This window comes from Lissotriton vulgaris, chromosome 6, assembly GCF_964263255.1.
Source record: "Lissotriton vulgaris chromosome 6, aLisVul1.2, whole genome shotgun sequence".
Classification (NCBI taxonomy): Eukaryota; Metazoa; Chordata; class Amphibia; order Caudata; family Salamandridae; genus Lissotriton; species Lissotriton vulgaris.
Window position 1 is genome coordinate 1571651065 of NC_141694.1, and position 72089 is coordinate 1571723153.

Genomic DNA, 72089 nt, shown 5'->3' on the forward strand with positions numbered 1-72089 from the left:
TAGTGTTAAATAAAAAGGAAACTTTTGGTAAGATAGTCATCTTAATAAGATTGACTCTACCCAACAAAGATAATGGAAGTTGCGCCCATGATCGCATAAGTTTCCGACAATCTTTTGCAACAGCCGCAAAATTAGTTATAGCAATTTGATTTATATCTTTAACAATGTTGAGTCCTAAATATCGCAGACTTAAACTGGACTGCATGTTTATGTCGCAGACGTCATCATTTCAAACCATCATCTCTGTTAACCTGATAACCGGATATTTCCCCGAATTCCAGAGCCAACTTAATTGCTGCTGGAAATGCGGTACATATTTCAGAAGAGAAAATCAGAATATCGTTCGCGTACAGGGCCATCCCCTATAGATAAAGGATTTAATGTTTGTATCCTCCCTTAGACGCTGAGCGAAGGGATCTATGTATAGATCGAATAGGAGAGGGGAAAGGGGGCAGCCCTGCCGCGTCCCCCTTGTGATGGTAAAAGGGTCCGATAATTCTCCATTAACCAAAACATCAGCTGTAGGGCTCTGGTACAGAAGGCTGACTGCTCGACGGAAGCAGCCACCGATGTTAAACTTAGCCAAGGCCACCAACAGGTATAACCAATTTGCCCTGTCGAAGGCCTTGGTGGCATCAAGCGTAAGAACAGCCAGAGGCAAGGAATCAGTTGTTGCCATGTCGATAGCCCCGATCAAATCGTATGTCAATTCATATAGTTGACGGCCCTTGACAAACCCCTTCTGATCATGATGTAAAATATCGGGTGCCACTAGAGCCAACCTCCTCGCAAGAACAGCAGCAGAGATTTTATAGTCTAAGTTCAATATTGAGATTGGTCTATATGACCCACAACACGAGGCTGGCTTCCCAGGTTTCAAAATCAGGGTGATTGATGTGCTATGCCAAGATACAGGGGGTGATAAACCTTCCTGTAAGATTTGATTAAATAAGATAGTAAGAAAGGGTGCTATTTCTTGAACCAGGGCCCTATAAATTTCAGCCGGGAGGCCATCGGGTCCTGCAGCCTTTCCCTTCTTACTACTTTGGATAGCAGCCCTAACCTCTTCTTCCGTGATGATGCTATCAAGGAATGTTCATTGTTCCAACAAGAGTGCAGGGAGAGAAATTCTTCTCAGCCAACCCTCAATATGCTCCGGATCAATATTTTTGTCTTCATGGTAGATGGTCTGGAAAAATTCTCTAAATATTCTTCTGATATCATCATCTGAAGTGAATGTCAAGTTGTTAGATGTAATAGAATCAATATTGTTACGGACCTGGTCAGTTTTTGACTTGCAGGCCAATAGTTTCCCAGCCCTTTCCCCATACTGGAAATGGGATATTTTACTTGCCTCCCATTTCTGCAAAATTCTCTGATTTAAAACCGAACCGAGCTGACAAGAAAAGTAACCTATTATATAACGGTAATAGGATACTATCGGAGGAGGCAGCATTCAAATATATGTTGGCTTGGATTTTAGCGATGTCAGCTTCAATGGAAGCGACTTCCTCTCTATACTGTCTCCTCCGATATGAGACCTTGTTGGTAATAAGACCTCTCAAGCAGGCCTTAAAGGCATCCCATACAATTCCAGGTACAGCCGATCCAATATTATTGTACATGAATTTCTGGGCTTCAGTTTTAAGAAAAGAAATTTCATCTGGCGACGAAAGTAACGAACGGTCAAATGACCAAATTCTAGGAGAAGTTTTAGGAAACCCAGTGAGTTCCATAAATACTGCTGAGTGGTCAGATAGATGAGAAGGAAGGTAGCAAACAATCTTAACCGAATCTGCCAGTTTATGACTAATTAAAATAAAGTTTATTCTCGACTGGTGGTGTTACTTATAGTTGCGAAAAGAGGTGCCCTGTAGCTGTTCTGACCTAGCCCTCCAGATATCTACATATCCATATTGCCTCATGCAATTGAGCAAGAAGGCCCTGGTCTTAGAGAGAGCTAGAGGTCGACTATTAGGAGTTTTATCCAAAGAAGGATCCAATACTACGTTAAAGTCCCCTGCCAAGATGGTTGGTTCCGGAAAAGACAATAAATGCGAAAATATGGATTCCAAGACCGAGGGATCGTCCTGGTTAGGCCCATAATAGCCCAAGATTTTGATTTCAGCCCTCGCAATGATTACCGTGGTAATGACCCACCTGCTGCCTGGGTACACCAATTGAGAGACTAACCTTGCTTTTATCGATCTCTTAAAGATAATGGTAACACCCCTAATATTTATAGCTTGTGATGTAGATACCGTGAAATCAATCCACCTATTTTTCTTAACTAAAGAGAGCATTTCGGTCTCGATCAGATGTGTCTCCTGGAGTATAATCACCTGCGCATCCGAGTCCCGTAAATACGACATGATTGTATCTGCTCTGGGTCTGGTGCGCAGGCCATTAACATTCCAGGAGAGAATTTTTAAACTGTTCATAAAAAACCAACCCAACCACCAGCATTCCGCTCATTTAGAAAAAGAAGAATCACACTAGCCTGCCATAACTGTGAAATTAATTCATTAGACATTACTTCCTTAATTCTAAAATTAAACGAAACCAGTTTTTCCCTACCCCCCACTCTGGTACCGTAGTTGCGTGAAAAGTTCACAGTTGCAATACATTTAGCCAACAGTACCTTCAGTTGCGACAAAGTTGCAGAAGCTGGTGCAGTGGAAAACAAGCGATGCATTGCTCCTGAGACCTTGGGGAGGCGATGCGACAACCCCGCTGCGGCAGCGGGCGTGCTGTGATGAATCCGGTCTGTATGGGAGGAAGGCCACTTGTGTGGATTCCTGTGCGTAGGTTCCGTAGGAAGTGTGTTCTCAAAAGGCACGATGCGACAATCTCGTAGGGGCTACGACGATCTCCGGGGGGACGATGCGCGATCCAGCAGCGATCTCTCTCTCGCAGCTCTTCGATGCGATGGCTCTGCGACGATATTCGCAGCGACGTGATGTGATCCACAAGCAAGCGGTGCGACGATCTCACCAAGCAACGACAGGCTCTGCGACAACACTCCCATCGATGATAGTCTTTCCGCATCGGACTGGTGCATCCCGCAAACGGAGGATGTGAAGGCTCAGGCAGCGGCAACAGGCGCTGCGACGATCTCGGCCTTCGTATCGGCGGGAATTTCTTCACACTGTCGATGATGCGCTCCGCAGAGAGAGATGCGATAACTTTTCTGTAGCAAAGTCTTTCAAGCATGATTTCCAGCTTCCCAACACAGGTACAACTTCCAGAGGCAGCACGCATGGGCCACACACTCCAGGAAGGACAGAACTCTCTCAGTAGAGCTCAAGGGAAGCTGGGGGTGAAGTCCTTTTGTTCTTGGGCTTTCAAAAACAGGGAGCCAGCTCTTCTCGGGCCCTTGGAGATTCCTTCAAGCAAGGGGACACAGCACAAAGCAAAGTCCTTCCCCTCTCCTTGGCAGTAAAGCAACAGCAGGGCAATCCAGCATAGCAACAGCTGGATAATCCTCCTTCTTCAGTTTTTGCTTTCTCCTTGGCAGAGGTTCCTTCTTGATTCCAGGATGATCTAATTTACTGTAGTCAGGGGTCCTATACTTATACCCCTAAAAGTCATTCCCTTTGTGCAGGAGGGCTCTGAGCCGGATCTGAACCAGTTCTGGGTGTTCCTTGAGCGCCTTGTTTTCCTGGCATCTCCTTTCCTTTCAGAGTGAGGGGCAGGGTCATCAGCCGCCCAGCAGGAGGTGGAGCCAGCATTGTGGAAGGCAGGCACAGCCCTATTCAGGCTCAGGTGCTATCTCCTCCCACCACTCAAGTTGCAAATGCAGCCATTCAGCCTAGAGCTGACTCAGCCAGCCTCCTGAGGAATCCCCAGCCCATGTCACTCTCAAACCAGACAGTCAATACACAAACAGGCCAAGGCACAGAGAAAGGGCAGACAAGAGAACAGCAACTTTCTATAAGTGCTGTTCTCAAACACATGATTTAAAAACAACCTTTCCTAAAAGGTGTGCTATTAAATTCTGAGTTCAGGGATACTAGACTTGTATGTCCTATCTTGTTCCTATGGGAAGATATGCTGGTAGTCACTGTAGCCAGCATCCCCTATGATAGCCTATGGAGCAAGATAGCCTTGCAGCAGTGAAAAACGAAAATGGCCGTAATTCACTACCAGAGCATGTCACCTGCACAAGTACATGCTCTATCTTTCACATACACTGCGCCCTGCCCAAGGGGGTACCTTGGGCCTTCCATAGGGGTGACCAATGTGCACAAAAAGGGAAGGGTTAGGCCTGGACAGTGGAGACACTGACCAGGAGGACATGCCAGTTCACAGACTGCACACAGGCACTGCGGTGGGAGCTCTGAGACACCATTTTGGGGCTACTCCTGTGGGTGGCACAATCAGTGCTGCAGGCCCACTAGTAGCATTTGTCATCACCAGCCCTGGCACACCCAGTGCACTTTACTAGTGACTTCTTGGTGATACAAATATGCCAATCATGTATATCCAATCATAATAACAATTTACACAACGAGCACTTACACTCTGACACTGATCAGCAGGGGCAGATTGTCCAAAGCATCTAAACCAGTAAAAACGATATCCAGCACAGCTTCAAAAATACAGGAGGTATATGCCAAAAAGACAGGGGAAACCACGCCAAAGATGCCAGGTCTAAGACGAATCAACGTTGACTGAGACAAGATACACATAACTTATGCTAATAAATAGGACATACTGGACCCCTGAAAGGATTTTTTATCTTAAACTCAGCCAGAATCCTACGTGCTGGAACACACATGTCAGTGACCTTTCCCATATGCTTTGCTATTGCCCAATGCAACAAACTTATTGGGACAAAATATATGAATGTATAAACAAAACATTTAACATCACACCTCCAAGGGAATTTTCCTAGATGCTTTTGGGCTTTCTGGACCCAATGCTTCCAGATGTAAATTATTGCTACATACTAGACCTCATGCTTACACTGGCCTGTAAAGTTGTGCCTAACAAATGGAAAAACTCCGAATAAGTCTCCTTCCATATATGGCAGGAATGGTTGTCCTTCCTCAGAGGGGCGAATAACCTCTCTCTGCATTCCTCTCCATGGCGCACCCCACAAGGAAACTGTTGAGGTCCCTTGATGCCTTCTTCTTTACATTTGATCCGCGGTTAGCCTTTTGCAGCGCACTCCATTATAACCAATTGCATTAACTTGACACACTATGCTTTCGCACTTTAAGGGAAGTTTACCCACATATCCCCTCATTCTTAAAGACCGTATTTTATGGAATGTTCTTCGACTTTAATGTAATTAAGGGTTTTGCTGTGAATTTACTATGCCTGTATGGTATCACAGATTATACGTAGAGATATGATATTTATATGATATTCATAGCCCTTCAGGGGTTGCCGGCAATGAATCAAAACTAATTTGTAACCTATGATGCTCATAGTCTTCTGATGCCTCTCCTACATGACTTCATTTCCTATTACATCACAACTGGATTATTAGCTGTCTTTTTCTCCTTTGTAATTTTGCTTTGACCTCATCATATGATAAGGATATTGTTTTAGTTAGGTTACTTTCACTGTTTACTTATTATGTATTGTATACTTATTTTGTGCTATATTTATTTTGTATTTATTTTATATTATTCTATTTTGAATTATTCTTTTGGTAAACTCAATAAAAACAATTTTGCTTTTATGTGTTAAATTCCACTTCCGGATATAGTCGCAGTTTAGCTCCTAATTGTCTGGTGGTTTCCTTTGGTCATGATGAGCTCCCCCCTGGTCCAGAAATCTTGGCATCCAATTTCGGTATACATTTCAGCAACATGCATTAATCTGGCAGAGAGGTGTGCTTTGGGTTTCCTCAGAGATCTTGGGGAGCGTTTTGGAAAATTGACTGATTGGATTTGGCCCATAAGCAAACCCAGTACAGGGCAGGTTGTAGCGCTATGTGATCTTCAATTTTATGCATACATAATGGATCTATGAGTACAGTAGATAGTGTTCCCAGGACAAGGTGTAAAATGCATTGCAGGAAATTATTCTATGTTGCTTACAGATCTCGTGTCCTTTAGTGCCCCCAGAAACACCACATGATTTAGAAGCCATGGCTTTCATTTTATATGAAGACAGAGGGGAACAATTATTCTGTTGGTTTGAGAAGCGTGATACTGGCTGGCACATTGCCTTAAGATTGAATTAATTTTCAATACATGCTCAGTCCATGCTAATTCGCCATCCATCCATTCACAGTTCCAGGTAATTATAATGGTGGACTCTATCATAGTTCCATAGATTTTAAATGTTGATTTCAAAACTGTCCTGTGTTTGAGTATTACAGGCTTTGAATTGCTATTGTTGAAGGTATGAAGAACAACCGAAATAGCTATCTTACCTGTGTTCTTTATAGTATCAAGGAAAATGAAATGCTTTCTTAAAATAAGTTACCCTCACCCACCAAAATGTCCCTTGGTGGCATGCTTCATCATCGGTTTCATCCCGCCCCACTGCGGGATGGGGCGTGCAATGACCAACGGAGATGTGGGAGCCCTTTGTAGGGTGTGGACAATAAAGTGATTAGTGATAAGAGTGGGCGGTTCTAACTTGTGGGTTAAAAAGTACCTGGCTACCTGGAATTTGTTTTAAATTAAATCCTGTAGCTGGTAACATTAAAAAGGGGGAAGAGGAGAAACACACTGTGATGGGTGTGTATCTCCGGGTCTACATGCATGTTTCAAGCCTATCCCCTAAGGCTTTTCAACCTCACCAAACTAAATGATCCCATGTGCCACTCCTAGAACAGTACCCTATCGATCTTCTTGATACCTATTAAGGTGAGATCTTCTCATGCACATACAATACCTAGTAGGTATATTTATGGTGTATGATTTGGAAAGATAGGACATTATGTTATTGTTAACTTGTCAATAAAAATGTAATTAAAACACATCATTAACCATGTAACAAGAGTGATATATTTTTCATTAGTGCATAACTTATCCTTGCATTGACCTTGGTAGTGTTGTGCTGCCCTTAGAAAAACAAACAAGACAATACAATACATATAACATAAATCACACACTCTATGAGGTAGTTTTCTGCATGCTAAAGGAGATGCTTGGATAGCCACTGCATACATGTATGCATCAATAGGTTGGATGGATGACTGGTAGTGAGTAAATGATCAGATTTAATAATTATTGGTGTGCTTTGTGAAAAAATTAATTAAGTACTGATAAAACATACATCTTTTTAGCCTACTTCAGGTCTCGGAAGCTCAACACGGGAGGGAAGGGGCACTTGCAGTCACACACTAAAAGAGAAACGTTTTCAAAATGATCTGGAAGCTGATCAAAAAATTCAAAAGAAATGCACATTGGAATTCCAAGAATAAATGCTTGTTGTCAAGTGGGTTGGCTATGCCGTACTCACATCCATGGCCCTCGGGTAGGGGGAAATATGGGCCCAATGCAGTCCCTAGTGTCTAGTGGGCTTTCTGCCCCCTTTGGTGGCAAATTTGGGGTAATTGCCCCATATGCCTGCTGGGGAAGCAGAGAGACTGTTGCAACATTTTTTGGGGGGAGGGGGAATGGCCGTGCCCATATCCGATAGCCCTCACCACTATATTTCTTTCATAATCTGCCCTGCTCTCTACAGAGCATTCTGGGGGCAGATAGGAGGAATTACCTCATCCATCCCCCGGGAGGTAAAAAGGCTGAAATTGTTTGAGGATGGGGGAGCACAAGCCCTTGCCCAAGAGACTGCTCCCAAAAAATCCCTTGTGTTAAGTGGGTTGAGCCCTGCTTGATGATCATTCCCAATCAGGGCTCATATTATACCTCTCCCAAGATAATCAGTGCTCCTGGGGCTGAGATATACCACCCAAACATTGATGCAATGAAAGTAAACGACCCTATAATCTCGTTTTTACTCTCACTTAACTGCAATGACGTCTTTGTGCCCTTCACACTTATCATCATTACAGGAAGGAAAAAGAAAAGACTCAGGCTGCCAAAGGAATCCCTCTGGTGCAGATCCCCTGAGAGGCCTTAATATGCCTTTCCAGTGTCGGCCAATGGTAGGCATATTTACAACAAGGGGTGGTGAGGGACAGAGTCTCTGAATTAAACAGAATACTCTCACCCAGTCAAGAGATCAGGGCTAGATCCAACACCGTTTTTTAGCTCACTGCACCATCCCAGTTTCAGAACCTGGCTGTATGCAAATTAGTCTGTTCCTGTCCCAGTGCATGATGGGAACAGGGCAAACCAAACTACAAAAGCCAATTCTTACACTGGGAAGGAAACAAGCTACCGGGGACCGGTTTCTGGCATTTCAGCCGTCTTCGGCCCGGCTTGCTTGAATCCTGATGATGCAATGAGCAAGGGACTCACATCTGGGTATACCCTTCCACGCTTAGGGTGGACAAAAATATTTACAACAAGGGGTGGTGAGGGACAGAGTCTCTGAATTAAACAGAATACTCTCACCCAGTCAAGAGATCAGGGCTAGATCCAACACCGTTTTTTAGCTCACTGCACCATCCCAGTTTCAGAACCTGGCTGTATGCAAATTAGTCTGTTCCTGTCCCAGTGCATGATGGGAACAGGGCAAACCAAACTACAAAAGCCAATTCTTACACTGGGAAGGAAACAAGCTACCGGGGACCGGTTTCTGGCATTTCAGCCTCTTCGGGCCGGCTTGCTTGAATCCTGATGGTGCAATGAGCAAGGGACTCACATCTGAGTATACCCTTCCACGCTTAGGGTGGACAAAAATATTTACAACAAGGGGTGGTGAGGGACAGAGTCTCTGAATTAAACAGAATACTCTCACCCAGTCAAGATTTCTAGTGAAGAATTGGCTTGGTAGTTTAGTCTGCCCTGTTCCCATGATGCACTGGGCCAGGGACAGACTGATTTGCATATTGCCAGGTTCTGAGCTGGGATGGGACAGTGAGATAAATAACGGTGATGGATCAAGCCCTGATCTTTGGACTGGGTAAGAGTGGTCTGTTTAACTCAGACACTCTGTTCATCACCACCCCCTTTTTGTAAATCGTTTTTGGCCACTATAGGTGTGGCAGGGTATACTCAGAAATGAGTCCCTTTCTCACTGCTCCATCAGGATTCAAGCAAGCCGGGCCGAAGAAGGCTGAAATGCCAGAAACTGGTCCCCGGTAGCTTGTCTCCTTTCTGGTGAAGAATTGGCTTGGGAGTTTAGTCTGCCCTGTTCCCATGATGCACTGGGCCAGGGACAGACTGATTTGCATATTGCCAGGTTCTGAGCTGGGATGGGGCAGTGAGATAAATAACGGTGATGGATCAAGCCCTGATCTTTGGACTGGGTAAGAGTGGTCTGTTTAACTCAGACACTCTGTTCATCACCACCCCCTTTTTGTAAATCATTTTTTTGTAAATCGGCCAATGGTAGGCAGACACAATAGAGAGGTAGTGAGGGTGTCAGCCAATGGCCGACATCTGCACTTAAGAGGTGAAGACGACGTATAATGAAGGGGGATAAACATACATTTTAACACTGAACAAATATTAAGCTTTACTCTACAGAAATTACAGATATACACCAGAAATCTGGATAATATTAGAACTTTACTCAAAGAAGTGCATTTACTTGGCCTTTAATTCCATTCAGTAGTTTTTAAATATTTAGAATGATAAAATATGTAGATGGTTTTGAAAGGGATAGCTGATGCTTAGTATGTTTACCTTTCTTTCGTTACTTGTGCAGATTTAGAAGGTAGGGCCAATGTATTTTGCTAATAATTGAAATCATTTAATAAATCTGCATGAAATTCAGTAGACTATTACCATCTTTTTTTCGGTGGGTATCGAATAGTCATCCCTTTATATATAAAAAGAGAGAGGGCAGATTTTAAGGAGGTGGGAATTTTTTTTTCATGTCATAATACTTTATTGCTATTTAATACATTGGCAAGAATTGTGGCAGGCTGTTAGCATGTTACAGCGTGTAAAGAAACCTCGAGTTTCACGCAGATCCAAGGGGGTGGGTGGAGGGGCAGTGTTTAACGGAGGCCCAAAAATAATTTATTTTCTAATAATTCTTAAGCTCTAGACAACACTTGGCAGACAATTTCCATGCTTATCGTAATCTTAGGATTTTGTTTTTCATGCAAATCTGACATGTTTGGAAATTTAAAGGAAGGAATCTAAAAGCATTTCCTTTTTTAACTCATATAGTTGCTTGCCGATACAGAAACAAAATAAATGGAGAGCAGAATTACACCAATGTGGCATTAGAACAGAAGTTTAGTCAGGGACAAGACTGTGGTGTTCCTGCAGTCTCTTTTCTCTCCTATTTCCCTTTTCTCTAGAGTTTAATTTTGCTAACGGTGCTTACTCTACTACATACAAGCAGCGTTAGGCCTGGGGGAGTCGGGTAAATAGCCATCAGACTACTCCGCCCAAGTCATGCAAATCCTGTCAGATAAGCTGTCTGACATATTACTCGTTCAATGGGATATTATTCATTAAAAAAAAAAAAAAATGGTTGTGGAATTTCGATTGTGTTGTCATCTGAAAGTTAATTGTTTTGGGCCTGCTAAGTACTTTATACACCTTTCCTTAAGTTAAACCTGTCTCCTATATCTCATAGAAATCAGGAATTGAGCCTAGGCTTTTTATTGAACCTGTGTGTTGGACTTAACAGGAATCTGGGTGTATTATTTGGGACATCCTCCTCACCTAATAACCTATTTTCTTACGCCTTGTGCTGGGGTCATCGCCTCGCCAGTGAACAGGCACCATACTGCAGGGTAACAACACACATGGGAATTCCAAAACAAGTCGTCTCACTCCTGTGAGTTGTTGAATTTCAGACCCTTTCAATGAATATAAAATATGAGTGCAAGGTGTTCATTCTTTTCAGCTTTTTTAAGAAAAGATGAATGTTGCCCATTATAGTAAGTGCTCCAAGTGCAAGCAATGAGAATAGATGGACAGCCCTGAGACCTAGGGGCCCGATGTAGGTAAATCTCATTTACCAACTCTAGAATACCGAATGTTACCGATTCGGTAATCTAGATTCAGCAAATGAATTTTTACCGAATCGGTATGATTCGGTAATTTCAGAATCGGTATTTACCAATTCGGTAAAATTAACGAATTGTCAAGGGGGACAGGGTGTCACTTTGACACCCTGTTGCACCCCTGATTCTGGCTTGTGTGCCATGTGACACACATACATGCCCTTAGGGCAGGTATGTGTGCCACATGGCACAGGTATGTGCATGTACACAGGAATTCGTTATTTACCACAAAATAGTATTTGGTGGTAAATAACGAATTCTTAAGGGCCTGTGGCACTGTTTTCAGTGCCACCTACATCTAGATTTACCGATTCTGTAAATTTACCGATTTGGTATTTTACAGAATCAATAAATTTACTGAATCAGTAAATTTACCGATTCTGTAAATTTTAGGCCGCCTACATATCAAAAACCAAATACCGGTCGGTAACGGCTGACAGCTCTCAGCCTTGAATAGGTGTGAAATAGGTGTGGAATGTCTCCCAGGAGAAAACAATAGGCTGACCAGAATGGGCAGAGATGACACCAGTTATCTCCACCAAATATTCACAGCAGGGGCTATGGGCTTCCTTTCTGGCACTACAGTGTTGAATCCTGCTTGGCAGGTCTATTGAGCCATATTTCAGGCTTACTTGAAAGGGAGAGAATATGATGCTAAGATAATTCTTCTATAACCATGGTTTGGTTTCTGAAGGACCCTGTGCTGAAAATGACCATATTTTGCATGTTGTAAATCCAGATTTTTGCCTTGACTTATTTTGCTGGCTGTACAACTCTGTGGACTTAACTAAGACTGGGTGGTGTTAGCAGAGTTTTCGGAACCCTACGCTCCACTTGCAGAGTTCAGTAAAAACTCTGCCTCCTCCAGTTTCATGCTTTCATCATGATTTCGTGATCATCATCACAGTTAGAAGGACAATGAGTGACAACACTATTTATATACAGCCAGAGCATGGACAGCATTAGCCGGGTCTTCACTGCTGTAAAAAGCCACCATCTCCATCTTGCTGGAGAATCTTGAGCCATCAGGGGAGTTCACCTCACCTGGCCCACTTCATGCTGCAGCCAACAACAACAACCTGCAGCTGCAAATCTGGCTGAGCAGCAAGCTGCATGGGTTTATAACAAGCCTAAAAAAATCCACTCGCCTGCTCACATTTACGAGCCAGATTTATTTAGGTTGAGCTATTTTTTCGGTCCTACTCACCCTTTCTGGCGAGTAGGAAGACTGTCTCTGAAAGCAGAGCAAATGTGACAAGATAGCAAGATTTAAAGGCTTCTTTATTGCTCACAAAGTGAATGAGCAATAAAAATGCCTTTAAATCTTCACTCATCAAACATACAAGCAATCTTATGATGCCAAATTTTGCGTCACCAATATTTTAGCCACCTACTAAAACAGTGGACATGACATGTACATATTCAGGCACTGTACTGTCGATCAATACTTTGAAAGAAATGAGTACGGCCTGGATTACCACATGGGCATAACAATGAATGATCAGCTTATAGGTCAAATACAACATGAGTAATCTATATTCAAATCTCCATGATAGTTGTAGGAAATTACCTTTTCTGCTTGACCACTCCAGATTTTTCACCTTTGGCATGACCGTATATTTTTACAAGCTTTAGAACTCTGTGCACCTTACCCCTGCTCACCAATTGGAGAATGTCTGTGCTCACCCCATATCTATGGTAAAATTGGCATATTCCTGATTAGACCATTTAACTTGCATGTAGGGTATTAAAACATGGTTTAAAAAATGCACTCATGGCCTGGAAGTTAAATGCCACTATAAAAGATAAGTAACTTTTAGAAAGATATACTTTACATACCTGATCTCTCAGAAGTATATTTTCACATAGAATTCTGACAGCTCTCAGCATGTTCTCAGCCTTGAATAGGTGTGAAATAGGTGTGGAATATCTCTCAGGAGAAAACAATAGGCTGACCATAATGGGCAGAGATGACACGAGTTAACTACACAGAATATTCACAGTGGGGCTATGGACAGCCAGAGCGTGGACAGCATTAGCCGGGCATTCACTGCTGGCAAAAGCCACCATCTCCAACTCCCTGGAGAATCTTGAGCCATCAGCGGAGTTCACCTCACCTGACCCACTTCATGCCACGGACAACAACAACAACCTGCATCCATGAATCTGGCTGAGCAGCAAGCTGTATGGGCTGAAACAAGGCTAAAAAAATCCACTCACCCGCTCACATTTGCGAGCCAGATTTTATTAGGTAGAGCTATTTTTTAGGTCCGACTCGCCCTTTCTGGCGAGTAGGAAGACAAACTGACTTTTGAACTCTGTCTCTGAAAGCAGAGCAAATGTGACAAGATAGCAAGATTTAAAGGCATCTTTATTTCTCACAAAGTGAATGAGCAATAAAAATGCCTTTAAATCTTAACTTCCAACATTTGCTCGGCTTTCAGAGACCGAGGTCAAAAGGAGCTGCAGGGGTGGTCGATATGTGCATCTGCGTGTAAGTGTGTGTGTGCTGTGTGTGAGTCTGGATTGTGCCAGGGAACCTGTGTGTGTCTGAATGCATGTGTGTGAGTGACAACAAGTAACTCTTAATGGTATTTTTTAAAATAGTGATTATTTCTAGCAATGTGATTGGTTCTTTAGGTGAACCATGTTTTTGTAACTAGGCGGAGCGGAACTACGTGGAATTCCATAGAGTTTGTATGCAACTTCTCGGAATTCAGCGTAGTGCAACCCTGGGAGTTCTGCCCACCCTTAGACTTAACCCCTGCTAATGAATGTTAAAGCTCTGTGCTCCTCATTTCAAAATACCCCATAAGTGATATAGTTAACTTACCTATAAGTCCATAGTATGTGATAGAAAGTATGCCTATGAACTGTAAGTTAAATGTAACTAGTGAATGCAGCACCCATTCTGCCACCCACTTCAGTGACAGTATAAACCTGAATGCATGCTTACCATTCGTAGCCTGGCTGGGCAGTTGTAAACTGCAAATTCAACTTTTAAAAGTATTACCATTTAACGGGTCAAAATCTCCCCTTTAAATAATAATAAGTGCCTATAAGACAGGGTACATGGCAAAAGAAGGACACACATGACATTACAGTGAAAAAGCCCCAAAGGTATGTCACTGTAGCATGGCTGTTTTTGTTTTTTAAGGAGTTTTATATAGCGCAAACTTGACCCAAAGATCCGAGCGCTTTACATAGCTGCAGTTGCGTTACATGAGGAGACAATAATTTTCATAAACACGGAGATTAAGTGATTTGCCCAGAATAACAGGATGTTCAGCGTCATTGCAGAGACTCGAACCTGGTTGCCCAGTTTCGAGTTCAACCGCCCTAGCTGTTAGGCCAACTCCGTGGTTGCAGAAGCTCTGCACGTGGTAGAAGGATTCTGCCATCTTGGTTTTAGGTAGGGTCACTGTGGGATTATTTACAATTGAGTACACTGGACTTGCTGCAAAAGTGGGTAGGGTTACCACTTGGAACTTTTACCTTATTGTTTAGAGAGTGGCCAAGTACTGTCTCCAAGTTTACTTCTTCTATCATCTCCTAAAACCTGGAACTTAGAATCTTCTTGGCTGCAAGAACATCTAGAGGACTCCGACAAAGGTGTGTTGCCGCTGGGCCAAAGATTCATGCTGGTCTCGCTTTTAGCTTTTTCGCAGTACGTAATCTGATTTAGCCAGGCCTCAAGGAGAAGGTATCTGGTCTTGTGGAGCCCTCTTGAGCTGCTGCCTGTAGCCTTGCCCTACTGGAAGCAACTGAGCCCCACACATGACTAAGTCCAAAGGTATACATTTTCCCCGAGAGATTCTAATAGAATCAAAAACAAATGAAGACACTTTACTTGGTGATGTACAATTGATAAATACTAACTGCAACCCTATTTCTAAACATTATCATGCATATGCAATATAGTTTTGTCAGTAAAACTATATGTTTGTGGCCATTTCTATGGAAAAAGTGTTTTACTGTAAACGACTGTGCTACCACATGATATTTTAGTTAAATTTAAAAACTTGCCCGCCTCATGGCCATTAAATCTAGGTAGGTCAAGAAAGTTTGTTCTTCTATAGATTGGGTTGTGGTTCCAAAAAGTTTTGAAAGTACTGGCCTAGACAGTCTTATTGTTATTGTTTTCCCCACAGTGACCACATATGAATTTCATTTGTATGTTACAATACTGTAATGGAGATTCCACATGACATTTGGCAATGCGTGTTTATTTGGTCACTGATATCTCTTCTGTTTCCCCATTTCTCTGTGATACACGTGTCCATATCAGCAGCTGGGTTGTAGGTTTTGATGGAACAGTTGATACAGAGGAGGGGATATACAACTGGACATGAACTAGAAATCATACATGCACATCTGACCATTAATGGTATAAGCTAGAAATTAGTGTATTTCGATTTGCTTACCTTGGATTTGCTCTTTCTTAAGGCCAAGTATGTCCTGGCCTTGAAGTTTGCTGACAAATTGAGGCCTTACAGCAGTCACCTTTTCATTCATTGCAGGGAATTATTTGTGTTTGTGTTTGTTTATACCTCTGCGGTGGTCGAAAGGCCGGACAAAAACACCTAGCCCCTGGTATAATGAGTCTCTCGCAGAATTGAAGAAATCCTGCCGAAAAACAGAGAGGGAATGGAGACGCTCCTATGACCCTGCGCTGAAAACTCGGTATTTTACTGAGTTGAAGCTCTATCATAGAGCTATCTGCAGAGCAAGAGCTGCATTCTACGCTCATGAATTTGCTACCAGCCCCAATCCATCAAAACTGATTTTCAAGGTACTGAAGGACCTTATGAAAAACAGATCCTCATCAGAGGCGATTTGCACAGATTCGCACTGTGATAAATTGGCCTCCTTTTTTGTGGAGAAAGTGGAAAAAATCTATCATGGGTTCGACACACTCCACCAGGATCGACTGGCTTCTACCCCTGTCACGACAGATCTTGAGCCTTTGGCCATTTTACCTGAACTGTCTATTGAGGCCTTTGACAGGTTCAGCCTTAAGGTCAAGTCAGGCTCTCCTGCGGACCCGTTAAAGCCAGCCTTCATTAACACACTTTCCCCGCTGTGCCGTGACCCCATATTGAATCTCATCAATATGTCACTGTCTTGTGGAACGGTACCCGCGGCATGGAAACAGGCAGTGGTCACTCCGATATTAAAAAAAGCCAACTCTGACCCCCGATTGCCAGAAAACTATCGACCTATCTCCCTGTTGCCTTGGATCGCCAAAGTAACAGAAGCCCATGTCAACTCTGTGCTGTCCGAGCATCTGATTCGCAACCAGATTCTGGATTCCAGTCAGAACGGCTTCCGGTCAGGACACAGTACCGAGACGGCATTACTTTACATCACGGAACATCTTCGCCAGGTACTTGACTCAGGTCATACTGCAGCGCTTATACTATTAGATCTAAGCGCTGCCTTCGATACTGTGTCCCACCATATACTTATCCAACGCTTACAGGAGGAGGGAGTGACGGATGTCGCTCTCCAGTGGTTTCGGTCTTTTCTGGCAGACCGCTCCTTTAAAGTGGCTATACCACCTGGTCAATCTGCCACCTATCCTTTGGAGCTCGGGGTACCACAGGGATCTTCGTTGAGCCCGACAATGTCCAACCTCTATGTGAAACCGTTGGCTGGTGTCGTCAAACAGTGGGGTCTTACGATGGCCTCATACGCGGACGACACACAGCTAGCGGTGACACTTAGTGAAGACCCTGAGGTGGAGGCCCCTAGATTCCGTGCGGGTCTCTTGGCAGTAGCCGGCTGGCTTCGCACCAACTGCCTTCAGTTGAATGCCACCAAAACGGAGGTGTTGGTTCTAGGGAAGCACGCGGAGCTATGGGGAAATCAGTGGTGGCCATCGGAGCTTGGTGTCACTCCTATTCCAGCTGCTGGAGTGAGAAATCTAGGAGTATGGGTAGACTCTGCGCTGACCTTCAGAGATCACACCAAGAAGGTGGCTGCCACGTGCTACGGAATTCTGCATGGTACTAGGCCGGTCCTAAAGTACTTTGATCCCCCTACCAGACAGCTTGTAGTCCAGGCCTCAATACTTTCTCGGCTGGACTACGGCAGCTCATTGCTGTTAGGGGTGAATCAAGCGGAGGCCTCTAGGCTCCAAAGAGTACAAAACGCCGCGGCACGTGCCATTGTGGGCCTTCCCAGACATTGTTCAGTGTCTGGTACCATCACGGCCTTGCACTGGCTCCCGGTCAGACAGCGAATTAAGTTCAAGGCGCTGTGCCTGGCCTTTAAAATTCTGAAATCTTCTTCGCCGCCGGCACTTGTTCTTCTTCTTACGCCCTATATGCCTTCGAGATCCTTGAGATCGGAGGGGCTTCATCTGGCCATCTGTCCACGCTTCAAGCTGAGCAGAATGGGTGGCCGCTCCTTTAGGGTGCTAGCGGCAGGCTTATGGAATTCGCTCCCCGTACACATTCGAGCTCTTGAAGATCTGCTTACCTTCAGGCAGGCGATTAAAACCTTCCTGTTCCCGGTATCTAGTTAATTTCTTTTCGTTTACTGTGTGTTATGTTATAAGCATCTGTCAAAGCGCCAGGACGCCCCTTTGCTGGGGCAGCTGTGCGCTATAAAAATACCAAATAACATAACATAACATAACGTTTGACTTCCTACATATTGTTGTGATGCCTTCCTATTTTGGTCAGTTTTTTGTGTGGTATCTAACATTGCGTCACTGTTTCACAATCTCGCCCAGAGTGCTTCACATTGGTGCAAAGGCCATTACTGCTCCCCAGGATGTTGTCCTGGAGGGAAGAATTTTTTTAAGGTCCTATATTTGATGACTCAGTTTGTCTTGGGGTCTGTTGACCTCACTTAATCAGGAAATGTTATGTTTCATCTGCCATTACAGGTTTTGGCTTCTTTGGTCCATGGGGCTCCTGTATATCCTATCTCCATTATTGAGCAACTTTGAGGAACCTAGGGCCAGATGTAGGAGCCGAAATACCGGTCGGTAACGGCCGATTTTGGCCGTTCCCGACCGGTATTTAGTATTTGGCATGTAGGGGGCATATTTTACTGATTCAGTAAATTTACCGAATCGGTAAAATACTGAATCGGTATTTTTACTGATTCTGTAATTTTGAGATGTAGGTGGGACTCTTCTGAGTCCCACAGGCCTTACCGAAACGGTATTTTACCACCCAATCCAATTGAGTGGTAAAATACCGATTCCAGGTGTGCATGCACATGTGTGCATGCACACCTATGGCATGTGACAGACAGACATGCCCTTAGGGCATGTCTGTGTGCCACAAGTCACACATGCTGAAATCGGGGTGCTAGAGGGTGTCAAAGTGACACCCCCTGCACCCTTGCAACATTCGGTATTTTCCGAATCGGTAAATACCGATTCGGTAATGCCCATTGATTCCTATGGGCTTCAATGCCCATAGGAATCAATGGGCATTACCGAATCGGTATTTACTGATTCGGTAAATACCGATTCTTACAGAATCGGTAATTCAATTACCGATTCTTCCTACATCTCACCCCTTCTATTTTACCGATTAATAAATACCGAATCGGTAAAATTCCCTATTTATGAATCGGTAAAATATACTTACCTACATCTGGCCCCTAGTCTCTTCCCTGGACTTGCCCACTCTCCGACTATTTTGTTGAACGTTTTTGAATTGTATTTCGCTGGGCAAGTGCCAATTGTGTCCCTCAAATTGTGTGCATCACACATCTCTCAGTGTGTGTGTTTAGTAATGTTGTCATCATTTATCAAGGCATAGTAAATTTAACGCTGCACAAAAATAACTGTGTGCAACATGGCTGTATCCATAAGGCATGGCATTACACAAAAGTTGGTAACTAATCGGTAAAAATAACAATATCAATGTTATCAACCTTATGTCAGATCTTGGTTCTTGTAGCACTACAAATAATAAAATAATACTCTAGATATCCTGAAGTACTCTTCTACTCTTCAGATTCCTTGTGAAACTTACATATTTCGTAACTCTACAACAAGTAAAGGAGACGACCACAAGAGTAAACGTCCTTCTTTTAAACCCTTTTTAAGAAGGGTAAGCTGTGCCCAAGGATTGTGACAAATTCTTGACTTAAAACTGTTGCTAAGGGCCATATGCATGAAGCTAATTTCCTGTCGCAAACGCTGCGAATCGGTAATAATAGCGTTTGCGACAGGAAATTAGCAATTTCCAATGTATGAAGGAGAAAATGCCCGCAAAACAAGGAATCGCTATTTAGCGAGTTCCAAACATTGCGAGAGCCCGAAAAATGCGAATTTCATAGCGATTCCCAAATTTGCAACGAAACCAGGTATCGATAATCGCAAATCTAGAAATCGCTATTAAGGATTAGCAATTATATGTATCAAAAAATCGCAATTTGCGATTTGATAAAAATCGCTTTTTAAGGAGTCGCTATTACCACCAAGTGGGAGCAGGTGGTAACCAGGTGCAAAGTATATATGGAATCCCACAATGGAACACACTCTTTTCCACAATGTCTGGGCTGTACATCATTGCGAGGAGGCGAAGGCTGAGAGCTGTGGTGCAGTGGAGGAGACGGCAGGAGAGGATATTCCGTATGCGCACCACCATCTTCCAGCACACTGAGGAGGACATCTACACCCACTACAGACTGGAGGAAGAGAGCATACTTGATTTGATAGAAGAACTCAGACCCTATCGAGAACACCCCACCCGCAGGACACAAGCCATACCCACCCACATCCAGGTCCTGTGTTCACTACACCTGCTTGCCTAAGGTAGTTTTCAGGGGGTCATAGCCACAGCAGGAGGGGTGTCACAAAGTGCCCTGTTGCACTTCTTTAATGCGTTCCTCGATGCCATGACACATAGGATGCAACACCACATACACTTCCCCAGCATCCCACAAGAACTAGCACAAACCAAGCAGGACTTCTACAACATTGCCCAATTCCCCCACGTAATAGGATGCATCGATGGGACACATGTTGCAATATCCCCCCCCTCAAACGTAGAGTACGTATACAGGAACAGGAAATGCTACCACTCACTTAACATACAGGTAGTGTGTGATGCCAAAAACATCATCACCGACATAGTGGCAAAGTATCCGGGAAGCACACATGACGCCTTTATCTTCCGTCACAGTGGGCTATACCGTAGACTCTCAAGAGGTGATTTTGGCGAGGGATACCTACTATGTAAATGCTCACATACATAGGTCACATTTCCACTGACTAGCATGAGCAATACAGTGACTAACCGTTAACATTTCCAACCACAGGTGACAGTGCTTATGCAGTCCGGGATTTCATCCTGACACCCTACCTCAATCCTGCTACTGCTGGGGAGCGGCGCTACAACGGGGCCAACATATCAACAAGAGGCACCATCGAGAGATCATTTGGCATATTGAAGAGCAGATTCAGGTGCATTCATAAAAGTGGAGGAGCTCTCCAATACAGCCCGGAAACGTGCTGCAAAATTGTTGTAGCTTGTGCAATGCTGCACAACATCGCCACCAGGAAAGGGACACCACTGGAGTTGAGCGATTCAGAATCCTCCGACGTGGAGGGACCTGGACCTGTATGCATGGAAGGTGGCGTAGATGGTGCTGCAGCTGGGCGACAGAGGCATGATGAGATCATGCGCAACTACTTCTAGATGAGTAATAATGACACAATGACAACTTAAATCTTTAAAAATGTGTTTTAATTGCTACAGCAACAATGCCACACATCCTCATATGCAAGTTCAAACACTCCTAATGTAATGCACATGTTCATTTCACAGTGCAACTATTTAACTTGAATTACTGCACAGTCAATGATGTACTTGTCCATATTTAGCCCCTGTAAGTCATCGTTATTTGGCTGCACATCCTATTGGCATATAGCAGGCCTGTTGGTCCTGCCACTACGGCGCCTCTCAACAGTGGGTGGTGGGGTGTTGGAGCTCCGCACTGACTAGGAGTCCTCCTCACTTGGAGTCAGCACTCCTGGTCCTGTGGTACGTAGGGCACGGAGTTCATCCAGGGCAGACGTGGACTGCACTCCGACAGTGGCAATGTCCTGAATGCCGTGAGAGAACTTACGCTGGGTTTCAATGGTACGCCTGGACAGGATATTGGTCGATGAGGCCAGGCGGTTGATTGCGCGCGTATAGCGGTCCATGCGGGCCAGCTCTGTGCGCCTAGCAGCGCGTTCTGCATGCAACTCCCCAGTGTGCTCTTGCACAGCACCCCTCTTTTCCTCACGCATGCCCCTGAACCCTGCCCTCATCTCACGCTGTTTCGCCTTCATGTGTTTGGCTTGTAGGCGCTGTACTTGGAGCATGTGCACTTCCAGCCCTGCAAACACTGAATCTTCCTGCTGATGGATTGAGCTGCTGCACGTGCGGAGTCCACGCCTGCCTGTGACCTGTGGAGCCTGGCTGTGTTGTAGCATTGACTCCTGCTGCTGGGAACCTGGAGCATCAGACTGCACTATGTCATTGTTGTCCTTATCATCGTCCTCCATGACTGTCAATGGCCTCACGATCTTCTTTCTGTGTCCCTTTGGTGGAATGACAGGGCTGTCCTCCCCATCTGTGTCCTGCACCTGGCTAGCGTCTCCAGAGGCTGGGGGTCCTGTGTCTCTTCCACTGCCTATGGGCTTATTAGTTGCAGGTGCTGTGGATAGAACAGCACACATTCATTTTATTTGCTAATGTATGATGTGAAAATAAAATATTTCACAGTTATCCCTTACTTCACTTTTGTTATTCCCCTTTCCTGACCTGCACATGTGAAAATTACCTTAGAAGGATGCTACTTTCAACATTGATTTCTATTGTGACTACATCTCCCACAATGCATTGCTGTGACTGCCTATGTACTTGCTCTAGTGTGACATGTGGTTCCCATAATCCCTAGGTTTCTGCAGGGGGTGGGGGGGTGGTTTAGGGTGTGAAGGCATGCTTCTTACCTGGTCTGGCAGCTAGTTGGTCAGAGCTGTCTAGCACGGACATGCCCACAACACTCTCTGGAGCCAGTGTTCCCTCTACCAGTTCCTCTAGTGGTGTAGAATCTTGCACATGGGAGGTCCCCCCACGGGTGAGCTGAGACTGCTCCAGTCTGGCTGCCAATTTTTCTTTGGAGCGCTGGCGCAGGTCGTACCAGTGCTTGCACAGTACTTCAACACTCCTGTGTGTTACTCCAAGGGCATTGACTTTCGCCTGTATGCCTTCCCAGATGCGTCTTTTCCTTGCTTCAAGCACCTTGTGTGAGCTTCTCCCAAATAACATATCATGGTTTGGCACCATCTCAGTGATAAGTGTCTCAAGTTCTGCTTCTGAGAACTTCATCTTTCTCTTCCTAGATGTTTCTCTTTCTTGCTAGTCCTGTTGGGCTGCAGGCAAATCCTTGTTCCCACTCTCAGCCATGGCTCCTCAGTAGCAAACCTCACTCTCACACTCTCTCACAAACAATGCAGTTGCATCATGGGTAATCAGTCACTTCCTGGATGGTGATGTCATCAAACTGCATCAGGATTGCAATTGGATGATTCTAGAAAATCGCAATTTTGCTATTTTCTCCGATGTAAAATCGCAATCTTGCGGAATTTCTACATTAAGGAATCGGTATTGATTTTATCGCAAATATTTAGCGATTTTGGGCGAATCGCTAAATATTTGCGATTGTGTTGATACATTCCGATTAGCGATTCTGGAACTGCGATTTGGTAAAAATCGCAGTTTCCGATTCGCCACTAAACGGCTTCTTCATGCATATGGCCCGATATCACAGCATGAACATGTATTCAGGAAGATGTTTTTCTGAAGTTTTTTTTATTTTTTTTTACTTATTTGCATGCCGATATTTGTCGAAAGTCATTAAGGTTTCATACAATATGGTAGTTCTCGCACCGAATACAAATTCATTGCTTCGTCTAATTGAGGTGAACAGCTGATACATTTTGCGAAAATGTGTCTTATTTTATTTCCTAGATTCGAAATTGAACAATGTGCCTATTTTATTTGATAGACTTGTGGACCTTGAAGAAAGCAAATGAACATCAACTCCCAGTGATGGAGAGGACATGTCTCAGGAGAATCCCTGGTGTTAGCAGAAGACTGAAACAGAGAAATAATGACACCGACAACATGCTGTGAATAAAACAATGCCACACGCTGCCATGATGGAAAACAAATGTTGCTAAATGAGAGGAACATTTACAACATTTTCCATTTCAAAGCAAAAAATAGTTATCTCAGAAGAGAAACTTTCTGGAGCACGACTGCTACAATAAATGCCAAAGTTTGACAGAAAATCTTACACTCATGTTAATGTTCAAAGCCAAAAAAATAAATAAGGACACGTTTACCCATACAGCCAATGTCATGAATCTTTCCTAATACATATTTACATCTCTAGTATGATTCTTATGCTTCACGATCAGCTTTAGGGAAGCGCATTTTTATCATATCTTGGATTTCTTTAAAATATTTTTGCTATACTTGTTAATGATGTTTGTAAGCAAAAAGCTGAAACCTCAAGTACTTTAATTTACACTTATTAAACATATGAAGAACTATGTTCTATTTGAGTCAAGGTTACAAGCATGTTGGCAGACTGCTGCTCGATTGTACTGCAGCAGATGCAACTTTGCATGTCACAAGGTTATTACACCACTGTTTTACAATGAAAGAGAGAGCTGGCTCCCTCGTTAGCCTGCTCCTTCCTCTCCATCTGGAACGCCTCCCTTCACCATGGCTTTTTCCCTACCACTTGGAAGGAGGCTTTGGTGATTCCCATCCTAAAAAAGGCTGATGCTGATCCCACTATCTTCGCCAACTACCGCCCCATTTCCCTTCTCCCCAAACCCGCAAAGGTCCTGGAAAAAGCCGTGCAGCTGCAACTCACGGAGTATCTGGAAAGCAACTCTCTACTGCACGACTCACAATCCGGATTTCGGGCGGGATTCAGCACAGAGACGGCATTACTGGAAGTATCGGAAACAATCCGGGAATGCGTGGACAGGGGCGAGGAGGCTATGCTGGTCCTCCTCGACCTGTCCGCTGCATTTGATACGGTCTCCCACCTCATCCTCCTTGACCGACTCAAACAGATAGGCATTGGCGGCACTGCCTTTAGCTGGATCGAGTCCTTCCTTTCAGGAAGAAGTCAGAGGGTGTTGTTGCGGCCTTTTAAATCAGAGGATAAACCCTTGTCATGCGGTGTGCCACAGGGCTCTGCCCTCAGCCCTCTATTTTTTAACATCTATCTTGCCCCACTGGCCGACGTTGTGGAGTCCTACGGAGTCAGGGTGGTCTCCTATGCTGACGATACTCAGCTGATGTTTTCCTTCAGAGACCACTCGGACTCCGCATTCACCAACTTCCGCCAGTGCCTCAACAACATCAGTGTCTGGATGACTGATAACCACCTTAGACTCAATGCAGACAAGACAGAGGTGCTGTTTTTTAACCAGAAAAATCCCATCCCTTCCTCTTGGTGGTGGCCCACGGCACTTGATCCCGCTCCCTCTCCCGTTCACTCTGCTCGTAACCTGGGATTTCAGTTTGACGACTCCCTCTCATGCAAAACTCAGGTTAACAAAGTGACCTCTGCCTGCTTCCTGAAGTTGCGCATGATCAAAAAGATACTTCCCTATCTCCCTCTGGATTCCCGCCGTACAGTTACCCATGCCCTCATCACGTCTCACCTGGACTATGCTAACAGCCTTTATGCTGGTGCCCCCCAATATCTGATAGACCGGCTTCAGATTGTCCAGAATGCGGCGGCCAGATTGATTGGTAATATCCCCTACCGTCAATCAGTCTCCGCTTATCGTAAGGAACTTCACTGGCTACCGGTGGCCAGCCGTATCCAGTTCAAGATCCTTACCCTTGCCTACCGAGCCATCAACGACCTCGGACCCAACTACTTGAAAAAAAGTGTCTCAATATCCCGTTCCATCAGATCCTTGAGATCCAATGACCTCCGCCTTCTGATCTCTCCCCGTTTCAGACTCTCTAGAATGGGTGGCAGAGGGTTCAGTGTTATCGCGGCAAAATTGTGGAACGCTCTGCCAATCGATCTTAGATTCTGTCCTTCTGAATCCATCTTCCGGGCCAGACTCAAAACTTGGCTCTTTTCTGGACTCTGATTTCTATTCTGCTGTTTAACTCCCTGCCCCTTTCTTCTCACCTGGAGGTTCAGGTTCTAGCGCCGGTACACCCCCTCGGGGGTAGCTGTGCGCTCTACAAACTACATAAATAAATAAATAAATAAATAAAAAAACATTTTAAACTCAAATTCACCAGATATGTAACTATAGCCTGCACTATTACCTGCACTCAGCCATGCCTTACTTATAACCTCATATACTACATCACTCATGAAATGTTCAATGAAATTCTTGATAAAATCACCGATGACATCTAAAATGACATGATTGATATGTCTTTGTTTGAACATTTTAAAGTCGTATTAGCTCTTTAACTTAATATAATCCAGTAACATACATGAGGAACTATACATATGATATAGTCTATTGCTTTAAAAATAAAACATTGAAAAGCACAACTCCTGTTGTATTAGTGATGCAGCCTCCACCTGCAGGCCTATGAGTGAAACCTTCTCCTAGAGCCGGAGGCAAAGACTTGGAGGTGGGAAAGTGTTTTGTTTCCTTTGGCAGCATAGCCATTTGGGCAGAGCCCAAGAACCTAGTTATCTTCAAATGGCCCTCACTTACTACAGGCAGATGCCAGATGATAGTTTGACAGGAAAATCTTTGTTTACCCAGCTCGCAAGGAACACACCAAGCTACAAGAGGCCTTCTTCTTTCGGCCACATCAAACTGGACCTTGGCTAGGCCTTGCTGTAAGGCACAGGTGGAGTGAGTTTTGACCCTCAAGTGCTGGTACCTAGGCCTGGGAACCATGGGCTGTGTTAAAGTGTACTCCTCCTAACTTCCTGAGAAACCCGGATCCTAAAAACATTTTAGTTCCAAAGACCTGAACAGGACCACAACAAACTTGCCAGCCCTAGGTTTAATTTTAGCCCTATATTTCCTTCAACGTTTAAAAATTATTATCCTTGCTTCCTTTACTGGATTTTTGCAATTTTGGTACCAATATAATTATTAAAATGTAATTTATATTTCAAAATTTTCAATCAGGAAGTGTTGGCAGCCATTTTAGGACTAGGCTTGAAGCCGAGTTCCCCCCAAAAGTAACAAATTATGAAAGGGTAGGAATATCCGACCCCCCAGATGTGATGGGGAGTGTTTCTTAAAATGTAAATTTGATGTGAATTCGAAGGTGAATCCACTGCAAAATAAAAAGAAATTATGTGTAGGCTCCCCCGAGCATTTTTTATAGCCCCCAGGTGGGCCAAATCCCTGGGGCAATTCCCTTATTGCCAGCGCTTGAACCCCCACCCTAACCCTCACCCATAGAGGACATACATGTGGGAGGCAATGGAACTTGCATTCACAAACTACACATGTGCCCGTTTGGCTCGCTCACCATTGATCACAGCCCAGGGTGCTGGCAGGCCCAGCAGCAGCCAGGGCATGATGAGTCCAGCTTGGTGCATCCTGGGCTTGTACAGAAAGACCAATCACCAGAGTTAGGAGCAGGTATCTTCTGCACCTAGAAGCAGCCATACCACAGACCCCAGATGAGCCCCAGGGATGGCGGGGTCCTGAGTGTGCAGAAATTGCGCGGGCTGCCTCCTAGGTCCTAGGTGGGCAGGGATGGCATGCACTGTCCCTTAGGTCCGGGGTGTGCAGAAACAGCTTATGCTGTCCCCTAGCTCCGGGATATGCTGTGACAGTGTAGAGCCCCCAGGTTCAGGGTGCATTGTCCCCTAAGTTTGGGGTAGGCTGTGGAAGAGTCTGCAGACCTCCAGTTTCCACGTGTGTTGCCCACTAGGTCCTGGTGTGCAGAGACCATGTGAACTGCACCCCAGGTCCGCATTCTGAAGTCCTCAGCCCCAGCTCCTTCCCCGGTGTGCCTCACTCGTGGTCCTCTCCAAACCTCACTCTTCTCATCTCACAGCAGAGCCAAGAATGCAGACCGCCCCTCCTCGGAGCCTCAGCAGGAAGGTGCAGGCAAGGTGCCTGGTGCCCTGGAGAGGTCAATGACAGCTCCATGCATCTGGTCAGTCACCCGGGACCCAACAGCATCCTCCCAATCGCTCCCACCACCCTAACACCCACCCTGTGTGTGTGTAGAAGAAGCAGGCTCTCCTGCAAACACTGGGTCCTGAAACCTGACTCTGTTGAGGACCCCGCACCCCCAGGGCACTGAAGAATGCCGACTAACAGGCAGGGGCAGAAGTAGACTTGGGCACATACCCTGAGGCTTCCTCCAGCACTCTGTTCAAAACAGTGGCTTAATTCACACAGGACTCATGTTTCCACATTCTGTTTCCACATCGATCCATTTTCATTTGCCCTCTCTGCCTCACTGGGGTGGGCCACCCACAACCTCCCCCCCTTTCCAGCCCAAGCTGAAATTTGGAGAAGTTAAACCTGTGGGTCACTTAGTTTCTTCTGTAAAACACCTTGACTTGGGGAGGTTATCCATGCCTTGGGGCTGCTGGAGGAGCACGCAGTGCGCCAAGCGATGCCAGGTCTCAGGATGGCAAAGAATGACCTGCCCATCTCAGAAGCAACTTGTTACATAACAATGGGGTATACCTAGTACCCACTTTGATCTGGTCTAATAATGGTACATTTGAAGATGGTCCAACTGAAGCAATGATGATCTTAAGAGGGAAATGCAGTGAAACAAAAATATAACCGCAATGAGATAATTAGACACTGATCCCATCACGAGTACCTTTTTGAGCCCTAAGTTCACCTTCACTATGGAACAATCTTTAAAACTGTGAATTTACTATTACTATTATTGTATTAAATAAATCATGTTGATCACCAAGTGGATTGGATCAGTGTCTAATTATCTCATTGTGGGGTGTTTTTTGTTTCGCTGCGTTTCCCTCTTGAAATCATCATTGTTTCAGTTGGACCATCTTCATATATATATCATCAGAAGCAGGCACTGTCCTCAGTGTGTATTTTGACCCTCCCACACCGGCCCCCACTCTCTTGTCATTTCACTTACTGGTGCTCCATTTCTTTGCACCCTGTATCAGAGCCAAAGGGCTTCTAGCAAAACTTGTGTGAGCATGACTTCAAATATGAAAGCAACATGTGTGTGCTGGAGTGAAAAAAACATGAGACTCTATAAAAATCTATTTCATCTGCTTGTATCTGGCCAACTGGTGACACCGCTGCTTCCCTGAAGAAGTGTGCTCTAATCTTGGAAGAGATTACACTTCATGGAGATCTGTCAACGCGATTACAGATGCTGGTGGATTAAGGGGAAGGATTGGTCTGTGTAGCAGACAAATAACCCAGAGGACCGAGGTAAATGATGTAAACTGATCACTACATTTGTCTTTCATTTTGCAGCGCGGTATTCCCGATATAGTGCTTAAATATCAACATGTATTTAGTCTGTGTAGTAGGCCAGCTGAAGTGTACAGCCACTGGACAAAGTACATGTCAAATATAATGTAAAACCCACAGGGGTCTGTAAGAAAACACAAGAGATAAATGTGTGTTGCCACAGCAGGGCTGGACAACCAGCGTTAAGACGCCCTGTGAAAATGCAGGAATACAGCAAAGAGAGATTAAACAAACCACATTTGAGCTTTCTCCCCCCGTTCCTCCAGGCAAAGGGGGGATGGGGGAGCAGAGAGGCTCCAAACAACTTTTTCCAAACAAGTTTAGGTGATTGAGACTCACAACAAAGCTTCACACAACCCTTGCAACAAAGCAACTGGGTGCTTTAAAGCAAATCCAACCATGCCTCAGAAACAGGCATCAAACACAATCCTAACCTTAGGTTCAGCTACAATTGCTTAACGGGTGCTCTAAAAACAATAATCTGGAGGCTCTTAAATAAATCACCAGAGAAGCTACATAGAACCCAACAGGATATTGTCTAAATTTCAAAACAGAAGCTACAAAATCAACCCAATGTAGTCTCTTAAACAATCCAGAATAGAGACCTCCACTAACCCAACACGTGTCGCAAAAGAATTCCACTATTTACACTACAAAACCAGCCTTTTGGAAGTCTCACACATTCAATACCAGAATCTCCAAAAATAACCCAAATGAAGGTTGAGGTACAATAGGTTTTCCAAAATACCTGAAATTCCAATAAGACCACAAATGGGGCTCAATACAATCCAACGGGATGCTTTTATTCTATCTGAAATAGAGCCTCTAAAATAGCCTTATTTGAGGCTTTCAATTACCCCTTCGCAGCGGGGGTAATTCCCCCATGGTGCGGGGGGGGGGGCTGCGTGCGGCGCCGTGGTGCTCATGACGAGTCCAGCTAGTCATGCTGCCCCGAAGAGCTGGCTGGGCTCATGACGAGCTGGACTCGTCGTGAATCCTTCCACTCCAATAGAACACGGGAGTGGAATTCGCCGCATGGGGGAGTGCGGCAGCCGGTATGACGAGCTCAGCTCATCATGAGCACAGCTGTACTGTGCCTCATAATGAGCTGGGTTTGTCATAAGCATGCAAGGGGTTAATACATAAACATATAAAGTCTCCAGAATGACATATCTGTGGACTTCCAAGCAATCCACAAGCAATCGAGGTTCCAAACAACCCACTGAGAGTAACTGAAGCAGTCTACAGCAAAGTCTCAAAAACAACCTACAACAAAAGTTCCAAAACATCCAAATGATGGGTCTCAACATCCACAATAAAAGTTGAAAGATAAATAAACAGATGACTGAAAACAATTCGTTCACAGCAGAGGCTCCAAAACATCACACTATCGCAAGTGAAGCCGGCCAAACCATATTAAATCTCCGCTTTAGTCTGGAGCTGTTGTGATTCCTCTGTGAGCTTTGATGAACTTCCTGTTACTTACTCCTGCCTAGGCATCAGAGAAGAAATGCAGCCAGTTCCTACTTTTAGGTGTGCTAGATCAATCCTGTTGTTGCTGCTCGGTGAGTAATATCTTGGGAACAGGTGGAAATATTTGTCCGTAACACAGTCTGCCACAGCACAGCGGCTCACCTCTGCCTGCCTGGAGGATGACTTCAGCAGTGGAGATAAAGGAGGAGGGGATGGGTACAACTTTCAAAAGTGATCTAGTGCAAAAAGATGCCCACACAGTGGTGTAAAACAGGCTCCAAATATCAGAAGGCACTTACTACTTCAGGGAGTCCCATTTGGTTCAGGACCAATACGGGAGACTAAAGGGCCCCTTCACATTCTCGAGGGTTTATCATTTTGAGTTCCTGAATTGCCACACACTACCCGCAGAAGGAAATGAGGAGCCCCAGAGTCTCACAAATGTCCTTCAACCTCTGGCTGAATGGAGCCACCCAGAAGGTTTGGGCACCTCTATGCTACAGAGGCTGCAAAGTACTATGTCAAGCCCCTGGATTTCTGGTATTCCCTTTTTTCATATGGAGAGGGGTGGTATGGTATGCGGAGTACAGCTCGGGTACAGGGAAGTTGAGAATACAGGTGCAGCACACATTAAAAACATGCTGAGCACTGGAGCACTGGAGACTTCAAGGGCACTAATGCACGCAATGAAACTGGAACTCGCAGAACTCTGGTTTAGCAGTAAGAGACAGCTATATTGAAGGATCAGTGGACACTTTAGACTCTTAAGGACCAGTGTAACTGCACCTGCTGGGTCATCCATAGCTGTGCTGAGCTAGACGGCATGACTTTCCTAAAGTTAGGGAGTGGGAGAACTTTCTAAGACCAAGAATGCAGCTCGCCCAGAAGCCTGCTGGAGTATGTATGTGGTGGGAGAGGGTGGGGGGGGACTGATTTCAACAGATGTCCAAATATCCCCCTCTACATGCAAAAAGAAAAACAGTCTGGGAAGAACAGGTGTGGAAGCCGTCCTTTATAATGTGATACCAAATATCTAGTTTAAAGGCCTGTAGAACGTTGACACAAAATAATTAATTAAAAGTTACTCAAGCTACTGAAAGTAAAGATTTTTTTGTAATGCAAGGCTTGCCTAAGAGAGATACCAAAACAGTGCAGGATGCTAGCTTAGCCAAAGTATTTTAGCATATTACATTTAGAAATATGTCTGGTACTGCTATGATATTCAATCACAAAGGAGGGACTGAGGGCTTTTTAGAAAGGTCCAGCATACATGCCCTAACAATAATGAAGATACAAATGGTATGCTGTTCCTAATTTTGAAACAAGAGGAAACTGGTTTTGTGTGGTCATGAAGTGTTGGAGGATGAGGATTCCTCCTCTTGGAAGGGCCCTCACTCACCCGGCAAGGTGTCATGCTTCATCATATGGCCTGCTCCTCGTCAGGTCGGCACTGCAATACCTGACGGGCTCCCTATGAGGGGCTCTTTGATGGAGATCTTTTATTACTAATGCAATTTGGTGCTGTGAAGGTGAGGGCCTAATCAGTGTAGATGAAGGTGTGAAGGTGTATAACCTGAAAAAAGTATTAAAACAGGTCAGGGAGTACCAGCGAAAAATATTTTAATCAATAGGTCTCCCACCCTGAATAAACTAAACAAAGGTGTATGTCTGAGATTATGTCTCTGGTAGGGCACTATTGTGCGGTCAACATGTTTCTTGCCTGATAGTTAATCAATCTGGTGGCGATTCGTCACGACCTTCTAAAATCAAATCTATCTACAAATGGGTGGTTGTATGGTGTGATCTACCCTTTTAAATCAACTTAACACATGCTATGTGTAGTTCCTGATAGCATATGACTAACCTGGTATAGGAACAAAAACAGTTATTAGGATCAAGAGTACCAGTATAAACAAAACTCTTGTGTTCCCTGTGTGACAAGTTCACAGCACACAGTGGTGATGACTAAAAACATACGTAATGTGAGTGCCATGTGGGTGAGTCTCACAAACATTTTATTGTGATGAGTACACAGGTGCATCTGCTGGAACACCACCATAGTTGCAGAAGGAATTGACAAACTCACCCTAGTCAGGTTTCTCTATCTACTTCATCGATATCCTGCAGGTATCTCACAAGGAATTTCCTTGTGTGCTGAGTGGGTTGTGGATTAAAAGAAAGGAAAATTAGAGCATATCACATAAACTGTGTGATTAAGGTGTATTGAGCGATGTAGGAGTCTGACAAATTAGTACCAACATAACTAGGGTTTGGTAATAGTATGCAGTAAGTAGCGGGCTAAGCTGCTACCGCAGATGGCCTGAGCATGAGTTAAGTAGGTATTACTTTGCATAAATATAACAACGCTAGTATCTGTAAATATCTGATCTATTGGTAATTTGAAAACACACAGTTTACGGTAATGCTGTCAGAGCCGTGGGTGTCTAGCATGATGCAGAGCTGTCGAGTTATCTAGCAACTGAGGATTCCCAATGTAAAGGGTATCTAGGCAATATTACCTACAGGAGCACAGTGTATTGTGCCATTGTTTACTTACGTTTTGCAAAATCCGCAAAAGGCCAGCTGACCTACCCTCTTATGCCGGGATTGGACGTGCATGGACTTCTGGTAGGCTTGTTTGGAGTTGGCGGGAACCTTTCGGTCAATTCACAGTCTGCACTACACTGTTGCAGATTTTACAGAAATACATGGGGGCTATCTTGGAAGATGTTTAATCCTGGTGAATAATAACCACCATCTTGGAGTGGCTTTTAAGTTTACCCGGAGGTATGGAGCAGTTTGTCTGAAAAATTGTGTATTGTATGTATGCTACATATTTGAATTTGGACTGTGATATCATTGTAAACCCATATTTGTATCAGTGGCGTACATCTCTCGGTTATTGTGATTCACTGTGTGTCATCTTTAGGGGTGGGCAGAATTTGTGAAATGTGCTATGGCGGAGAGGCACAGAGATTGAACAAATCTCCGTGCCTCTCCGTGATATTTCCATTTCGCAGAAACCGCCCGCCTGCCTTCCTGCCTCCCGCCGGCTTCCGGCCTTCCTGCCCACCTTATTAATTATTTACAGGCTGGAAATAAAGCTTAATAAAAAGTACCTTATTATTGAACTGCAAACTTCCCGATCGCTGCTTCTTCTTTGAAACTGCGCATGCGCGGGAGCCTGCCATTGCGCATTCCTGGCGAGGAATGCGCATGCGCAGGCTCCCTCGCATGCGCAGTTTCAAAGAAGGAGCCGCGATCGTGAAGTTTGCAGTTCTATAATGAGGTAATAAGGCAGGCGGGAAAGCGGGCGGAAATCGAGAGGCGGGCGGGCGGCCAACTTCCGTTCCGCCCGGGATTGTGCGGAAATTTGCACAGTTTTTACGCCTTCTTTGTGGAAGGTGGTAAGTGCAAATTATTGCACATTCCGTGGGCGGAACGGAAATGTCCGCCCATCCCTAGTCATCTTATCACATATTTCACACATTTGAGAAATTTCGGACTTGATATAATACATCAGTGGCATGAATCTCTCTAAGGTCTACGCTGCTGTATTGCCTAGTGTATGGTTAGGGAAAGTGATAATGCATACTGTGGGGTTACTTTTATTGTCCTAATATGACAAGAAGTGTTGCATTATCGGTTTTTATGCATGTCAAGTATTTAGTGTACTCCAGGGAATGTGTGCTGGTTGATAAACGATAGTCCATCTCTCTTCTTTCGCAAATAGGGCTGCTTTGTTCGTCTTGGGTTATGCCTCTAGTATTACACATCGCAGGGAGTCAGATGAGTGTTGAAGTTGGGCAAAATGTGTACACATTTTTGTGTTGAGCTTGTGGCATTGTAATTACTGCAGTGTTCTGTGATACGTGTTTTCACAGGTCTGGTGGTCATACCTATATACCTTAGATCACATGGGGAGGTGATCATATAGATATATAAATGTATATCTATGAACGTCTAGTTAGTTCCAAAGACCCTGTGTTCAATATGCCCCAGCGTTTTTTAATCACATTCCTGATTTTGTTGGAATTGGGTGTGTAGGTGGTAACACATGTGAGAGTGTCAGTTTGTTCTTTCTCTCTGGGTTCAAGTAGAGCCTCGTGATTGCTGTACTAGCTCTTATTATGGAGAGCACAATGTTAAGTTTTGGGTATTCTCGTCTGCTCAAATTCATAGCCAGCTTCTCTGCATCCATTTTATAATCCTCTAGGCTGCTACAATTTCTTTGCAGCCTCAAAAATTGACCTAAGGGCAGGTTCTCTTTTAATAAACGAGGATGGTGGCTACTAAATAACAGCAGGCTGTTGTGGTCTGTAGGTTTTCTACAGACTGTTGTGCTGAGGTTGCCATTTGTCAGTTTGATGGTGAGGTCATGGAACAGGATCTGAGTGTGAACTGATAAACGTCAGGCAGGGGTTTAAGGTATTAATCCAGTTACAGAATTATTTGCAGGTCTTCATATCACCTGACCAAAAAATGACAATGTCATCAATAAACCTCTTTCAAAGGAAAGGTTTGCTGCGGTAGAGTTTTGAATTTTTGAAAATTAAGTTCTCTTCAACACCTGCCATGTATTAACAGGCTGCACTCGGGGCAAAGGTACTCCCCTTGGAAGTACCTGCGGTCTGGTGGTAGAGTTGGCCCTTAATCTCAGAAAAAACTTCTGTGAGTACGGGTATAGCGCATTTGAGAACAAAACAGCTGGGAGTGGAAGAGTGCCAGTTGGTACTGTTCAATATCGACTCTATCACACCCAGGGTGGCCCTCTGGGGGATGTTGGTGTAAAGGGCCTCCACATCAAGGGTGATCAACAGATTGATGTTGTTGGTGTATTGAATCTCTGTCATGAGACGTAAGACATCAGCTGTGTCCTTCAGGTAGGAAGGGGTTTGTTTGATCAATGCTTGTAGAAAATGGTCGCAAAATTTGGACAGCGGTTGAAGTATTGAATCAATACCTGAAACTATGGGTCTACCTCTGTCAGGCGAAGTCTTCCTCAGGATCTGGTGTGATGATATAAGGGCCCACCTCTCGATACCTCCAATTCTGATTGTATCAAATACACAGAATATTGAAGTGATCAAGCGGGGGGGGGGAAAGGGAATTAGGAAGGGAACAGCTGGGAAGGAGATCTGAAAAGGAAAAGTTATTGTTGCGAGTTTTCTAATGCTTTACTCGACCCAAGAAAATAATATAAATAATGATATCTTTACACTCGAAAGATCAAGTCGGCTTAAAGATGATATCTACTTAAGTTTTTAGTAGAAAAGACTATTGTCTCATTTAAGCATATTTACAAACAAATTTACTGGGCTAGACTCCCAAAAGAAGTAACACAATGAAACTTGTGACAGAATAATATTTGTAAATAACCTCTTTACATTCTGCGCAAACACAAGCAGTTGTATCTTTATTGTATCAGCAAATAACTACTTTTCGTTATTCTCAAACCTTTGCGAAATACAAATTCAGTCTATGTTGTGACTAAATCAGGACTAATCAAAAGCGCCACAATTTTACTAAAGGAAACAATGAAATGGAGAAAAACATCACATTGATTCAAAGGATACTGAATTGCTCCAAATATGTACTTAGAAAATATCACAGAAAACTTTGTGCATATCACTCCTGAATCAAGAAAATATTTCTTAACTCAACTTTTTGCAAATTACTTTGAACCTCTTAATTTTGAGCTTTTACTTTCTCCTACCTGTAGAGTACGACCTACTCTACAAACTCAAAGGGCATGTCTGCTACTCAGGATTCTCGAAGAAAGTCTTCTTAGAACCAGGATCGGATACTCCACAGCAGCTCATGGCAGGGAAACGCCACATTGGACTGGACCACTCACCGCTGATGGCTCGCTCCCTGAAAGAGACTCCAAACACTCAAAAAACCCCAAACTAGATTAGAGCACCTGGGACTAGCTGCCACACCTTCAAAATATCCTGAATAGTGAGCTCGGACAGTTGGGCGCGGTCGCGTACATCTACGTGACTACCCCCCAGCTAAATCCCACGCATGCGACCAGCGGAGGCGATAAGGGTGCTAAACCTCACACATCTGGCAGACTATACCAAAACAAGAACCAAAGGCTTTTGGACAACATCACTACTAAAACCCTTTTGCACATTTCTGCCACCAACGTCCTTCCAGATCAGCCTGGTGCATTTTGCCACATAATGGCACCAGACATGGCGGAAGATAGTGACTTCTGCAGAGTGGGGCGGGCCCTAGACCGCAAGCCACCCTAGTCCTGACAGTATTCCCCCCTCCCTGGAGCGGTCGAGGGCCCGGCTTTGAAGGGTGAAGGAGGTGGAATTGTCGCAATAAGCGAGAGGCATGAATGTTTTCAGCTGGTTCCCAAGAGTCATTCGCGGATCCATATCCTTTCCAAGACACAAGATACCACAGTTTTGTACCTCTATGTTTAGAGTCGAGTATGTTCCGTACTTCGTATTCCCAATTGCCATGAACTAGGACCGGAGCCGGTCTGGGCGCTATGTCTTGTCTAGCTGGTTTCAACAAGGAAGTATGAACCACAGGATGAATTCGCAAAGTTTTGGGAAGCTTTAATTTATATGTCACTGGATTGACTGCACGCAGTACTGGATATGGGCCGATAAATTTGGGATGGAACATGTTTCTGTGTTTAAAATGCAAGTTCTTCGTAGACAACCATACTTTATCTCCAGAAACATACATTGGTCCTGATCGATGACGTTTATCATATTGTTTCTTGTATTTCTCTTTACTTTGTAATAAACGTTTGTGGATTTGCTGATGAACAGTTTGCCTGAGTTGTACTGTATCTTGCACCGCAGGTGCATTACTCACATCTTTGGGCAAGGTCAAAGGAATAGTCTTTGGTAAGTAACCATAACGAGCTTCAAAAGGAGAGGATCCTGTAGATGAATGAGGTGATGAATTATAGGCTATTTCAGCAATCCAAAGCAAATCTAACCAGGACCTTTTGGAATCCGCAACATAGCATCTCAAATACTGTTTTAATGTTTGGTTTAATCGTTCGGTTTGACCATCCGTTTTTGGATGATGGCTGGTAGACAAATTTTACGTAATTTGTAAACTATGACACCATTGTTGCCAAAATTTAGATGAAAACTGAGAACAACAATCTGATAGTAACACTGAAGGCAAACCGTGTAGGCGTACAATATCTTTTAGGAATATTTGTGCTAATTGTCCTGCTGTTGGCAATCGTTTACAAGCAATAAAATTAGCGTACTTAGTTAAACTGTCCACAACAACCAAAATGACTGAATGTTGATTGGTCTGCGGTAGATTTGTAATAAAATCTAAAGAAATATGTTCCCATGGTCTAGTTGGTGTTGGTAAAGCTTGTAACAAACCTTTTGGTTTGCTATGATCTGTCTTAAATCTTGCACAAGTTTCACAATTTTGAGCCATTTTCGAAACATCTTTTTGTAGAGTTGGCCACCAGAATAATTTTTGTACTTTTTCTATTGTCTTTTTTGGGCCTGGATGTCCTGCCATAGGATGGAGGTGCAACCAATCGAACACAGTTTCCTGTAATTTTTTGGTAGGAAGATAAACTTGCTTTCCGTGGAATGGTATTCCTTCTTTGATTGTTTGGTTTTCTTTTTTGTTCACCCATCGTTTCCATTGAGATGGAGGAAACTTTTAATGAATGTTTTCTAGAAATTGATCTGCGGACAATACACTGATTACTTTGTCAGGGTCTGTTATTGCTTGTGGAGCTTCTTCGAATCTGTGCAACGAAGAGTCTTTTCTAGAAAGAGCATCAGCTTTTTTTATTGTCTTGTCCTGGACGGTAAGTTACTATGAAATCATACTCTGCAAAGAACATCATCCATCTTAACTGTCGAGGAGTTATACACAGAATATTGAAGTGATCAAGCGGGGGGGAAAGGGAATTAGGAAGGGAACAGCTGGGAAGGAGATCTGAAAAGGAAAAGTTATTGTTGCGAGTTTTCTAATGCTTTACTCGACCCAAGAAAATAATATAAATAATGATATCTTTACACTCGAAAGATCAAGTCAGCTTAAAGATGATATCTACTTAAGTTTTTAGTAGAAAAGACTATTGTCTCATTTAAGCATATTCACAAACACATTTACTGGGCTAGACTCCCAAAAGAAGTAACACAATGAAACTTGTGACAGAATAATATTTGTAAATAACCTTTTTACATTCTGCGCAAACACAAGAAGTTGTATCTTTATTGTATCAGCAAATAACTACTTTTCGTTATTCTCAAACCTTTGCAAAATACTAATTCAGTCTATGTTGTGACTAAATCAGGACTAATCAAAAGCGCCACAATTTTACTAAAGGAAACAATGAAATGGAGAAAAACATCACATTGATTCAAAGGATACTGAATTGCTCCAAATATGCACTTAGAAAATATCGTGAGCGACACTTCAGGCACATCCTCCAACTCTCCTTTTCCACGGCTACCCTCCCTATGGAATGGAAGAAAGCCATTGTGTTGCCTATAAAGAAAAAACCTAACATCAGTCAGGACACTCTGGAAAACCTTCGGCCCATCTCGCTGCTACCTTATTTGGCAAAGGTGGCTGAGAAAATAGCTAACAGCCAACTCATGGCCCATTTAGAATCTAACAATGCCTTCCACAACTCCCAATCAGGGTTCAGGTCAGGTTATTCCACCAAAACCACCCTTTTGAGAGCGACCGAAACCCTACGGGCAGGTGTAGATAAAGGACAGACTATGGCACTTATAATGCTGGACCTTAGTGCGGCGTTCGACACTGTGGCACATTCCATCTTGCTACAGTGTCTGAACAAAGCCGGGGTCATCCAGGAAGCATTGGGCTGGCTGAAAGCCTTCCTCACCAATCGCTGCTTCCAGGTTCAGAGAGGCGCTTTTCTCTCTGAAAGCATCGCCTTGGAACAGGGGGTACCTCAGGGCTCTGCCCTGAGCCCTACCCTGTTCAACCTGTACATGGCCCCTTTGGCTGAAGTGGTTCAATCGTTCGGCATTGAATTAGTTTCATATGCCGACTATACCCAACTTCTCATCTCCCTATCCCAAGCCCCCTCTGCTTCTGCAAATAACTTTAAATCTTGCATGCAGGCTCTGGCAGGTTGGATGACCCAACACTGCCTGAAGCTCAATGGTTCGAAAACAGAGGTTCTGGTAATGGGAGGCAGGGATACGAGCTGGACCAAGGAGTGGTGGCCTTCGTGTCTGGGGCCGTTACCCACTCCCTGTGAAGCGGCCAAGAATCTGGGGATTTGGGTTGACCCCAAACTCTCCTATGACTGTCACGTGAACAAGGTGGTCGGAAAATGCTATGGGGTCATGAAGACCCTGAACCGCACCCTTGATCTTCTTCCTCTTGAAGCCAGGCGCACTATGACACAGGCTCTAGTGACCTCTAGAATAGATTATGGGAATGTGCTTCTGCTTGGAACAACGCAAAACAACATCAGGAGACTTCAAGTCCTCCAAAACACAGCAGCACGTCTAGTCCTTAGACTTCCCAAGAGAGCACCATCCAAACCTGCTCTAGACACCCTCCACTGGCTACCTATAAAAAAAAGAATTCTTTTTAAAGCACTCTTAATGTGCCATAGGATCATCTCCCAAAAAGCTCCTCCTTACATGAATGACCTAGCTATTCCCTATGAGCCCAATAGAACTCTTCGCTCTGGGGGAACTGGCTTGCTCAAAATACCCCGTATCAGGAAAGCCAGAATGGGTGGTCGTTCCTTCCGGGTTATGGCCGCCAGGGAATGGAACGCTCTCCCTATGGGGATCAGACTAGCGGACTCGGAGACCACCTTCAGGAAAAGCTTAAAAACCCACCTGTTTTCCCTGTAATACCCTTCATTGGTCTTGACTTTACTCCACAGCGCGGGGACACGCCGTGATGGCGTCACCAGGCGCTTTATAAGCTCCTTTGTTGTTGTTGTTGTAGAAAACTTTGTGCATATCACTCCTAAATCAAGAAAATATTTCTTAACTCAACTTTTTGCAAATGACTTTGAACCTCTTAATTTTGAGCTTTTACTTTCTCCTACCTGTAGAGTACGACCTACTCTACAAACTCAAAGGGCGTGTCTGCTACTCAGGATTTTCGAAGAAAGTCTTCTTAGAACCAGGATCAGATACTCCACAGCAGCTCATGGCAGGGAAACGCCACATTGGACTGGACCACTCACCGCTGATGGCTCGCTCCCTGACAGAGACTCCAAACACTCAAAAAACCCCAAACTAGATTGGAGCACCTGGGACTGGCTGCCACACCTTCAAAATATCCTGAATAGTGAGCTCGGACAGTTGGGCGTGGTCGCGTACATCGACGTGACTACACCCCAGCTAAATCCCACACATGCGACCAGCGGACGCGATAAGGGTGCTAAACCTCACACATCTGGCAGACTATACCAAAACAAGACCCAAAGGCTTTCGGACAACATCACTACTAAAACCCTTTTGCACATTTCTGCCACCAACGTCCTCCCAGATCAACCTGGTGCATTTTGCCACATAATGGCACCAGACATGGAGCAAGATAGTGACTTCTGAAGAGTGGGGCGGGCCCTAGACCGCAAGCCACCCTAGTCCTGACAGTATTCCCCCCTATCTGGAGCGGTCGAGGGCCCGGCTTTGAAGGGTGAAGGAGGTGGAATTGTCGCAATAAGCGAGAGGCATGAATGTTTTCAGCTGGTTCCCAAGAGTCATTCTCGGATCCATATCCTTTCCAAGACAAAAGATACCACAGTTTTGTACCTCTACGTTTAGAGTCTAGTATGTTCCGTACTTCATATTCCCAATTGCCATGAACTAGGACCGAAGCCGGTCTGGGCGCTATGTCTTGTCTAGCTGGTTTCAACAAGGAAGTATGAAACACAGGATGAATTCGCAAAGTTTTGGGAAGCTGTAATTTATATGTCACTGGATTGACTTGACGAAGTACTGGATATGGGCCGATAAATTTGGGATGGAACATGTTTCTGTGTTTAAAATGCAAATTCTTCGTAGACAACCATACTTTATCTCCAGAAACATACATTGGTCCTGATCGATGACGTTTATCATATTGTTTCTTGTATTTCTCTTTACTTTGTAATAAACGTTTGTGGATTTGCTGATGAACAGTTTGCATGAGTTGTACTGTATCTTGCACCGCAGGTGCATTACTCACATCTTTGGGCAAGGTCAAAGGAATAGTCTTTGGTAAGTAACCATAAAGAGCTTCAAAAGGAAAGGATCCTGTAGATGAATGAGGTGATGAATTATAGGCTATTTCAGCAATCCAAAGCAAATCTAACCAGGACCTTTTGGAATCCGCAACATAGCATCTCAAATACTGTTTTAATGTTTGGTTTAATCGTTCGGTTTGACCATCCGTTTTTGGATGATGGCTGGTAGACAAATTTGACGTAATTTGTAAACTATGACACCATTGTTGCCAAAATTTAGATGAAAACCGAGAACCACAATCTGATAGTAACACTGAAGGCAAACCGTGTAGGCGTACAATATCTTTTAGGAATATTTGTGCTAATTGTCCTGCTGTTGGCAATCGTTTACAAGCAAAAAAATTAGCGTACTTAGTTAAACTGTCCACAACAACCAAAATGACTGAATGTTGATTGGTCTGCGGTAGATTTGTAATAAAATCTAAAGAAATATGTTCCCATGGTCTAGTTGGTGTTGGTAAAGCTTGTAACAAACCTTTTGGTTTGCTATGATCTGTCTTAAATTTTGCAAAAGTTTCACAATTTTGAGCCATTTTCGAAACATCTTTTTGTAGAGTTGGCCACCAGAATAATTTTTGTACTTTTTCTATTGTCTTTTTTGGGCCTGGATGTCCTGCCATAGGATGGCGGTGCAACCAATCGAACACAGTTTCCTGTAATTTTTTGGTAGGAAGATAAACTTGCTTTCCATGGAATGGTATTCCTTCTTTGATTGTTTGGTTTTCTTTTTTGTTCACCCATCGTTTCCATTGAGATGGAGGAAACTTTTAATGAATGTTTTCTAGAAATTGATCCGCGGACAATACACTGATTACTTTGTCAGGGTCTATTATTGCTTGTGGAGCTTCTACGAATCTGTGCAACGAAGAGTCTTTTCTAGAAAGAGCATCAGCTTTTTTATTGTCTTGTCCTGGATGGTAAGTTACTATGAAATCATACTCTGCAAAGAACATCATCCATCTTAACTGTCGAGGAGTTAACATTCTGGCAGAACTCATAAACTGTAAATTCCTATGGTCTGTATATACAGTTACAGTGAATTTTGCTCCCATTATATAGTGTCTCACTCCTTGAAAGCTTCAAGTATAGCAAGCAATTCTTTCTCTGCGATGATATAATTTTGTTCTGCTGAGTTCAATTTACGAGACATATATGCAACTGGATGCATTTGACCTGTTTTGTGATGTCTTTGAGATAAGATGGCTGCTATAGCTACATCTGATGCATCAGCTTTGATTATAAATGGTTCATTTACATCGGGATGCATTAAAATCAGAGCTGCTGTAAAGACCTTCTTCAAACTCTGAAACGCATCATTGGCTTCTGAAGTCCATTCAAATTTCACATTTTTTCTTAACAGACGAGTGATGGGAGCTACCACTGCAGAAAAATGGTCAATAAAACGACGATAAAAATTTGCAAAGCCTAAAAAACGTTGTACATCTCGAATTGAATTTGGATGGGCCATTCTGCTACTGCCTGGATTTTTCTATCAGTCATTTTCATGCCCGTTGGTGTGAGTAGCACTCCCAGGAATTCAACTTCAAAAACATTAAAGTCACATTTAGATAGTTTGCAATACAAATTATGTGATTGTAAGGTTCTTAGGACTTGTTTGACATGACCCTCATGCTTTACCTTGGAATCTGAATAAATTAAAATATCATCTATGTAGACGATAACAAAAAGATCCAGGAATTCCCTCAAAACGACATTTAGAAAAAATTGAAAAGCCGCTGGTGCGTTACAAAGGCCAAATGGCATTACCAAATATTCAAATAGTCCATGTCGAGTTTTGGATGCAGTTTTCCATTCATCTCCATGTCTAATATGCACCAAATGATAAGCTCCTCTAAGATCAAGTTTTGTGTAGATTACAGCTGTTTTAACTTGGTCCAACAGAACTGGAATCAGCGGCAAAGGATATTTATTCTTGATTGTAATTTTATTCAACGCCCTGTAATCAATACATGTTCTTAGTTCCCATTTTGCTTTTGGAATAAAAAACAAAGGGGAGGCGGCTGGTGACTTGGAAGGGCGGATAAAACCATTCTCCAAATACTGATCCAGATACTGTCTCAGATGTTGATTTTCTTTTTCGGACAGGGCATATATTCTGCAATTTGGTACACAAGAACCTGGTATGAGATCAATTTGGCAATCATAACTATGGTGAGGAGGGAGAACTGCTGCTTTTATTTCACTGAATACCTCTTGATACATTTCGTAACATGTGGGTAAAATTGTTTCCTTTTCCTCAGCAGTCGCTATGTGACTTACAGTTGATGTGAAAGACTTTAAACAGGATGAGTGGCAAAAATCAGACAGAAATACAAGTTCTCTTTTTTGCCAATCAATTAACGGATTGTGCAAACAAAGCCATGGCATACCAAGAATAAATCCATGCTGAGGTGCTTGAATTACATCGAACTGCACTTTTTCCTTATGTTGTTGTTTTTTGGAATCCTCACAAAGCATAATTACTTTTGTAGTTTGCATAGTTACAGGGCCTCCAGACAATATCTTTCCGTCTACTGCTTGAACAATTTCTGGAGTTTCTTTCTTTTCACAGATTATACATAATCGTTGAGCAGTCTCCAGATCTACAACATTTCCTGTGGCCCCTGAATCAATTAAGACTTCCATTTGCCAAATTTTATGGGTTAACTGTATTTGAACTGCTAGACGAAAATGAGCTTTATAATTGGTCACACAAGAGTTTATTGAAGGGAAGGCGATGGTTCCCAGGAGATCCCCCTCTAAACATCTTGGGCATGTTAGTTTTCCGACGTTTGATCTGTTTTTTCAATAACTGCCGCCTTGTTGACATTTGGAGACTTGCCTTTTGGTTTCATCATTCAGTCTTTCACAAAATGTCCTTTACGACCACAATAAAGACATTGTCCATTTTTACGTCTGTTATCCTTTTCTTCTTAAGATAATGGCTGTCTAAGAGTTCCGATTTCCATTGGTTCAGAGTTAAATTCGGAGTGATCAAATTGAGTTTGAGATCTGTTTTCAATTTTCCAATTAGGTTTATCTTCTCTTTTCTTGTCCGTTCTCTCAGAAAGTCTATGATCTAATCGTAAGGTTAGATTAATCAAATCTGAACAAGCTGTTGGTTGTGGGTCTATTTGAGCTAAAACATCTTTTAAATCGTCTTTCAAACCTTGGTAAAAAAGAGCCGCTCTCTTCTCTTCTGGCCAAGAGGTTTCCGCAACAAGTCTATTGAAATGTGATAGGTATGTGATAAGATCTTTATTTCCTTGTCTTAACTGCAACAACTCACGATCTGCAGATAAAGTCACTGTTCGTCTATCAAATACTTTCTCGAATTCTTCAACAAAGCATCTCCAGTTATACAATAATGTGCAATCTTGTCTAACTAACGGGACTGCCGAGTTTGCAGCATCTCCAGATAGATAAGAAATTAAAAATGCAATCTTAGACTGGGGGGTAGGAAAAGCTGCTGGTCTACAAGAAAAATGTAACTCAATTTGTGTTAAAAAAATGTGCACCTTAGTAGTATCCCCTGAAAAACGCTCTGGAGAAGCTAAAGGGATTTGTGGTGGAACAGTGATTGCGATATTTGTGGATGCCCTTGTACCAGTGTCTTGAGCTTGGTCTGGAAGGGGGGTGTTCAAAAGCTGAATATGATCTACCTTATCAGACAGTAATGCGGTAGCATTCATAGTTTCATTTAAATCAGCCTGAATCTGAACAATTACAGTCATTAAATCATGGATGGTGGCCATTATGACAGCACAATCAGATCGGGAGGAAAATGATTTGTGGGCTCACTATTCTGTCAGGGGAAGTCTTCCTCAGGATGTGATGCGATGATATAAGGGCCCACCTCTAGATACCTCCAATTCTGATTGTAGTAAATACACAGAATATTGAAGTGATCAAGCGGGGGGTGGAAAGGGAATTAGGAAGAGAACAGCTGGGAAGGAGATCTGAAAAGGAAAAGTTATTGTTGCGAGTTTTCTAATACTTCACTCGACCCAAGAAAATAATATAAATAATGATATCTTTACACTCGAAAGATCAAGTCAGCTTAAAGATGATATCTACTTAAGTTTTTAGTAGAAAAGACTATTGTCTCATTTAAGCATATTCACAAACAAATTTACTGGGCTAGACTCCCAAAACAAGTAACACAATGAAACTTGTGACGGAATAATATTTGTAAATAACCTCTTTACATTCTGCGCAAACACAAGAAGTTGTATCTTTATTGTATCAGCAAATAACTACTTTTCATTATTCTCAAACCTTTGCGAAATACTAATTCAGTCTATGTTGTGACTAAATCAGGACTAATCAAAAGCGCCACAATTTTACTAAAGGAAACAATGAAATGGAGAAAAACATCATCACATTGATTCAAAGGATACTGAATTGCTCCAAATATGTACTTAGAAAATATCACAGAAAACTTTGTGCATATTACTCCTAAATCAAGAAAATATTTCTTAACTCAACTTTTTGCAAATGACTTTGAACCTCTTAATTTTGAGCTTTTACTTTCTCCTACCTGTAGAGTACGACCTACTCTACAAACTCGAAGGGCGTGTCTGCTACTCAGGATTCTCGAAGAAAGTCTTCTTAGAACCAGGATACTCCACAGCAGCTCACGGCAGGGAAACGCCACACTGGACTGGACCACTCACCGCTGATGGCTCGCTCCCTGAAAGAGACTCCAAACACTCCAAAACCCCCAAACTAGATTGGAGCACCTGGGACTAGCTGCCACACCTTCAAAATATCCAGAATAGTGAGCACGGACAGTTGGGCTCGGCCGCGTACATCGACGTGACTACGCCCCAGCTAAATCCCACGCATGCAACCAGTACGCTAAATCTCACGCATCCGGCGGACGCGAAAAAGGTATTAAACCTCACGCATCCGGCGGACGCGATAAAGGTGCTAAACCTCACGCATCTGGCGTACTATACCAAAATAAGTGTTTAAACACAAACAAGAACCAAAGGCTTTCGGACAACATCACTACTAAAACCCTTTTGCACATTTCTGCCACCAACCTCCTCCCAGATCAACCTGGTGCATTTTGCCACATAATGGCACCAGACATGGCGGAAGATAGTGACTTCTGAAGAGTGGGGCGGCCCTAGACCGCAAGCCACCCTAGTCCTGACAACCTGGGACTGGAGAGGTCCCCTTATGTATTTTTGGCAAGATGTAGAAATTTGGTAATTTGCGGTCTGCCTCCTTTTTACTCAACCAGCCTTGGCTTTCTGCTGTGAAGATTATAGATGTGATAATCTTGGTCAGTCATGTCATAGGACTACTAGCAATCGGTGTATAATATTGGTGGTTACCTAGTTGTCTTTGGCATTCTGTGTCATAGTCTTTAGTCGACATGATCAGGGTTGCTCCACCTTTGTCAGCTCTTTTTATGGTAATGTTTGTGTCATTTGAAAGGTAATTGACAGCCGTCAATTCTGCTGTGGAGATATTGTTAAAGTGTTTTCAGATTATCAATAGATCAGACTTGTACTGATATTAGCACTGTTATTTTTAAGCAAAGTAACACCTACTTAACTCATGCTCAGGCCTTCTGTGGTAGCTGCTTAGTCCGCTACTTACTGCATACTATTAGCAAACCCTAGTTATATCAGTACTAATTTGTAAGACTCCTGCATCGCTCGATACACCTTAACCCCTTGCATGTGCGGCAAGTTTTCACGCTGTGCATGCGTTTTTAACAGTGGGCAGGATTCGGACGGCCCCCTGCCATCCTCCGCACACGCCCACCGTGATGCATGACGACCGGGAGAGTCATGAGCATGCAAGGGGTTAATCACATAGTTTAGTGATATGCTCTAATTTTCCTTTCTTTTAACCACATCAATGCTACAGCAATTCTCCCTCTGTGCTGAGGAGTCTTTGAATCCCATGGTTCATGACGAGCTCAGCTCATCATGAGCACACAAGTAGTGTACTGCATGACGAGCTGAGCTTGTCATGAGCATGGAAGGGGTTAATCCACAACCGGCGCAGCACACAAGAAAATTCTTTGTGAGATACCTACCGGGTATCAATGAAGTAGATAGAAAAACCCAACAAGGGTGAGTTTGTAAATTCCAACTGCACTGTGAGCTGTGAACTTGTCACACAGGTAACACAACGGTTTTGTTTATACTGGTAAACCTGATCATAATAACTGTTTTTATTCCTTTACCAGGTTGGTCATATGCTATCAGGTACTACATATATCATGTGTTGGGTTGGTTTAAAAGGGTAGATCACACAATTCAACCACCCATGTGCAGATAGATTTGATTTTATTAGGTCCTGACGAATCACCATCAGATTGATTATCTACCAGGCGAGCACAATAGAGCGCCTTACCTGAGACATAATCTCAGACATGCGCCTTTGTTTCTTTTAATCGGGGTGGGAGCCCCTGATTGGGAGCCCATCAGGAATTGCAGCGCCATCCTGACGAGGAGCTGCCCATATGATGAAGCATGAAACCTTGCTGGGTGTGTTAGGGCCTTATATTCCAAGAGGAGGCATCCTCATTCTCCTACACTTCAAGACCACACAGAACCAGTTTCCTCTTGTTTCAAAATTAGGAACAGCATACCTTTTGTATCTTCATTACTACTATGATATTGCAATTATTTCTATGCAAAAGTACACAGGGTAATACAATGCATTACAGTGGCAAGTCCCAAAAGCTGCCTACTTAAGATACGTGCTCTCCATGCCACTGGAGTCAAGCTATTCTGGCTGATGAGGGCTGAAACTGGTCCTAGGATGCTTGTTTCAGTCCAGGGAGGACCTGGCCTGGCAGTTCGGGCTGGACTGTTCCCATAGGGCGCAGGTTTAAGACTAATTTGCATATGGTTGGGTCCAAACTGGAATGGCATGGTGAGCAAAAACACGATGGATTTAGGCCCAGATCTCTGTACTGGGGTAAATGTATGATATTGTTCTGCATTCTGTCCATCAATTGTTCTTTTTACATGTGTCACCCCGAGTGGGATGGGTATGCCCAGAAGTGGGTCCTGCGCTCTCCATGCCACTGGAGTCAAGCTATCCTGGCTGATGAGGGCTGAAAGCCAGAAATCTTTCCTAGGATGCTTGTTTCCAGATCAGGGAGGACATGGCCTGGCATTTCGGGCTGGACTGTTCCCATTGGACGTAGTCTCAAGAATGATTTGCATATGACTGAGTCCAAACTGGAATAGAATGGTTAGAAAATAAAACAATGGATTTATGCCCAGATCTCTGGACATTGTTCTGCATTCTGCCCATCAATTGTTCTTTTTTACTTAAGATACATGGTAACAGTATATTTCGGGCCATAAATGGTATAGGTGAGCCTTGGCCTTTGCTAATTGGTCAAGTATTAGATGCTTAATTTTTGTTACGTGCATTATGATGCTGTATCCTCTGTGGTTTCTGTCAATAAAAGCTGTCTGAGACATCACCTCTTTGGACACTCAGCGGCTATGCTGAGTAGCTCGGTGGTGTACGTATTTGTATTATTTTGTCATCTAACTCAAAGTGCTAATTGGTATTAATTAATTTAGGCTACTACACAGGAACCCTTGCTCCAGCCCAGGCAGTGAGGAGAGGGCGTCCTCTGAGAGAAAGAGAGGATATATAATAGCACCTGATGCTGCCTAAGCATGGACCAGGGGTCGCAAGATTAGACAGTACTGTAGAGGAAGGTGGAAGTGACACCTTCTGAGACACTGAGGAAGACTGGCACTCCCATTATGGACCAAAGGAAATGCTCTCAGGACAGATTGTTCTGTATCCTTAGGGCTCCATGTCACACAATTCAAATACAATACAAACATGCATCATCATTAGTGTGACTGAAATGAAGGTATTGCCGAAGCTGCTTTGTGGGTCATGTTTTTACCAAGACACCAAGCAGGTCAATGTACCTTTATCTGCTCCTCATAGGGAAAGCTTAAATAGTTTGATGAGAGTCACAAATCTTTTGTTGTACCCTTTCATATGCAGCCAAATATTAGTCTGTTTTCTTCTGGGAAAAGAGGATACGTTATTTACATATACGTTATACACTGGCTCTTGTTATAACCCAGTGGATGTAGGGGCTTAGCTATCAATGCTGCAGGAGGTGCAGTAGCAACGGGACCAAGAAGGCTGAGGGGCAATTGAACCCTAAGTTTTGCTAAATGTTAATATCAAAACAGCAGTTCGGGGGTAGGCGCATTTTCTTGTCTCAGAGGAGCCAATATCAGCTCAACTACACAATTATGTGGATGGTCAAGTGAGGTGGCACTCTCTGAGCCATTACTTAATACCCATAACAGCGGAGCCAAGTGAGCATTTAGTGAAGCAAATGTTCACCGGCACCGAGTGTGCAGCTTCAGCACAGAGTGGCGTGGAAAGTTTGTAGGGGAAGGATCATGGGCGTAGCTTCCACTGGTGCAGCAGTTGCAGTGGCATTGTGGCATAGAAACCTGAGGGGCCCATCAAACTTTGGTATTTGCTGTGTTTGCTACCTCAGCAGCTTTCAAAATGGCAATTTTTCTTGTTTGAACCTGGGCCCCTGGAATCCTTCCTAAGCTACTGTACAGGGTGTCAGGTGTACGCAAAGGTGGGTTGGGGCTTCAAGTCCAGTCCAAACCCAAATGAAAGGAAAAACAAGTGGCGGAGGGTCACATTTGAGGGGATGCATTTGCTGCAATATGCTCCTGTCAGAGATGAGGAAATGAATGTAGGGATGAAAACAGCTTTTGCAACTGGCAGCAGCACTTTTAGTGGGCAGGCAATGAGTACCAGAACTTGTTTTAGAGGTGGAGTACTGGCGCTTCACAGTAGGGTAGCAGAGATATGGTGACATTCCATAACAGAATTCTTAGAGAATGGAGCTATGTTTACCTACAAGGGATGCATTCATGCTAAGTGGCAAATGCAATGTGCCATGGGCACCTGTGCAACGAAGGAAACTGAGCCAGCTGTCTGCCATGTGAAATGTGAAATAAAGAAATAATCCAGGTTCAGTGGATCCCTCAGGCCTCTGGACATAAGTGCCACTGCACCAATGAAAGCACCGCCCCTGGCACGATGTGTGGAAGAAGCGCAAAGGAAAAGGCCCCCTACTAATTAGGATGTGGTTCCTTAAAGTAGGGAAATTAACAATGAATGTAGAGATTTAAGGCAACCATTCGGAACACAATAATGGAGTGTTAATCAATGGACAATGAACATTCAAAAAGAAGCAAAGAAAACAAATTATTTATCAAAAGTACAAAGTGAACAATTTATTGAATATGAAATGATTAAGGAAAATGTAACAATCATTAATTCACTTGCATATTCATCATACAAACTCACAGACACACTGGAAACTATTTTAAAACATTGTTGGTTTAATGACATGTTGTTCGACATTAATGAATTGCCAATATATATAAAAAACAATTTCAATTGAAAACTGAGTGGCACAAATTTAAATGACAGGTGGTATTCTAGGCGTGTTTCGGCACAGCAAAGGTGCCTTTGTCAGGGAAAAGACCACCGTGTAGAGACAGTTGATGAGTCTATGTTCAGCGGTATAGAGGGACCAATTGTGTAGAACGGTCAACGAAGATAATGTGAGTCTGGTTGAATAATCTTCATAGTCAAAGACAAAAAGACACTCTCAGAGGTAGATGAATAAAGTATGACTTCTCACAATGTTCAAATAAAGATGTGCTGTATGCCTAATGGGCAGTAGGCTGAATTGAGACTCAATGTGAAACTACAGGATATCGCAATTGTGTCAAATTGTGACCGAATACCACTTAAGCATTTCCCGGGTTGAATGCAATGCGGTGCAGATGAGCAGACGCATTAGAGGTTTTCTTCTGTAAGTTCAATGATTATTTTACGCTGATTCGGACCCTCCGGATATGGGGTCCCTCCGTACAGCAAATCCACCCGGAACTCACTCCATTTTTGTGTTCTCAATGGTTGCCTTAAAACTGTACATTCACGATGTGTGGAATACAAAAGAGTTCAGCCAGACCGTAGCCCCAGCAACAGACCCGAGACCAGGTCACATCAGACTCAAAGTTTTTACCTTTGACACCCAGAGCAGCGTCAGCTCATCAAGCAGCTGAGTTCTGGACCCGTTTACATAGCCTATGGTTGAAGAGACTAAAAAGCAGCATTACCATCTGCAGCTCAGACATCAGTGGGGACTGGCTAAGCATGGGAGGAAAATCCGTTACGCTCGCGGATTTTGCGGATTTTCGGTAAATTCGCAATCCGCGAGATTCGCGAATTTCCCGCAAAATCCGCAAATCCGCGAGCAGCGGATTTTATGGCTTGCTCGCACTGTTCGCGTGAGTTCGCGGCTTCCCAGTTCAACTTCGCGCCCCGCGAATAAGCGCTAAATTGCAGAAATACGATCTTAGCAAAACTGAAACTACTTACCAGGTTCAAAAGTTCAAGCTTATCATTAGTAGCCATTTCCTGTAGTGCTTCCTGAGGGGCCCCTCCAGAGTTAAGTTGCCTACTTGCAACTATTATGTGACCCTGCTCTGACCCTCAGAATAGTTACACAAAGGTCCTGAATTACAGCTAAGGCAGACAAGCAGGAGCCAGGCTGGAAGTTCAAATCCAGTGACACATTAATCAGCCCCTAATTCATTATTGTCAGTTGGGGCAGGGCAGGTGTTGTAACTAATTTTGCAACAATGAAAGCACTTAGCAAGTGCAAAAGATCACTAATCAGGAAGCACTAAGGAAGCAGGTGCCAGCTAGAAAAATATTCTGTGACACATTAATCAGCCCCAAATTAATTCAGGTCACTTGAGGCAGGGAAGGTGTGCTTTGCTTTGCCACAATAATGTACACTGGACAACCAGAGGGTGCTGTGATGAAACAGAGGGTGGCATGGGTGGGCCAGAGGGTGTCATGAGTAGTCAGAGAGTGGCAGTGGTGACAGAGAGTGGCAGTGATGAAGAAGAGTGTCCCAAACAGGCTGGACAAGTAGAAACAACAAGTTCGCAAAACTTGAGACCCGACAGGTAAGTTCGCGTTTGCGAAATTGTACAAAACCCTCGCGAACTGGCAGAAACCCGCGCGAACACAAAAAACCCAAAAAATCCGCAAATTCGTGAGAATTCGCGGATTTTGCGGATTGCGAGTTCGCAAAATTCGCGAACGCAAGATTCGCAAAATTCGCCCATGCTTAGGACTGGCACTTACAGACAGAGACACCGACAACCCCTGTTCATGCCTTGCTTAGCTCTCACCCCAGATGCCTTCCCTGAGCTCTCAGGAGGTAGGGACTTTGCCTTTCACAAACAGATCAATCTTTGTAAACAAGGGGGCCGGCGAGTCCCAATGGGATGGGTTCTGGGAGACACACTGGACCTGCTGTGGGATCTTCTTCCCTGCCAGTTCCCTCAGCACAGGCAGATGTATGGGAGAGTGAGATTCTCACATTGTCTCATCAGCTTTGAAATCCAAGCCCATCACCCATAGCTCACCAGTGGGATACTGTGTCCTCGGGACCCATGTTCTAATAGTTGTCCTCTGTAGCCATGGTCTTAGAGCACTAGCAAATATCAAATCAATCAAATCAGGGACATTTGTACAGCGCACATATCACTCGGAAATCTCATGGCGCTTGCCCTCTCATCTCCTCTGACTATCTTACTGCTGTCCCATGTACCCAATCCTGGCCTCTGGACCCATGAAAACAGTCTGCCATCATGTTCTCAGAAAAATCGGCCCTGGGAAGCTGTGTGTGTGTAACTCCCCTTCTCGTAGAAAAGAAACCCCTATTTTTTAAAAGCATGCCACCTCCATGGAGGACCGACCCCTTTTCCACCTCTCTGCAAACGTACCTCCTGGCATGCTGCTGGTTGGGGGAATAAGTCCCCTTGACTGCCGAGAGTCCTTAGGCGCCAACAAGACATCCTGTTACCTCCACTAATCCCCACACAGTGGAATTGCTGAGAGATGGTCAGAGGCAAGGCCCCCTTTCTCCGCCACTCTACAAACGTGCATCTCTGTGCCTTGCTGGTGCTAGGATTAGTAGAGAAAGGGGCCACTGAAAACCTCTCAGCAAATCCACTGTGTGGGACTTACTGGAGGTAACAGGAGGGGTAGTTGGCCTCCAAGGACCCTCTTGAGTCAAGCTGACTTCATCCCACAGCCAGAAGTTTGCCACGAGGCACGTTTGCAGAGTGGTAGAGAAAGGGGGCCGCAGATAAAGACATTTGGCTAATCCACAAATAATAACAAGATTGTACAGGGAAAAATAGAGCGCTGATTGACTGTCAACACTTCAACCAGGATGTGTTGGCAGCCATCTTGTGACTTGGCTTTGGTCGGGTCCCCCAAAAATGGTAAATACAAGAAAACAGGGCAGGGTAGGAATGCTCTAACCCCAAGCTGTGGTCTCCGGTGCTTTTTTTTAATCGGGCCCCTGGGTGGGCAAGTCACCAAAAATAGGAAATAAAAGAAAATAGGGCAGGGTAGGAATACTCAGACCACAAAGCCATGGTCTCCCATGCTTCTTTTTGAAAAGGGCCCCTAGGTGGGCAAGGTACCGGAGGCATTGTATAAACAAAGTAGGCGTGGCATGCAGCCCTCCTCCATTGGCTTAATTTTTACCCAGGCACCACCACCTCCCCAGGGCTTATTTTAATAAGGCAGGGGGGCGCTCGCACCCCGATCCCTGGGCATCACCACCTCCAACGGGCTATAAAGAAATTGACTTGGGGGGCCATGCAGGTCCCCAAAACCTAGGCACCACCACCTCCCTGGGGCTAAATGAAATTAAATGGGTGGTACTGGTGGACTCCACTCAGCCCTGGGTCTATCACCTCCCTGAGCTATAAGAAAATTGACAAGGGGTGGCTGCATGGACTGCAAAAGGGGAACAGGGAGGACCACCCTCCCGGGCTAAGTTAAATATGAAGCAGGGGGCTGCGTTGAACCCCACACTACTCTGGGGACCTCCACCTTCCCAGAGATTCCCCCCCCAAAAAAGAGGGGGCTGGTCTTGGCCCTGGGGCCACCACCTCCCCTGTGTGGCCCGTGCAAACAGAAGGAGTAGGGCCGCACAGCTTCCCTTCTTGGAGCCTTCATAAACCCTGGGAACTGCCACCTCCCAGGGGCCAGTTACTACGATATCCTGGGCTGCCCACCCCAAGAACATAGTTGTTTGCTTTTGTTTGGTTGCAGCTTTGACAGCTCTGGCTAAGCAATGGAAACCCTTCCGGTTCCAGCAGGTGGGAATTGTCAAAGGGCTCCTGGCTGCTAGAACTGGTTGTTTCATTTCTTCGCTGCCTGTAGAAATGCCATCAGGGAAAGAGATAAAATGATGGCCCCTGTAGAGAGGGAGCTGCCTTCCCAGCAGCTCCCTCCATGAAGCAGCAACGCTGGGACCGTAAGGTCGTAGAGACTCCATACGCAGTCAGGGGGAAAAGAGCAGAAAGAGGCAAAACAGAGGTCAGCCATGAGCAGAAAGAGTCAAAGTAAATGGGAGAAAGGAGCAGAAAGAGACAACACAATGATCAGCAATGAGCAGAAAGAGGCAAATTAAAGGTGATAAACGAGCAGAAAGTGGCATATTAGAGGTCAGAAACCAGCATCAAGAGACAGAATATAGGCCAGAAATTAGCAGACAGGCAAAATAAAGGTTAGGAGCCAGCAGGAAGAGGCAAAAATACCAGGCAGAATCAGAAGAAAGGAAATTAGAAGTCAGAAATGAGCAGCAAGACACATTACAGAGGTCAGAAGCGAGCAGCAAAAGGGCAAAATAAAGGTCACGAGTGATCAGAAAGAAGCAATGTGTGGCTTTAAGTGGCCTGATAAACCTTGAATTAGGCAAATCGCTACACTGCCTTACTCTTCGCTGGGGAGGCTTTCCTTGGGCATGGCGGTGGGTGTTCCCCCACAGCTCCTGTGGTTTTTGGTGCATTCTAAGATGTACAAGGACGTGTAAACGTTGGAATGCATCAACATCTTATGCTTCTCAAAGTGAGGCACAACAAGGAGAAATATCTGTTTCACCTAATGTATTCCTTTTTCTATGAGTGCTGCACTCAGCAGCACACAGAGAAAGAGCAAAAGCAAAACACCTCTCAGGATTGTTTTTATGCAGGAAGGAATCCTTTCCTGCACAAAAATAATTCTGCCACAACACATGTACCCTTGAACTATGGCGCAAAGCTGCCTGCGTTGGTGCTAGGCTGCCGAAATGGCACCAGCGCTGGGGGAAAGGACAGGAATGCACCACATTGGATAAATATGATGCATTCCTGCCCTTTCACATTGGTGTAGGGCAGCTGCCATATGCCAAATCCCCATAAATGAGTGCCCAAGTTTTTTCGAGAGGAAGGGGTTTTTTGAGTCACAGGATTTCCTAGATGGAAAAAAACATAGAACAGCAACAGTAGGGCACATTTATTACTAGTAGTGGTCATGAAGCCTTGAATTGCCTAGCTGCCTACTCTTAAACATAGATAAGTATTTTTTTACTACCACACTAGATGAAAAGTCACATTGACTTTTGTCAGTAAACAACATTTTACTGTACCATTTAGTGTTTCCCTAGACATGTAGCATGCCTGTTTACAGTGTTTGTCAATATATGCCGTCATTACAGATACCTCTTTTCCAGATTTTAAATGTTGTTTTATTTAATTTTGTATTTCTGTTTGATACATGTACTGACATTATTTCGAATTAATGTTTATAATCTACATTTCTTTCTAGAAAATAAAGGTATTATTAAAAAAAACTTTATTTTAGCCATTTTCAAATCAAACATTACATTCCTTTTCATGGGTATGCATGGTCACTTTATTCTTTGATCTCCCAAGTCATGATATTGCTCAATCTTTTGCTTCTTATTAACATTGGAAACTCCAACTTCCCACACCCCACCTTTGGCCACAACATAACCACCCTTTTAATACTTTAATTTGGTTGCTATGTTAAGATTGAATTCTTTCCTGCCACCATCATGAACTCAGGGAGTCTAGGCAGCCTTCTCACCAAACCATATCTTTTGATATGTCAAGAGAGTGGTCCAAATCTTTTCAAAGGAAGTCATTCGGGGCATATTTTACAAAAAGTCATGCAGCAGGGCGGAGACTACTGAACAAGGGTGGCGAAAAGGCTAATGAGGAATAAAAAATAAATAAAAAAAAAAGTCATGCAGCACAGCATGTCACCTTGCTATGCCACACTGCATGACAGGGAATATGCAGGAATGTGCTGTATTTAATATAATACATGCATTCTTTTTAAAACCCAGTGCTCGTGCACAATATGCTGCTTAGCTCCAATGCAGGCACCCTTGCAGCATGGTGCAAAGGTGCCTGCATTGTAAGTAAGATTGATTTTGGTAAGGAAGGGACACCTTCCTTCACAAAAACAATTCCCTGAGGCATTCTCCTCTTTCTATTTGTTCTACAGAATGAAGCACCCATAGATAGAGGGAATATTGAGGCGAAACAAAGACATTTCTCCTTGTTACACTTCCCCTGGGAAGGCAAAGCATTAAATGCATTTCCAGGTTTACCAATGTTTGGAAATCTGGGAATGCCTCACAATCCATGGGTAATTTACATTTAAATTGAATTTATTTTAATTTAATTTACATTTAATTAAAATGTCTCAAGGCAGAGTAATCCAAGGTAGCACATTGAGCTGCGTTGCATTACTCTGGATTTATCAAGCTACTCAGGGCCTCTTAAGGTGACCTTGCGTGGCTTTGATAAGTCAAACTTAAAGGTTTGCGTCACTTTTGGACCGTGTTGTGTGGATCAAAATCGACAAACCGTATGATGAATATACCCTTCAACCAGAGTCGATGCATATGTCTGCTTAGCACAGAGATTTTATATTTTGTTTCGACAGATTACCATAATAGGGTTCTCTGATACTTTCCATTTCTGCAATATGGTCAATCCGGCTGCTGATCAGTTTTCCGCTGGAAAATTAAATTATTTGAAATACTATTATGATTTTTGATTCCACATTGTAAACAGTTTACATCTCAGCTTCCTATATGCTGGAAAATGTAGCAAAGCAGTAGAAGAAAAATGCTACAAAAAGGAAAGGGTTGTAAAATAAATCTTCCAATAAAAAAGAGTTTGATTTTAAGAATAAAAACTAGGGATATCTTCAAAATAAGAAATGAGCAACCTTAAACGAGTAATAGTAAAATGAGACTCACAAAATTTACAGTCAATCTCCAGAGACCATGGAGCTGACAGAAGGTTTTTTGATGGAGCTCTGCCAACTTGCTCAGGGAAGCGCCATTTAGCCTGCTGTGAAATGTTTGAGACAAATAATAAAATGAGAAGTTAACATAAAAGTAATATTACAAACATGAAAAGGAACGCTCATAAAAATATCGAAAATGCTGTTTGCAGACTATCAGTATTTCAAGCACAGACCAGATATCAAGCATATTCTGGAATTACGAGTAACTCTGAAACTGGCTTAGAAGTAAAAAAAAAACTGCAAAAATTCAAACCGGCTTAAATCAGAAAATGATTATGCAATAAATACAGAAAACCTATAGTGCAATGTCTGTAATTGTAATGAAAAAAGTGGGTAAACGCCAAAATCACAAAGGTAAAATTAAAAATGTGCTAAAAACTTTGCATATTCAGGACATGACCTTATTCATTCCTAGAAAGAGGTGAGGGTTACTACTATCACACAGTGTTCACACATGTACCGATGCCAAAAATGAGTACACAGTGGAAATGAGTAAATTGTAACCCAGGAAAGTGTACCCGATTGGTGATTATGAACACAGCCTTCGGAACATACTCATGCAGCTTCTGCTGCAGATATTGAAAATGAGGAACACATCAGAGGAACTAAAGCACAAAGCCAATATTTAAAGAAGTAGGGGCTATCCTATAATGATTATTGGGGATGATGGGATGATGTGCTGCATTCTCATAAATGTCCACTGGTGGCAGGCCAGTTTAAGCCTTTCAATACTAGCCTTTTCTCCCACAGTGCAAAGTCCAAGCCAGTGTTAAGCCCATGGGTGATCCAGCAAAGCTATATATTTCTGAAAGGTAGGCATATCTGTAGATCCCTCAAGATTTTCCCAAAGAAATGACTTGTTGAAATAAATCTGTACGTTTTTTACAAAATGGCAGACTTAAAAAAGCAATGTACCATTACGTTTGATAGACCCTTTTAATTGTAGATATATATTGGATTGTAGGTTCTTCAAGAACCTGAGGTACCCACAGCACACAACTGATCTGTAATATACAATGGTTTTTCATTGTGTACTGAGTATAGACCAATTTATATGGTAAAATATCTAGAATGAAATATAAATATCAAGGTAATGAATGTATTTCAGAAATAGAGTTTCGGAGCAGTGGTTATTTGTACATCACTGAATTCATGGGTACTCGTATGAGCATATGATTTAAAGGGGATTTTTCAAAATATCTTCTTTCCACACTAACTTACATTTGGAAAGCAGAAATGCAGCAAAATCCAGTTGGTTAAAAGAAATCCTACTAGTTTATGCTCCCACATTTCTTCTGCTAAAAATAATTCTTTACTTGTGCAGCTAGGCCCAGTACCTGCAACAGGAAATATCCCAAAACACACCATGGATACATCACATTTTGACACTAAAAATTGACCTATTTTTTCAAAGTGGGCAGCTGTGCATTTGGAGACCTAGCTCAGTTGGAACCTAGGAAAATCTAGCAAATATGTAACATTTTATAAACTAGAATCCTAGGGAATTCCAGGATGGGGAGACCATTGTTGCTCTCGCTGGCTTATGCTAGCCAGAATCCCCTCCACACCTCAGAATTTCACAAAAATACAAATTTTCACCACATTTGTGTTATGAAAATTTCTGGAATCTGTGTGGAACCACAAACTTACTTCCACCCAGAATTCCACTAAATTTTCTGATAAAAACAGTACTTCTCCTGTATGGGTCGGCCTTGACCGCAACAGGAAATGGTCAAAAACTCAGTATGGATACATCACATTTTTCTACTCAAAACTGACACTTTTTTACAAAGTGGGTAACTGCGGATTTTGGCCCCAAGCTTGGCTGTCATCTAGGCAAACCTAGAAAACCTGTACATGTTTGAAAACTAGACACATAGGGGAATCTAAGATGGGGTGACTTGTGCGGCTCTCATCAGGTAGTTTTACCGACAATCCACAAACTTCCTTCCACCCAACACTCCAATAAATCTTTATATAAAAATTGTGCCTCACTTGTGTGGTTAAGTCTGGTGTATGCAACAGGAAAGGCCCCAAAATACAATTTGGAGACATCAACATTTCCTGTCACAAAAAATTGCAAATTCGACAATAGGGGTCATATGTCCAGATGTATGACGGCGAAAATAGTGCCTCGCAAATCGCGAGTCTTTTGTGACTAGCAATTTGAAAAGGCGCTATTTTGGATGTACAACAGTGTGTAGCACACTGTTCGCGATTCCCAATGGGGTCGCAAATAGAGAGGCTCATGAATATTGATAATAAGCATGGGCGGAAAATCTGTGCCGCTCACGGATTTTGCGGATTTTCAGTAAATTCGCAATCCGCGAGATTCGCGAATTCCCCGCAAAATCCGCGAGCGGAACGGATTGGGTCAAAAGTTCAAGCTGACTTTTGTAACTCTTTTAGAATGGCGCCGGCAAGCTGCAAGATCCATTCTAAAATAGTTACAAAAGTCAGCTTCAACAGGCAGCTCTAAGCAGGTGCTCGAGTTGAAGCTCAAATTCAGTTACACAATCATTATTCACCCCAAACTTGGGGTGATTAATGATTGTGTAACTTAATTTGACCTTCAACTCGAGCACCTGCTTTACTTTATCTATTAGAGCTTCCTGTTGAAGCTCTTTGTAGCTATTTTAGAATGGCGCTGGCAGCTTGCCGGCGCCATTCTAAGTGGGGCTGAGGGCAGAAGGGCAAAAAAGTGGGACAGAGGGCAGAAGGGGATACAAAATGAGTAGGGCAGAGGGCAGAAGGGCACAGAAACGAGTGGTGCAGAGGGCAGAAGGGCATAAAAAATGAGAGGGTGGCAGTGTGTCGTAATTTGACAATGACTGGGTTAGCGCTTATCTTTGCTACACGTTATTTCCCTTATCTTGGCCTTACTTGAAAACGCCATTTTGAATGTTACGGCGGCCATTTTAGAGAATGAGCTGCCTCGTGGTCAGCGTGCCCTTTAGTCCTTTGTCCGTGCCACTGACCACTCGAGTTTGCCCAGCAACAGACTATTTTTAGTAACGGTCAAGCCCGCACATGCGCAGTTCTGACTGACCAGTCATCCCTTAGGAATGTTCCGCCAAACTGACCAGTGGTGTTGTGACCCCTCCCATGAGTTGGCTGTGTTCCAAAAATGACCATATATGTACCTAAACCTCTGTAACCATGTACCGCCCATCTTTTAATGTCTGTAAAACTCTATAAAAGAAGGACTTACACCGATGTTCGGTGTGATACTTCTTACATTACCGAAGGGTTCTGTAGGAATGTACCACCACCCCATGGGGTCTTAATAAACTTGTCTTTTACATTTTCTAGTTTCCGTGCCAACAGTTCTTATGGTGTAGAGGGTATTCTGCGGAGTATGTAGGTCTGGAGAACCCAATACCACAAATTGGCGACCACGAAGGGACTCATCGGCGACTCGGATGCCCGAAGGAGAGGTCGTGACGAAGGATTGGAAACTCGCCATGGACGCGTACGCTGCCACTGAGTGACCCGAGTCTTGGCACCCACGGTGTTTTCTTCCCTTCCTTCTGATCTGACCTTCCAGGTGGCGCCGGTCCCCGACTGAGATCCTGCTCGTCTGCGTTGCTGTACAGTGCCTGTTTGGCTGATTCGATCAAAGACCTTGGCAGTTGGAACCTGGATATTTGAAATTTGGGTAAGAATTGTGACCGGTAAGGTAGTCTGCGGATGCTTACTGAAGTTCCATGAATTTGACTATGATTTGAGTTAGCTAACATTTGAGTTTGTGAATTTGAATACATATGTGTAGTGCACTTCACATAGGCAGGCATGTAGAGATGTTTCTCTAACTTTGTTTGTACTCTGAGCGGCACATTTGTGTGAAGTATCGTAAGTGCCATTTTTACGGTATCACGTTTTCGTGGTACTTTTTGAACATGCCTGTTTTAAGCACACTCCGAGGGATGTGCTGTCTTGGAAATGGTACCACATACAGATTAAATGAATCTCAGCCGGCTCCCCCAGAGGGGACCCCTAATCGTGAAATGTATGTAAAGTTTGGCCTTCCCCCTATACTGTACAGTAAATTGTGGAATAAATACACCAAGTCTGATCCCGAGTTGCAATGGCCACTACATGGGTCGTTTGATGTACGAAAGGTTCAGTTTGTGGAGCAATGTTTGTTTCAACGCAGGTCTAGACAGGATATGTTTGATTGTGTGCGAATATGGGAGAAAGCGGTGCGTGAACGAATGAAGCGTGAGATTGCCTTGGCGGAAAAAGAGCAGCGCAAGGCTGCTCGAGATAAGGCTTTACAGCTGGAGGAGAAGGAGTTGCAGGAGAAGAAAGAGAGGGAGGCACGGGAACGTAATTTGCAAACGAGCGGTCAATTTCCTATTCGACGTCCGCTTTATCCTGTCCTTACTAATAAAGTTGATGATTTTTCGTTATTAGATCGATCTCCGCCTCCGTATGTTCAGCCTACGGCTCCGGACGAGGACTTCGGTGATGACGACCGGGATAGTACGAGTACCAGGTTAACTGCTAATAGAGCCGCGGAATTGCGTAGTTTCGCTAGGAAACTGAATTTGAATAGAATAACTATGTCAGAAATTAATGCTGAACGGAATAAGTGGTCAGAGCGAGAACAGATGTGTTTTTTAAGTACTTTTGCAGATGAAGTTGTTGAACGATTTCGTAAGAATTCAGAAGATTTAGAACCTAAGGATATATCAGTCCATCATGAGAATATGCATAAAGGTTTATTTGCTCTTTCAGATGCGGATGCCTTTTTCTTACGTTTGGTCCAGCTACGGGATGAGGCGTCCAGATTGCGGGAAGTACGAAAAACAGCAGAGAAGTCCGTGCCGGGGTCGACGGAGTCATCCAAAGAGTGTTCTATCTTTGGAGCAGATAAGAGTTCTAAAGTGCATGTTATGCCTATGCGTGAAGCTGCACCTTTGTATGTTCCCCCTAAAGGGCAAGGTACCAGTGATGATAAAACGTCTGGAGATGCAAAAGGGTATTTTATATATAATTGGGTGTATACGCCTTGGAATAGAGCGGATGTTATGGCATTGAAAAACGCTTTGCCCGATCCCCGTAAAAATCCGGCAGCTTTCTATGAAGGAGTGGAGGGGCCTATTTCTTCTTGTGTTATGATGCTCGTTGATATGGATCTTTTCTTTGGGCTAATACTTCCCCCTGATATGTGGAGAGCGATTCGTAAGTTTGATGACCAAACGATATTCGGAGCAACTTGGAAAGATATAAGCCAAGCTGATTTAGACAGGGAACCTGCATGCAAACCATGTCAGTTGATTTTAGATCTTCCAACAGCTATTTTGGATAAATTGAAAACACTTGTTCCCCCTAAAAAGATTGATTGGACCATGTTAGCATCGTGCAAACAGAAACAAGATGAATCGGTTTCTGACTTTTTTACACGTTTCGAGGAAGCGTTTCATGATTACAGTGGACAATCGTTAACAGATGATACGGGTAGGCATCTGTTTGTTGATAAGTATGTGGCTAATCTGCTACCGGAGATTGCGAAGCGATTGAAAACAAGTGAAAGTTCCTGGACCACGGCGACCCCTGAGTCTTTGTTAACTATGGCACAGTATTATGAGTGGCAGGAATTAGAGGCTAAGGAAAGTGTTGATAAGAAAGCGAAGGAGTTGAAGACGAAAGTAATGTTGGCACAGGTTCGCGGTACGCAATCTAGAGGGAATGACAGAGGCAGACGAGGAGGGGGTACTGCGTCGTATGGCCGTACTGATATTGCTGAGGATCAATGCGCATATTGTAAAGAGTTTGGGCATTGGGCTGAAGATTGTACGGTGCTTCGTGAGCAACGTAGTCAGCGTGGTCGAGGAGGTGGAAGGTCGCGGAATAGTTATTCGGGAGCGAGAGGTGGCGGAGGTGATCGTGGTAGGTTTGAAGTGAGGAGTCGTGGTCAGGATGAACGAAATACTTTTGATCGGCGAAATCAGTATCAGATATCGGAGGGTGAGAGCGTGGAGAGTCAGGATTATGTGCATGCATAGGAATGCGTAGGATGGGGTGTGGAATCGGTTGAAGTGCCAGTAGATCAAAGAGGTCCATATGTATCAGCGGGCGTTTTGGGTTCTACTGATCAGTTTTTAGTTGACACAGGAGCTACTTGTAGTGCTTTGTCTAAAAACTTGGTTCGAAGGGCTCCCCTGTCTGGCGAAACAATACCATGTATAGGGTTCGACGGCACACCCTCTCCAAGCCCATTATCACAGCCTCTTGCATTTTGCATTGATACATTTTTTGGTCTGTGCCCAGTTTTGTTGTCGCCCCATACTCCAGACAATATTATGGGCATAGATTTGCTCAAATACTTTCGAGCAACGATACGTTGCGCTCCTGAAGGAGTGCGGGTTATTTTGAATGACAATTATCCAGATTCAGGCAGACTATGTACCATGCAAGAAATTGAAGCGTTAGCCTCTCTCCCACACACGTTTTGGGCGACCTCAGATACGGATGTGGGGCAGATGCTCATTCCGCCTATTCGAATTACTGTCAAGGAGAGAGTATCTTTGCCACGTGTACCGCAGTATAAGATATCTAGAGAAGGTGAAATTGCCCTGATGCACATCGTGCAGGATTTAATTGTTGCAGGAGTAGTGGAGGAAGTTCCTTACAATGTCTGTAACAGCCCTATTCTTCCGATCCTTAGGAAAGATACTGACGATAAGGTCTATCGATTTATTATTGACTTGAGAGAAATAAACAAAATTGTCATTCCCCAGTACCCGGTGGTGTCTGACATCACCACCTTACTTACTTTGGTCCCCCCCACTGCCATGACTTTCTCTGTTATTGATCTCAAAAATGCGTTCTTTTCCATTCCCATCCATCCCGACAGCAGATATCTCTTTGGTTTTACGTTAAATAATAAATCGTATAGATTTTGTCGTGTTCCTCAAGGTTACACGGAGAGCCCTAGCATTTATAGCCAGGCTTTAAAGAGACAGCTTGATTTATTTGAATTGCGATCTGGAGTAGCTCTTATTCAATACGTTGATGACCTCCTATTGGCTGCAGACACCTATGCACAATGTGAGGAGAGTACTCTTGCCTTGCTTGCCTTTTTGGCTCAGAATAATCACAAAGTCTCTAGGAAAAAGTTACAATATTGCAGACCAAAGGTGACCTACCTCGGTCATCTTTTGTCTAAGGAGGGACGTGCATTAACATCTGATCAAATTCAAGCGATTTTAGATACACCAGTCCCCCGTACTCAGAGAGATGTACGCGCCTTCATAGGACTAACGTCCTTTTGTAGACAGTGGATAATGGGGTTTTCGCACATTATCAAACCTTTGTTAGCGTTATTGTCCAAAATTACACCAATCCCCCTTGAATGGACAGATGAATGCCAAAACGCTTTTGATCAATTGAAACAGGCCCTTTGCTCTGCACCCATGTTAGGTACACCAGATTACACGAAGATTTTCACGTTGTACGTGCACGAGAAAGATGGGTGCGCGTTATCAGTGTTAGTGCAGACACACGGGGATAAGCAGAGGCCATGTGCGTATTTCTCAGCCATTCTTGACCCTGTAGCGCGAGGGTTACCTGGGTGTTTCCGAGCGGTTGCAGCAACAGCAGTAGCTATACGGCAGAGTGAGGGAATAGTTTTGTCGCACAAACTGTTGGTGCTAGTTCCCCATGCAGTAGATGCCCTGTTAAATCAAACGAAAACACAGTATCTTACAAGCGCACGTTTGACAGGATATGAGCTTACACTTCTGGCGCCACATATCACACTAAAAAGATGCGCTACCCTGAACCCAGCCACTTTATTGCCGTATCCGGTTGCTGAGGGCCAGGAGGAAGAACACCATGATTGTGTTTTCCTGACCGAAGAACAAACAAAGGGTTGTGTCGACTTACAGGATACGCCACTTCCAGATGTGGATGGGGAACTGTGGGTTGATGGATCGTGCTTGAGGCTGCCAGATGGCACAACTTCTCCAGCATATGCGATCACGACACTTAAAACGGTGGTAGAAACAGCACGAATACCACAGAAATCGGCCCAAGCAGCGGAGCTGATAGCTTTGACAAGAGCCTGCGAAAGAGTGCTGGCTTATGTGTGAATATCTACACAGACAGCCGGTACGCCTTCGGAGTAGCGCATGACTTTGGCCTACTCTGGAGAGAGCGTGGGTTTTTGACTTCGCATGGAGTGCACATCATGCACGGAGAACTAGTGCGTGATCTCCTAAACGCGTTACTTTGTCCAAAGAAAGTAGCGATAATCAAATGTAGTGCACACAAAAAGGTCACTGACAAAGTGGGACATGGTAATGCCTTTGCAGACAGTATAGCAAGACAAACTGCTATGTCACGAAATGACTCCCCCATGTATGTAGTGAAGTCGCAGGCCGAGCGATGGCATGATGCTAGAGCGGAGATATTAGACATCCAGAAATCAGCGACTGAAGCAGAACTTGTAACATGGGCAGCAGAGTGGGTGCTGGATGATGAGGGTTGTTGGAGGAGCAAAGATATGGAACGATGGAAATTGCCTGCAGCTTACTTGCAAGCGATGGTCCAGATGACACATGGGTTGGCACATGTTGGAGCTCTTGCAATTACTCGATTGCTAACACTAGTTTGGGAGCATCCTGAGATTGCTAACACGGCCAAGAGAGTAGTGCAGACCTGTTTGATATGTTTACAACACAATCCTGCAAAAGGGACGCATACTCCGAAAGGAGGGTTCGTTCCACCTTCTGCACCATTCGAGGTACTACAAATGGATTATATCCAGCTTGAGCGTTGCAATAACCTTAATTATGTCTTAGTGGTGGTGTGTGCCTTTAGCAAATGGGTTGAGGCCTTCCCCATGAAGGATAATACAGCTTTGACAACAGCTAAGGTTCTGCTCAACGAGTACTTCCCTCGATATGGCGTTTGCAAATTTTTGTGGAGCGATAATGGTCCTCATTTTGTTGGGAAAATTGTGGAGTATGTGCTAAAGGGATTGGGGATTCAGCAAAAGTTCCATGCTGTGTTTCATCCTCAGTCAGCAGGTCTTGACAATGCCACTTTGAAACTAAAGTTGGCTAAGATTGTGGCATCCACGTCTTTGAAGTGGCCGGATGCCTTGCCTTTAGCATTACTCTCTATTAGATCAGTGCCCCACTCTCGAACTGGCCTCACACCTTATGGAATGGTGTTTGGAAGGCCGATGAATATATGGGGAGTTCCTAAGCCTCGATTGTTACATGATGTGCCTTGTATAATGATGAACGATTATTTGGCACGATTAACAAATGATTTACTCTTGATTCACCAACAGGTTCGAGAAGCGCTCCCTGACAACTCTATTGGAGAGGCTCACAATCTTCGTCCTGGGGAATATGTGATGGTTAAATCCTTCAAGAGAACAAACAGCTTGGAACCGAGGTGGCGTGGCCCCGAGCAGGTACTGCTCGCAACTCGAACGGCTGTGCGAGTGACCAACAGGAAGTGGTGGGTGCATTCAACTCACTGCCGCCGTGTCTCTCCGGACCTGGTGAATCCTACTGTGCTATCTGACTACAGAGATATCTTGGACGAGGAAAAGAGCCCAGCTGTGACGTCGGCCGAATTGGAGGGAGCCTTCCCGGACCACACTGTTTCTGGACGACAAAGATATAATCTGCGACCACGATAAGAGGAAGATTTTTTTTTGGTGCGAGACTGGTTGAGTTACCGCTCTGGGGTTTGTGAAACGGAAGCCGGGAATCTCAAGGGGGGGGATCAGTTCTGCCAAGTGTAGCGACACCCGTCTTGACCCCGGAGAAGAAAACAACGGCTACCTCGGAGCTCAGCACTCACGTTTTTTATTTTTTTTAGTTGTATATTTGAGACATTGTGAACTTTTTGAACAATGGCGTCTTCTGCAGCACGAGACAAAAGAATCCTTGGTGCTGTATTGTTTGTATTGACAATTGTGGTGATAGCTGTGATAGCCTGGGTAGTAGAACTTGTGGTACCTGTACGAGAACATTTGCTGCCGACTACCCCGGCTCCATCTGAACATTTTCATTTTACCCTACCATATCATGAAGAACGGCACCGACAGACTTACTTGAACAATAGCTTCATTCAAATCTTGCATCATACTCACAATATGACGAACACTTCTAACTGTTGGGTATGTGGGATGTTGCCTGGGCATCAGAAGAAAGGAGGCACACCGCTTATCCCACTCCCTTTTTCCCATAATGGTTCTTGCAATGCCTGGTACATTCTTCTGTTCACCTTGCGCTGGCCAACAAAAGGGGGTTGCTTTTCCGTTTAAATAAGATATGCCACCATGATCGGGACGGCTATCCACAAACTGAGGGTACTCGGTTCGAATGGGAGGAGTACCGCCCCGATAATGTATCTGCACCCCGAATTTACAGCAACCAACGGAACATTAACATGTCCAATTCTCATGTTATTAATGTCATAGATACAAAGGCCGATCTCTGTGTACGTAATAAAGGTACAATCCCAGTTGGCAGAAGTGAATGTAACTCCACACTTACCTTTGATACCCTGAATGGAATTTCATTTGTGGCCTCCCGAAATACGTACTTCATATGTGGTAATAAAGGTTATTATCGTCTCCCTTTAGGATGGTTAGGAACATGCTACATCTCTTTTGTATTGCCCCCTGTATTCATTGCCCCGCCTATGTATCATAATGATTATGTTTTGTACCATGACTTTGTACTAAACAGATGATTCAGAAAAGGGGGTGTGATGAACAGAGTGTCTGAATTAAGCAGACCACTCTTACCCAGTCCAAAGATCAGGGCTTGATCCATCGCCGTTATTTATCTCACTGCACCATCCCAGCTCAGAACCTGGCTATATGCAAATCCGTCTGTCCCTGGCCCAGTGCATCATGGGAACAGGGCAGACTAAACTACCAAGCCAATTCTTCACCAGAAAGGAGACAAGCTACCGGGGACCGGTTTCTGGCATTTCAGCCTTCTTCGGCCCGGCTTGCTTGAATCCTGATGGTGCAGGGAGAAAGGGACTCATGTCTGAGTATACCCTGCCACACCTATAGTGGCCAAAAACGTTTCAGAAAAGGAGGTGGTGATGAACAGAGTGTCTGAATTAAGCAGACCACTCTTACCCAGTCCAAAGATCAGGGCTTGATCCATCACCGTTATTTATCTCACTGCATCATCCCAGCTCAAAACCTGGCTATATGCAAATCTGTCTGTCCCTGGCCCAGTGCATCATGGGAACAGGGCAGACTAAACTACCAAGCCAATTCTTCACTAGAAAGGAGACAAGCTACCGAGGACCGGTTTCTGGCATTTCAGCCTTCTTCGGCCCGGCTTGCTTGAATCCTGATGGTGCAGTGAGAAAGGGACTCATGTCTGAGTATACCCTGCCACACCTATAGTGGCCAAAAACGATTCAGAAAAGGAGGTGGTGATGAACAGAGTGTCTGAATTAAGCAGGCCACTCTTACCCAGTCCAAAGATCAGGGCTTGATCCATCACCGTTATTTATCTTACTGCACCATCCCAGCTCAGAACCTGGCTATATGCAAATCCGTCTGTCCCTGTCCCAGTGCATCATGGGAACAGGGCAGACTAAACTACCAAGCCAATTCTTCACCAGAAAGGAGACAAGCTACCGGGGACCGGTTTCTGGCATTTCAGCCTTCTTTGGCCCGGCTTGCTTGAATCCTGATGGTGCAGTGAGAAAGGGACTCATGTCTGAGCATACCCTGCCACACCTATAGTGGCAAAAAACGATTCAGAAAAGGAGGTGATGGTGAACAGAGTGTCTGAATTAAGCAGACCACTCTTACCCAGTCCAAAGATCAGGGCTTGATCCATCACCCCTAAACAGAGTCAAAAGAGCAGTAGTCCTCGAAGATATAGACCAGACCGATACTGCACTGCAACAATATGTAGATTTTAATTTAGGTTTGTTTTCTTTTGTGGGAGCTGCTCTTAACAGTCGGAAAATACGACAACTAACTCGTGTCGTTGAAGCTGTTGCCAATGATACTGCTTTTGCATTGGGGAATATAACTGAAGAACTTCAAATATGTAGAATTGTAATGCTTCAGAACCGGATGGTTCTCGATGTAGTTTTAGCTGACCGAGGGGGGGCATGCCGCATTATCGGAAGTAGTTGCTGTGTTTACGTGCCAGATAATTCACCATCTGTATATGATGCCATATCCAAACTGCATAAAATTGCTGCTGAGATACATCCAGACAATGGTACATGGACCTTTTCGGGGTGGTTTTGGTCAATGCTTAGTAGATGGGGCTGGAAGCTACTGACAATCTTATGTATCATAATTGGGATATTGTTTTTCTTATGCTTATGTATACAATGTGGCCCTGCATTATGTTCTATGTGTTTATCAGCTTGTATTCCATCTAGGCGAGCTTTTGCCCAAAATGAATTAATGCTTCATAAAGAAGTGGCCCAGATTATGTCCATCGATGTAGAAGATGAGTATCCTGATTATGTTCATTATGAGGTAGCTTCAGCTAAACGCTAAAAGGGTCGTCTGTCGTAATTTGACAATGACTGGGTTAGCGCTTAGCTTTGCTACACGTTATTTCCCTTATCTTGGCCTTACTTGAAAACGCCATTTTGAATGTTACGGCGGCCATTTTAGAGAATGAGCTGCCTCGTGGTCAGCGTGCCCTTTAGTCCTTTGTCCGTGCCACTGACCACTCGAGTTTGCCCAGCAACAGACTATTTTTAGTAACGGTCAAGCCCGCACATGCGCAGTTCCGACTGACCAGTCATCCCTTAGGAATGTTCTGCCAAACTGACCAGTGGTGTTGTGACCCCTCCCATGAGTTGGCTGTGTTCCAAAAATGACCATATATGTACCTAAACCTCTGTAACCATGTACCGCCCATCTTTTAATGTCTGTAAAACTGTATAAAAGAAGGACTTACACCGATGTTCGGTGTGATACTTCTTGCATTACCGAAGGGTGCTATAGGAATGTACCACCACCCCATGGGGTCTTAATAAACTTGTCTTTTACATTTTCTAGTTTCCGTGCCAACAGTTCTTATGGTGTAGAGGTTATTCTGCGGAGTATGTAGGTCTGGAGAACCCAATACCACAAGTGATTAACCAGGCAAAAAAAAAACCTGCAAACACCCCCGAACACCCGGGAACACGCAAAGTGCCCCGCGAACACCCGCGAACACGCAAAAATAAAAAATCTGCAAAGTCGCGCGAATTCACAAATTTTGCGGATTGCGAATTCGCAAATCCGCAAATTTGCGGATCGCTTATTCGCAAAATTCGCCCATGCTTAGTCAATAAGCTGTTTGCAATTTGCGACCCCATTGTGAATGGCAGGCCTTCCCAGGTAAGGTGGCCTGCTGGGCTCAGCAGACCACCATGTCCGGGACTGCTTTTAAATAATAAATGCAGGCCGGGATGTATTTAAAAAAAAATGAAACGCTTTAGTTAAATTTTTTAAGGGCAGGCAGTGGTCCCATGTGCATGCAAAAATAGTCGTATATCTGTCCCTTAGTGTTTATTAGCCAGAGATCGACAGCCACCTAGGGAAATGTACCAAACCCAGGGGAGTTGTGTGGATCCCACAATGGTTTCTTATGCACAGTGCCCTGAAAACCTTAAACTTTGCATAAAATTCCACATTGTTCTTGCATTTCTATGACATAAGAATCCGGAATCATCCTACCACCCAGTATTCTCCCACTTGTCCTGATAACATTGCAACCCCACTTGTGCCACTGGGCCTATTGCCCATGACAGACAAGCATCAAACTAAGGTCAATGGGAGTCTTGCAGAGTGACTTTCAATTACCCAGTTTTGATTTTTAATTCACACAGTGTGCCTTTAGGGTAACTTTCACCTATATGTTAAATGTGATGTCTATTACATTGCTGGATCACAGACTGATGCAATACAATAGTTATAAGTGGTAGCGGATACAGGTTACTTTAGTTAAAAGGAACAATTGATTGAAATATGGTAATAACATGCAATTAGCAGTGATTGTACATTATAACAGCAGAAAATAGAAAGACTAATATGTAACATTAGCTACAGTAACATTTACACAATGCTAGAATTTCAATTCAAATAGACTTAGGGTCTCATTATGAAGTTGGTCGGAAAGCCACTGCTGGACACCAACTCAGAACCAGGATGGACAGACTTGTGGTCACTGGCGCCAAATGCTGGATTACGATTTTCCCTGAGGGAGCTTGGGTTCTGCCGGACAATCAACCGTAGCACAGGCTCCTATGGGGAAATGGGGTGTTTTCAGAAAACCCTGCATCCTGTTGTGGCCGCCCGTGGTGCCTGTCACACTGTGCAGTGTTTTGGATACCACCTCGGCCATCAACCATGGGGACAAGGGGGCCCTGCCAGGGGCAACCAAAGTCACTCTACGACAACCTTTCCATTTTGGAAAGGCCGGCATGGAAAGGCTGTGGGAAACTGGCATCGTAATCCCGTGGGCAGAAACATGGTCCATAGGGGTGTACAGTGCAGTTCCGTCCGACATGGATACTCCCCGAGTCACTCGCGCCTAATTTGGAATAAATAGCTAGTGTACTTTTCG